The sequence below is a fragment of the Calliphora vicina genome, unplaced genomic scaffold (assembly GCF_958450345.1).
Source record: "Calliphora vicina unplaced genomic scaffold, idCalVici1.1 scaffold_85, whole genome shotgun sequence".
Lineage (NCBI taxonomy): Eukaryota > Metazoa > Arthropoda > Insecta > Diptera > Calliphoridae > Calliphora > Calliphora vicina.
Genome location: NW_027052562.1, coordinates 1 through 61546, shown reverse-complemented (window position 1 = coordinate 61546; position 61546 = coordinate 1). Strand labels below are relative to the sequence as shown.

General features: G+C 33.1%; 3 protein-coding genes across 3 annotated transcripts; all 3 read right to left on the bottom strand.

Moving 5' to 3' along the window:
- Positions 1–27932: 27932 nt before the first annotated feature.
- LOC135962998 (uncharacterized) lies at positions 27933–29405 on the bottom strand. Its single transcript, XM_065514784.1, has one exon. It carries the CDS (start codon positions 29403–29405, stop codon positions 27933–27935), a length of 1473 nt encoding a protein of 490 aa, XP_065370856.1.
- A 2722-nt stretch (positions 29406–32127) lies between these two features.
- LOC135962997 (uncharacterized) lies at positions 32128–33600 on the bottom strand. The gene has a single exon (XM_065514783.1). It carries the CDS (start codon positions 33598–33600, stop codon positions 32128–32130), a length of 1473 nt encoding a protein of 490 aa, XP_065370855.1.
- Positions 33601–36312: 2712 nt separating this feature from the next.
- Positions 36313–38796, bottom strand: LOC135962995 (uncharacterized). The gene has a single exon (XM_065514782.1). The coding sequence runs from the start codon at positions 38794–38796 to the stop codon at positions 36313–36315; it is 2484 nt and encodes an 827-aa protein (XP_065370854.1).
- Between the last annotated feature and the right edge of the window lie 22750 nt (positions 38797–61546).

Genomic DNA, 61546 nt, shown 5'->3' with positions numbered 1-61546 from the left:
TTTTGGGACATATCGGGTACTATTTATGCTAGCTACTTAAGTTATACTTTGTTAGAAAGCTATAATCTCATGCCATCCCTATATAAAAAATTTAGCTTCCTAGCTCTTAAGGGCCTTTTAAAATTGCGATTTATATGAAGTCGTTAAAAACTGGGTAATTTTGGGACATTTTTCGAAAAATGTCCGATATACCCGCATATATATCGGGTACTGTTTATGCTAGCTACTTAAGTTATACTTTCTTAGAAAGCTATAATCTCATGCCATCCAAATATAAAAAAATTTAGCTTCCTAGCTCTTTAGGACCTTTTAAAATTGCGATTTATATGAAGTCGTTAAAAACTGGGGTAATTTTGGGACATTTTTCGAAAAATGTCCGGTATACCCGCATATATATCGGGTACTATTTATGCTAGCTACTTAAGTTATACTTTGTTAGAAAGCTCTAATCTCATGCCATCCAAATATAAAAAAATTTAGCTTCCTAGCTCTTTAGGGCCATTTAAAATTGCGATTTATATGAAGTCGTTAAAAACTGTGTAATTTTGGGACATTTTTCGAAAAATGTCCGATATACCCGCATATATATCGGGTACTGTTTATGCTAGCTACTTAAGTTATACCTTGTTAGAAAGCTACAATCTCATGCAATCCAAATATGAAAAAATTAGCTACCTAGCGCTTTAGGGGCCTTTATAATTGCGTCCGGTATACCCGCATATATATCGGGTACTGTTTATGCTAGCTACTTAAGTTATACTTTGTAAGAAAGCTACGATCTCATGCCATCCAAATATAAAAAAATTTAGCTTCCTAGCTCTTTAGGGCCTTTTAAAATTGCGATTTATATGAAGTCGTTAAAAACTGTGTAATTTTGGGACATTTTTCGAAAAATGTCCGGTATACCCGCATATATATCGGGTACTGTTTATGCTAGCTACTTAAGTTATACTTCGTTAGAAAGCTACAATCTCATGCCATCCAAATATAAAAAAATTTAGCTTCCTAGCTCTTTAGGGCCTTTTAGAATTGCGATTTATATGAAGTCGTTAAAAACTGGGGTAATTTTGGGACATTTTTCGAAAAATGTCCGATATACCCGCATATATATCGGGTACTATTTATGCTAGCTACTTAAGTTATACCTTGTTAGAAAGCTACAATCTCATGCCATCCAAATATAAAAAAATGTCCGATATACCCGCATATATATCGGGTACTATTTATGCTAGCTACTTAAGTTATACCTTGTTAGAAAGCTACAATCTCATGCCATTTAAATATAAAAAAATTTAGCTTTCTAGCTCTTTAGGGCCTTTTAAAATTGCGATTTATATGAGGTCGTTAAAAACTGGGTAATTTTGGGACATTTTTCGAAAAATGTCCGATATAACCGCATATATATCGGGTACTATTTATGCTAGCTACTTAAGTTATACCTTGTTAGAAAGCTACAATCTCATGCCATTTAAATATAAAAAAATTTAGCTTTCTAGCTCTTTAGGGCCTTTTAAAATTGCGATTTATATGAAGTCGTTAAAAACTGGGTAATTTTGGGACATTTTTCGAAAAATGTCCGATATACCCGCATATATATCGGGTACTATTTATGCTAGCTACTTAAGTTATACTTTGTTAGAAAGCTATAATCTCATGCCATCCCTATATAAAAAATTTAGCTTCCTAGCTCTTTAGGGCCTTTTAAAATTGCGATTTATATGAAGTCGTTAAAAACTGTGTAATTTTGGGACATTTTTCGAAAAATGTCCGATATACCCGCATATATATCGGGTACTGTTTATGCTAGCTACTTAAGTTATACCTTGTTAGAAAGCTACGATCTCTTGCCATCCAAATATAAAAAAAATTAGCTTCCTAGCACTTTAGGGGCCTTTAGAATTGCGATTTATATGAAGTCGTTAAAAACTGGGGTAATTTTGGGACATTTTTCGAAAAATGTCCGATATACCCGCATATATATCGGGTACTTTTTATGCTAGCTACTTAACACATTGACTGCCACGTCGGACACATATGTGTGACACTGCACTATGCGGTTTACGCCACGTCGGACACATATGTCCGACACGACTTTTATTCTCTCTAGCCATGTCAGACAATAATGCTAGATTTTAAGAATTTTTTCGATGTTGTCTGGAAGTTTCTCATCAAAACTGTAATCTTCACATTCTTCATCACTTTCAGAACTTGTACTGAGTATTTTTTCTAATTCAGTATCCCATAAAAAATTCCAAAGAAAATCCTGTGGCCCACAGCATCTTATTTGCTGAAAGTGCCTTGGCAGTCAATGTGTTAAGTTATACCTTGTTAGAAAGCTACAATCTCATGCCATCTAAATATACAAAAATTTAGCTTTCTAGCTCTTTAGGGGCCTTTAGAATTGCGATTTATATTAAGTCGTTAAAAACTGGGGTAATTTTGGGACATTTTTCGAAAAATGTCCGATATACCCGCATATATATCGGGTACTATTTATGCTAGCTACTTAAGTTATACCTTGTTAGAAAGCTACAATCTCATGCCATCTAAATATAAAAAAATTTAGCTTCCTAGCTCTTTAGGGCCTTTTAAAATTGCGATTTATATGAGGTCGTTAAAAACTGGGGTAATTTTGGGACATTTTTCGAAAAATGTCCGATATACCCGCATATATATCGGGTACTGTTTATGCTAGCTACTTAAGTTATACTTTCTTAGAAAGCTATAATCTCATGCCATCCAAATATAAAAAATTAGCTTCCTAGCACTTTAGGGGCCTTTAGAATTGCGATTTATATGAAGTCGTTAAAAACTGGGGTAATTTTGGGACATTTTTCGAAAAATGTCCGATATACCCGCATATATATCGGGTACTTTTTATGCTAGCTACTTAAGTTATACCTTGTTAGAAAGCTACAATCTCATGCCATCTAAATATACAAAAATTTAGCCTTCTAGCTCTTTAGGGGCCTTTAGAATTGCGATTTATATGAAGTCGTTAAAAACTGGGGTAATTTTGGGACATTTTTCGAAAAATGTCCGATATACCCGCATATATATCGGGTACTATTTATGCTAGCTACTTAAGTTATACCTTGTTAGAAAGCTACAATCTCATGCCATCTAAATATAAAAAAATTTAGCTTCCTAGCTCTTTAGGGCCTTTTAAAATTGCGATTTATATGAAGTCGTTAAAAACTGGGGTAATTTTGGGACATTTTTCGAAAAATGTCCGATATACCCGCATATATATCGGGTACTATTTATGCTAGCTACTTAAGTTATACCTTGTTAGAAAGCTACAATCTCATGCCATCTAAATATAAAAAAATTTAGCTTCCTAGCTCTTTAGGGCCTTTTAAAATTGCGATTTATATGATGTCGTTAAAAACTGGGGTAATTTTGGGACATTTTTCGAAAAATGTCCGATATACCCGCATATATATCGGGTACTGTTTATGCTAGCTACTTAAGTTATACTTTCTTAGAAAGCTATAATCTCATGCCATCCAAATATAAAAAAAATTAGTTTCCTAGCACTTTAGGGGCCTTTAGAATTGCTATTTATATGAAGTCGTTAAAAACTGGGGTAATTTTGGGACATTTTTCGAAATATGTCCGATATACCCGCATATATATCGGGTACTTTTTATGCTAGCTACTTAAGTTATACCTTGTTAGAAAGCTACAATCTCATGCCATCTAAATATACAAAAATTTAGCTTTCTAGCTCTTTAGGGACCTTTAGAAATGCGATTTATATGAAGTCGTTAAAAACTGGGGTAATTTTGGGACATTTTTCGAAAAATGTCCGATATACCCGCATATATATCGGGTACTATTTATGCTAGCTACTTAAGTTATACCTTGTTAGAAAGCTACAATCTCATGCCATCTAAATATAAAAAAATTTAGTTTCCTAGCTCCTATATGAAGTCGTTAAAAACTGGGAATTTTGGGACATTTTTCGAAAAATGTCCGGTATACCCGCATATATATCGGGTACTGTTTATGCTAGCTGCTTAAGTTATACTTTGTTAGAAAGCTACAATATCATGCCATCCAAATATAAAAAAATTAGCTTCCTAGCACATTTAGCTTTCTAGCTCTTTAGGGGCCTTTAGAATTGCGATTTATATGAAGTCGTTAAAAACTGGGGTAATTTTGGGACATTTTTCGAAAAATGTCCGATATACCCGCATATATATCGGGTACTATTTATGCTAGCTACTTAAGTTATACCTTGTTAGAAAGCTACAATCTCATGCCATCTAAATATAAAAAAATTTAGCTTTCTAGCTCTTTAGGGGCCTTTAGAATTGCGATTTATATGAAGTCGTTAAAAACTGGGGTAATTTTGGGACATTTTTCGAAAAATGTCCGATATACCCGCATATATATCGGGTACTATTTATGCTAGCTACTTAAGTTATACCTTGTTAGAAAGCTACAATCTCATGCCATCTAAATATAAAAAAATTTAGTTTCCTAGCTCCTATATGAAGTCGTTAAAAACTGGGAATTTTGGGACATTTTTCGAAAAATGTCCGGTATACCCGCATATATATCGGGTACTGTTTATGCTAGCTGCTTAAGTTATACTTTGTTAGAAAGCTACAATATCATGCCATCCAAATATAAAAAAATTAGCTTCCTAGCACATTTAGCTTTCTAGCTCTTTAGGGGCCTTTAGAATTGCGATTTATATGAAGTCGTTAAAAACTGGGGTAATTTTGGGACATTTTTCGAAAAATGTCCGATATACCCGCATATATATCGGGTACTATTTATGCTAGCTACTTAAGTTATACCTTGTTAGAAAGCTACAATCTCATGCCATCTAAATATAAAAAAATTTAGCTTTCTAGCTCTTTAGGGGCCTTTAGAATTGCGATTTATATGAAGTCGTTAAAAACTGGGGTAATTTTGGGACATTTTTCGAAAAATGTCCGATATACCCGCATATATATCGGGTGCTATTTATGCTAGCTACTTAAGTTATACCTTGTTAGAAAGCTACAATCTCATGCCATCTAAATATAAAAAAATTTAGCTTCCTAGCTCTTTAGGGCCTTTTAAAATTGCGATTTATATGAAGTCATTAAAAACTGGGGTAATTTTGGGACATTTTTCGAAAATTGTCCGGTATACCCGCATATATATCGGGTACTATTTATGCTAGCTACTTAAGTTATACCTTGTTAGAAAGCTACAATCTCATGCCATCTAAATATAAAAAAATTTAGCTTCCTAGCTCTTTAGGGCCTTTTAAAATTGCGATTTATATGAAGTCGTTAAAAACTGGGGTAATTTTGGGACATTTTTCGAAAAATGTCCGATATACCCGCATATATATCGGGTACTATTTATGCTAGCTACTTAAGTTATACCTTGTTAGAAAGCTACAATATCATGCCATACAAATATAAAAAAATTAGCTTCCTAGCTCTTTAGGGCCTTTTAAAATTGCGATTTATATGAAGTCGTTAAAAACTGGGGTAATTTTGGGACATTTTTCGAAAAATGTCCGATATACCCGCATATATATCGGGTACTATTTATGCTAGCTACTTAAGTTATACCTTGTTAGAAAGCTACAATCTCATGCCATCTAAATATAAAAAAATTTAGCTTCCTAGCTCTTTAGGGCCTTTTAGAATTGCTATTTATATGAAGTCGTTAAAAACTGGGGTAATTTTGGGACATTTTTCGAAAAATGTCCGATATACCCGCATATATATCGGGTACTGTTTATGCTAGCTACTTAAGTTATACTTTCTTAGAAAGCTATAATCTCATGCCATCCAAATATAAAAAAATTAGCTTCCTAGCACTTTAGGGGCCTTTAGAATTGCTATTTATATGAAGTCGTTAAAAACTGGGGTAATTTTGGGACATTTTTCGAAAAATGTCCGATATACCCGCATATATATCGGGTACTTTTTATGCTAGCTACTTAAGTTATACCTTGTTAGAAAGCTACAATCTCATGCCATCTAAATATACAAAAATTTAGCTTTCTAGCTCTTTAGGGACCTTTATAAATGCGATTTATATGAAGTCGTTAAAAACTGGGGTAATTTTGGGACATTTTTCGAAAAATGTCCGATATACCCGCATATATATCGGGTACTATTTATGCTAGCTACTTAAGTTATACCTTGTTAGAAAGCTACAATCTCATGCCATCTAAATATAAAAAAATTTAGTTTCCTAGCTCCTATATGAAGTCGTTAAAAACTGGGTAATTTTGGGACATTTTTCGAAAAATGTCCGGTATACCCGCATATATATCGGGTACTATTTATGCTAGCTACTTAAGTTATACCTTGTTAGAAAGCTACGATATCATGCCATCCAAATATAAAAAAATTAGCTTCCTAGCACTTTAGGGGCCTTTAGAATTGCGATTTATATGAAGTCGTTAAAAACTGGGGTAATTTTGGGACATTTTTCGAAAAATGTCCGATATACCCGCATATATATCGGGTACTATTTATGCTAGCTACTTAAGTTATACCTTGTTAGAAAGCTACAATCTCATGCCATCTAAATATAAAAAAATTTAGCTTTCTAGCTCTTTAGGGGCCTTTAGAATTGCGATTTATATGAAGTCGTTAAAAACTGGGGTAATTTTGGGACATTTTTCGAAAAATTTCCGATATACCCGCATATATATCGGGTACTATTTATGATAGCTACTTAAGTTATACCTTGTTAGAAAGCTACAATCTCATGCCATCTAAATATAAAACAATTTAGCTTCCTAGCTCTTTAGGGCCTTTTAAAATTGCGATTTATATGAAGTCATTAAAAACTGGGGTAATTTTGGGACATTTTTCGAAAATTGTCCGGTATATGAAGTCATTAAAAACTGGGGTAATTTTGGGACATTTTTCGAAAATGTCCGATATACCCGCATATATATCGGGTACTATTTATGCTAGCTACTTAAGTTATACTTTGTTAGAAAGCTACAATATCATGCCATCCAAATATAAAAAAATTAGCTTCCTAGCTCTTTAGGGCCTTTTAAAATTGCGATTTATATGAAGTCATTAAAAACTGGGGTCATTTTGGGACATTTTTCGAAAATTGTCCGGTATACCCGCATATATATCGCGTAGTGTTTATGCTAGCTACTTAAGTTATACTTTGATAGAAAGCTACAATCTCATGCCATCCAAATATAAAAAAATTTAGCTTCTTAGCTCTTTAGGGCCTTTTAAAATTGCGATTTATATGAAGCCGTTAAAAACTGTGTAATTTTGGGACATTTTTCGAAAAATGTCCGATATACCCTCATATATATCGGGTACTGTTTATGCTAGCTACTTAAGTTATACCTTGCTAGAAAGCTACAATCTCATGCAATCCAAATATAAAAAAATTTAGCTTCCTAGCTCTTTAGGGCCTTTTAAAATTGCGATTTATATGAAGTCGTTAAAAATTGGGGTAATTTTGGGACATTTTTCGAAAAATTGTCCGATATACCCGCATATACCCGCACATACCCGCATATATATCGGGTACTGTTTATGCTAGCTGCAAATATAAAAAAATTAGCTTCCTAGCACTTTAGGGGCCTTTAGAATTGCGATTTATATGAAGTCGTTAAAAACTGGGGTAATTTTGGTACATTTTTCGAAAAATGTCCGATATACCCGCATATATATCGGGTACTATTTATGATAGCTACTTAAGTTATACCTTGTTAGAAAGCTACAATCTCATGCAATCCAAATATAAAAAAATTAGCTTCCTAGCTCTTTAGGGCCTTTTAAAATTGCGATTTATATGAAGTCGTTAAAAACTGGGTAATTTTGGGACATTTTTCGAAAAATGTCCGGTATACCCGCATATATATCGGGTACTATTTATGCTAGCTACTTAAGTTATACCTTGTTAGAAAGCTACGATATCATGCCATCCAAATATAAAAAAATTAGCTTCCTAGCACTTTAGGGGCCTTTAGAATTGCGATTTATATGAAGTCGTTAAAAACTGGGGTAATTTTGGGACATTTTTCGAAAAATGTCCGATATACCCGCATATATATCGGGTACTATTTATGCTAGCTACTTAAGTTATACCTTGTTAGAAAGCTACAATCTCATGCCATCTAAATATAAAAAAATTTAGCTTTCTAGCTCTTTAGGGGCCTTTAGAATTGCGATTTATATGAAGTCGTTAAAAACTGGGGTAATTTTGGGACATTTTTCGAAAAATTTCCGATATACCCGCATATATATCGGGTACTATTTATGATAGCTACTTAAGTTATACCTTGTTAGAAAGCTACAATCTCATGCCATCTAAATATAAAACAATTTAGCTTCCTAGCTCTTTAGGGCCTTTTAAAATTGCGATTTATATGAAGTCATTAAAAACTGGGGTAATTTTGGGACATTTTTCGAAAATTGTCCGGTATATGAAGTCATTAAAAACTGGGGTAATTTTGGGACATTTTTCGAAAAATGTCCGATATACCCGCATATATATTGGGTACTGTTTATGCTAGCTACTTAAGTTATACTTTGTTAGAAAGCTACAATATCATGCCATCCAAATATAAAAAAATTAGCTTCCTAGCTCTTTAGGGCCTTTTAAAATTGCGATTTATATGAAGTCATTAAAAACTGGGGTCATTTTGGGACATTTTTCGAAAATTGTCCGGTATACCCGCATATATATCGCGTAGTGTTTATGCTAGCTACTTAAGTTATACTTTGATAGAAAGCTACAATCTCATGCCATCCAAATATAAAAAAATTTAGCTTCTTAGCTCTTTAGGGCCTTTTAAAATTGCGATTTATATGAAGCCGTTAAAAACTGTGTAATTTTGGGACATTTTTCGAAAAATGTCCGATATACCCTCATATATATCGGGTACTGTTTATGCTAGCTACTTAAGTTATACCTTGCTAGAAAGCTACAATCTCATGCAATCCAAATATAAAAAAATTTAGCTTCCTAGCTCTTTAGGGCCTTTTAAAATTGCGATTTATATGAAGTCGTTAAAAATTGGGGTAATTTTGGGACATTTTTCGAAAAATTGTCCGATATACCCGCATATACCCGCATATACCCGCATATATATCGGGCACTGTTTATGCTAGCTGCAAATATAAAAAAATTAGCTTCCTAGCACTTTAGGGGCCTTTAGAATTGCGATTTATATGAAGTCGTTAAAAACTGGGGTAATTTTGGTACATTTTTCGAAAAATGTCCGATATACCCGCATATATATCGGGTACTATTTATGATAGCTACTTAAGTTATACCTTGTTAGAAAGCTACAATCTCATGCAATCCAAATATAAAAAAATTAGCTTCCTAGCTCTTTAGGGCCTTTTAAAATTGCGATTTATATGAAGTCGTTAAAAACTGGGGTAATTTTGGGACATTTTTCGAAAAATGTCCGATATACCCACATATACCCGCATATATATCGGGTACTGTTTATGCTAGCTACTTAAGTTATACCTTGTTAGAAAGCTACAATCTCATGTAATCCAAATATAAAAAAATTTAGCTTCCTAGCTCTTTAGGGCCTTTTAAAATTGCGATTTATATGAAGTCGTTAAAAACTGGGGTAATTTTGGGACATTTTTCGAAAAATTTCCGATATACCCGCATATATATCGGGTACTGTTTATGCTAGCTACTTAAGTTATACCTTGTTAGAAAGCTACAATCTCATGCCATCTAAATATAAAAAAATTTAGCTTCCTAGCTCTTTAGGGCCTTTTAAAATTGCGATTTATATGAAGTCGTTAAAAACTGGGGTAATTTTGGGACATTTTTCGAAAAATGTCCGGTATGCCCGCATATATATCGCGTACTGTTTATGCTAGCTACTTAAGTTATACTTTGATAGAAAGCTACAATCTCATGCCATCCAAATATAAAAAAATTTAGCTTCTAGCTCTTTAGGGCCTTTTAAAATTGCGATTTATATGAAGCCGTTAAAAACTGTATAATTTTGGGACATTTTTCGAAAAATGTCCGATATACCCGCACATATATCGGGTACTGTTTACGCTAGCTACTTAAGTTATACCTTGTTAGAAAGCTACAATCTCATGCAATCCAAATATAAAAAAATTTAGCTTCCTAGCTCTTTAGGGCCTTTTAAAATTGCGATTTATATGAAGTCGTTAAAAACTGGGGTAATTTTGGGACATTTTTCGAAAAATGTCCGATATACCCGCATATATATCGGGTACTGTTTATGATAGCTACTTAAGTTATACCTTGTTAGAAAGCTACAATCTCATGCAATCCAAATATAAAAAAATTTAGTTTCCTAGCTCCTATATGAAGTCGTTAAAAACTGGGTAATTTTGGGACATTTTTCGAAAAATGTCCGATATACCCGCATATATATCGGGTACTGTTTATGCTAGCTACTTAAGTTATACCTTGTTAGAAAGCTACAATCTCATGCAATCCAAATATAAAAAAATTTAGCTTCCTAGCTCTTTAGGGCCTTTTAAAATTGCGATTTATATGAAGTCGTTAAAAACTGGGGTAATTTTGGGACATTTTTCGAAAAATGTCCGGTATACCCGCATATATATCGGGTACTGTTTATGCTAGCTACTTAAGTTATACTTTGTTAGAAAGCTACAATATCATGCCATCCAAATATAAAAAAATTAGCTTTCTAGCTCTTTAGGGGCCTTTAGAATTGCGATTTATATGAAGTCGTTAAAAACTGGGGTAATTTTGGGACATTTTTCGAAAAATTTCCGATATACCCGCATATATATCGGGTACTATTTATGATAGCTACTTAAGTTATACCTTGTTAGAAAGCTACAATCTCATGCCATCTAAATATACAAAAATTTAGCTTTCTAGCTCTTTAGGGACCTTTAGAAATGCGATTTATATGAAGTCGTTAAAAACTGGGGTAATTTTGGGACATTTTTCGAAAAATGTCCGATATACCCGCATATATATCGGGTACTATTTATGCTAGCTACTTAAGTTATACCTTGTTAGAAAGCTACAATCTCATGCCATCTAAATATAAAAAAATTTAGTTTCCTAGCTCCTATATGAAGTCGTTAAAAACTGGGAATTTTGGGACATTTTTCGAAAAATGTCCGGTATACCCGCATATATATCGGGTACTGTTTATGCTAGCTACTTAAGTTATACTTTGTTAGAAAGCTACAATATCATGCCATCCAAATATAAAAAAATTAGCTTCCTAGTACATTTAGCTTTCTAGCTCTTTAGGGGCCTTTAGAATTGCGATTTATATGAAGTCGTTAAAAACTGGGGTAATTTTGGGACATTTTTCGAAAAATTTCCGATATACCCACATATACCCGCATATATATCGGGTACTGTTTATGCTAGCTACTTAAGTTATACCTTGTTAGAAAGCTACAATCTCATGCAATCCAAATATAAAAAAATTTAGCTTCCTAGCTCTTTAGGGCCTTTTAAAATTGCGATTTATATGAAGTCGTTAAAAACTGGGGTAATTTTGGGACATTTTTCGAAAAATTTCCGATATACCCGCATATACCCGCATATATATCGGGTACTGTTTATGCTAGCTACTTAAGTTATACCTTGTTAGAAAGCTACAATCTCATGCCATCTAAATATAAAAAAATTTAGCTTCCTAGCTCTTTAGGGCCTTTTAAAATTGCGATTTATATGAAGTCGTTAAAAACTGGGGTAATTTTGGGACATTTTTCGAAAAATGTCCGGTATGCCCGCATATATATCGCGTACTGTTTATGCTAGCTACTTAAGTTATACTTTGATAGAAAGCTACAATCTCATGCCATCCAAATATAAAAAAATTTAGCTTCTAGCTCTTTAGGGCCTTTTAAAATTGCGATTTATATGAAGCCGTTAAAAACTGTATAATTTTGGGACATTTTTCGAAAAATGTCCGATATACCCGCATATATATCGGGTACTGTTTACGCTAGCTACTTAAGTTATACCTTGTTAGAAAGCTACAATCTCATGCAATCCAAATATAAAAAAATTTAGCTTCCTAGCTCTTTAGGGCCTTTTAAAATTGCGATTTATATGAAGTCGTTAAAAACTGGGGTAATTTTGGGACATTTTTCGAAAAATTTCCGATATACCCGCATATACCCGCATATATATCGGGTACTGTTTATGCTAGCTACTTAAGTTATACCTTGTTAGAAAGCTACAATCTCATGCCATCTAAATATAAAAAAATTTAGCTTCCTAGCTCTTTAGGGCCTTTTAAAATTGCGATTTATATGAAGTCGTTAAAAACTGGCATATATATCGGGTACTGTTTATGCTAGCTACTTAAGTTATACTTTGTTAGAAAGCTACAATATCATGCCATCCAAATATAAAAAAATTAGCTTTCTAGCTCTTTAGGGGCCTTTAGAATTGCGATTTATATGAAGTCGTTAAAAACTGGGGTAATTTTGGGACATTTTTCGAAAAATTTCCGATATACCCGCATATATATCGGGTACTATTTATGATAGCTACTTAAGTTATACCTTGTTAGAAAGCTACAATCTCATGCCATCTAAATATACAAAAATTTAGCTTTCTAGCTCTTTAGGGACCTTTAGAAATGCGATTTATATGAAGTCGTTAAAAACAGGGGTAATTTTGGGACATTTTTCGAAAAATGTCCGATATACCCGCATATATATCGGGTACTATTTATGCTAGCTACTTAAGTTATACCTTGTTAGAAAGCTACAATCTCATGCCATCTAAATATAAAAAAATTTAGTTTCCTAGCTCCTATATGAAGTCGTTAAAAACTGGGAATTTTGGGACATTTTTCGAAAAATGTCCGGTATACCCGCATATATATCGGGTACTGTTTATGCTAGCTACTTAAGTTATACTTTGTTAGAAAGCTACAATATCATGCCATCCAAATATAAAAAAATTAGCTTCCTAGTACATTTAGCTTTCTAGCTCTTTAGGGGCCTTTAGAATTGCGATTTATATGAAGTCGTTAAAAACTGGGGTAATTTTGGGACATTTTTCGAAAAATGTCCGATATACCCGCATATATATCGGGTACTATTTATGCTAGCTACTTAAGTTATACCTTGTTAGAAAGCTACAATCTCATGCCATCTAAATATAAAAAAATTTAGCTTTCTAGCTCTTTAGGGCCTTTTAAAATTGCGATTTATATGAAGTCATTAAAAACTGGGGTAATTTTGGGACATTTTTCGAAAATTGTCCGGTATACCCGCATATATATCGGGTACTATTTATGCTAGCTACTTAAGTTATACCTTGTTAGAAAGCTACAATCTCATGCCATCTAAATATAAAAAAATTTAGCTTCCTAGCTCTTTAGGGCCTTTTAAAATTGCGATTTATATGAAGTCGTTAAAAACTGGGGTAATTTTGGGACATTTTTCGAAAAATGTCCGATATACCCGCATATATATCGGGTACTATTTATGCTAGCTACTTAAGTTATACCTTGTTAGAAAGCTACAATATCATGCCATACAAATATAAAAAAATTAGCTTCCTAGCTCTTTAGGGCCTTTTAAAATTGCGATTTATATGAAGTCGTTAAAAACTGGGGTAATTTTGGGACATTTTTCGAAAAATGTCCGATATACCCGCATATATATCGGGTACTATTTATGCTAGCTACTTAAGTTATACCTTGTTAGAAAGCTACAATCTCATGCCATCTAAATATAAAAAAATTTAGCTTCCTAGCTCTTTAGGGCCTTTTAAAATTGCGATTTATATGAAGTCGTTAAAAACTGGAGTAATTTTGGGACATTTTTCGAAAAATGTCCGATATACCCGCATATATATCGGGTACTGTTTATGCTAGCTACTTAAGTTATACTTTCTTAGAAAGCTATAATCTCATGCCATCTCGTCTCATGCCAAGTCGTTAAAAACTGGGGTAATTTTGGGACATTTTTCGAAAAATGTCCGATATACCCGCATATATATCGGGTACTGTTTATGCTAGCTACTTAAGTTATACTTTCTTAGAAAGCTATAATCTCATGCCATCCAAATATAAAAAAATTAGCTTCCTAGCACTTTAGGGGCCTTTAGAATTGCTATTTATATGAAGTCGTTAAAAACTGGGGTAATTTTGGGACATTTTTCGAAAAATGTCCGATATACCCGCATATATATCGGGTACTATTTATGCTAGCTACTTAAGTTATACCTTGTTAGAAAGCTACAATCTCATGCCATCTAAATATAAAAAAATTTAGTTTCCTAGCTCCTATATGAAGTCGTTAAAAACTGGGTAATTTTGGGACATTTTTCGAAAAATGTCCGGTATACCCGCATATATATCGGGTACTGTTTATGCTAGCTACTTAAGTTATACTTTGTTAGAAAGCTACAATATCATGCCATCCAAATATAAAAAAATTAGCTTCCTAGCACTTTAGGGGCCTTTAGAATTGCGATTTATATGAAGTCGTTAAAAACTGGGGTAATTTTGGGACATTTTTCGAAAAATGTCCGATATACCCGCATATATATCGGGTACTATTTATGCTAGCTACTTAAGTTATACCTTGTTAGAAAGCTACAATCTCATGCCATCTAAATATAAAAAAATTTAGCTTTCTAGCTCTTTAGGGGCCTTTAGAATTGCGATTTATATGAAGTCGTTAAAAACTGGGGTAATTTTGGGACATTTTTCGAAAAATTTCCGATATACCCGCATATATATCGGGTACTATTTATGATAGCTACTTAAGTTATACCTTGTTAGAAAGCTACAATCTCATGCCATCTAAATATAAAACAATTTAGCTTCCTAGCTCTTTAGGGCCTTTTAAAATTGCGATTTATATGAAGTCATTAAAAACTGGGGTAATTTTGGGACATTTTTCGAAAATTGTCCGGTATATGAAGTCATTAAAAACTGGGGTAATTTTGGGACATTCTTCGAAAATTGTCCGGTATACCCGCATATATATCGGGTACTATTTATGCTAGCTACTTAAGTTATACCTTGTTAGAAAGCTACAATCTCATGCCATCTAAATATAAAAAAATTTAGCTTCCTAGCTCTTTAGGGCCTTTTAAAATTGCGATTTATATGAAGTCGTTAAAAACTGGGGTAATTTTGGGACATTTTTCGAAAAATGTCCGACATACCCGCATATATATCGGGTACTATTTATGCTAGCTACTTAAGTTATACCTTGTTAGAAAGCTACAATATCATGCCATCCAAATATAAAAAAATTAGCTTCCTAGCTCTTTAGGGCCTTTTAAAATTGCGATTTATATGAAGTCGTTAAAAACTGGGGTAATTTTGGGACATTTTTCGAAAAATGTCCGACATACCCGCATATATATCGAATACTATTTATGCTAGCTACTTAAGTTATACCTTGTTAGAAAGCTACAATATCATGCCATCCAAATATAAAAAAATTAGCTTCCTAGCTCTTTAGGGCCTTTTAAAATTGCGATTTATATGAAGTCGTTAAAAACTGGGGTAATTTTGGGACATTTTTCGAAAAATGTCCGATATACCCGCATATATATCGGGTACTGTTTATGCTAGCTACTTAAGTTATACTTTGTTAGAAAGCTACAATATCATGCCATCCAAATATAAAAAAATTTAGTTTCCTAGCTCCTATATGAAGTCGTTAAAAACTGGGTAATTTTGGGACATTTTTCGAAAAATGTCCGGTATACCCGCATATATATCGGGTACTGTTTATGCTAGCTACTTAAGTTATACTTTGTTAGAAAGCTACAATATCATGCCATCCAAATATAAAAAAATTAGCTTCCTAGCACTTTAGGGGCCTTTAGAATTGCGATTTATATGAAGTCGTTAAAAACTGGGGTAATTTTGGGACATTTTTCGAAAAATGTCCGATATACCCGCATATATATCGGGTACTATTTATGCTATCTACTTAAGTTATACCTTGTTAGAAAGCTACAATCTCATGCCATCTAAATATAAAAAAATTTAGCTTTCTAGCTCTTTAGGGGCCTTTAGAATTGCGATTTATATGAAGTCGTTAAAAACTGGGGTAATTTTGGGACATTTTTCGAAAAATTTCCGATATACCCGCATATATATCGGGTACTATTTATGATAGCTACTTAAGTTATACCTTGTTAGAAAGCTACAATCTCATGCCATCTAAATATAAAACAATTTAGCTTCCTAGCTCTTTAGGGCCTTTTAAAATTGCGATTTATATGAAGTCATTAAAAACTGGGGTAATTTTGGGACATTTTTCGAAAATTGTCCGGTATATGAAGTCATTAAAAACTGGGGTAATTTTGGGACATTCTTCGAAAATTGTCCGGTATACCCGCATATATATCGGGTACTATTTATGCTAGCTACTTAAGTTATACCTTGTTAGAAAGCTACAATCTCATGCCATCTAAATATAAAAAAATTTAGCTTCCTAGCTCTTTAGGGCCTTTTAAAATTGCGATTTATATGAAGTCGTTAAAAACTGGGGTAATTTTGGGACATTTTTCGAAAAATGTCCGACATACCCGCATATATATCGGGTACTATTTATGCTAGCTACTTAAGTTATACCTTGTTAGAAAGCTACAATATCATGCCATCCAAATATAAAAAAATTAGCTTCCTAGCTCTTTAGGGCCTTTTAAAATTGCGATTTATATGAAGTCGTTAAAAACTGGGGTAATTTTGGGACATTTTTCGAAAAATGTCCGACATACCCGCATATATATCGAATACTATTTATGCTAGCTACTTAAGTTATACCTTGTTAGAAAGCTACAATATCATGCCATCCAAATATAAAAAAATTAGCTTCCTAGCTCTTTAGGGCCTTTTAAAATTGCGATTTATATGAAGTCGTTAAAAACTGGGGTAATTTTGGGACATTTTTCGAAAAATGTCCGATATACCCGCATATATATCGGGTACTGTTTATGCTAGCTACTTAAGTTATACTTTGTTAGAAAGCTACAATATCATGCCATCCAAATATAAAAAAATTTAGCTTCTTAGCTCTTTAGGGCCTTTTAAAATTGCGATTTATATGAAGCCGTTAAAAACTGTGTAATTTTGGGACATTTTTCGAAAAATGTCCGATATACCCTCATATATATCGGGTACTGTTTATGCTAGCTACTTAAGTTATACCTTGCTAGAAAGCTACAATCTCATGCAATCCAAATATAAAAAAATTTAGCTTCCTAGCTCTTTAGGGCCTTTTAAAATTGCGATTTATATGAAGTCGTTAAAAATTGGGGTAATTTTGGGACATTTTTCGAAAAATTGTCCGATATACCCGCATATACCCGCATATATATCGCGTAGTGTTTATGCTAGCTACTTAAGTTATACCTTGCTAGAAAGCTACAATCTCATGCAATCCAAATATAAAAAAATTTAGCTTCCTAGCTCTTTAGGGCCTTTTAAAATTGCGATTTATATGAAGTCGTTAAAAATTGGGGTAATTTTGGGACATTTTTCGAAAAATTGTCCGATATACCCGCATATACCCGCATATATATCGGGTAGTGTTTATGCTAGCTACTTAAGTTATACCTTGTTAGAAAGCTACAATCTCATGCAATCCAAATATAAAAAAATTAGCTTCCTAGCACTTTAGGGGCCTTTAGAATTGCGATTTATATGAAGTCGTTAAAAACTGGGGTAATTTTGGTACATTTTTCGAAAAATGTCCGATATACCCGCATATATATCGGGTACTATTTATGATAGCTACTTAAGTTATACCTTGTTAGAAAGCTACAATCTCATGCAATCCAAATATAAAAAAATTAGCTTCCTAGCTCTTTAGGGCCTTTTAAAATTGCGATTTATATGAAGTCGTTAAAAACTGGGGTAATTTTGGGACATTTTTCGAAAAATGTCCGATATACCCACATATACCCGCATATATATCGGGTACTGTTTATGCTAGCTACTTAAGTTATACCTTGTTAGAAAGCTACAATCTCATGCAATCCAAATATAAAAAAATTTAGCTTCCTAGCTCTTTAGGGCCTTTTAAAATTGCGATTTATATGAAGTCGTTAAAAACTGGGGTAATTTTGGGACATTTTTCGAAAAATTTCCGATATACCCGCATATACCCGCATATATATCGGGTACTGTTTATGCTAGCTACTTAAGTTATACCTTGTTAGAAAGCTACAATCTCATGCCATCTAAATATAAAAAAATTTAGCTTCCTAGCTCTTTAGGGCCTTTTAAAATTGCGATTTATATGAAGTCGTTAAAAACTGGGGTAATTTTGGGACATTTTTCGAAAAATGTCCGGTATGCCCGCATATATATCGCGTACTGTTTATGCTAGCTACTTAAGTTATACTTTGATAGAAAGCTACAATCTCATGCCATCCAAATATAAAAAAATTTAGCTTCTAGCTCTTTAGGGCCTTTTAAAATTGCGATTTATATGAAGCCGTTAAAAACTGTATAATTTTGGGACATTTTTCGAAAAATGTCCGATATACCCGCATATATATCGGGTACTGTTTACGCTAGCTACTTAAGTTATACCTTGTTAGAAAGCTACAATCTCATGCAATCCAAATATAAAAAAATTTAGCTTCCTAGCTCTTTAGGGCCTTTTAAAATTGCGATTTATATGAAGTCGTTAAAAACTGGGGTAATTTTGGGACATTTTTCGAAAAATGTCCGATATACCCGCATATATATCGGGTACTGTTTATGATAGCTACTTAAGTTATACCTTGTTAGAAAGCTACAATCTCATGCAATCCAAATATAAAAAAATTTAGTTTCCTAGCTCCTATATGAAGTCGTTAAAAACTGGGTAATTTTGGGACATTTTTCGAAAAATGTCCGATATACCCCCATATATATCGGGTACTGTTTATGCTAGCTACTTAAGTTATACCTTGTTAGAAAGCTACAATCTCATGCAATCCAAATATAAAAAAATTTAGCTTCCTAGCTCTTTAGGGCCTTTTAAAATTGCGATTTATATGAAGTCGTTAAAAACTGGGGTAATTTTGGGACATTTTTCGAAAAATGTCCGGTATACCCGCATATACCCGCATATACCCGCATATATATCGCGTAGTGTTTAAGCTAGCTACTTAAACTGGGGTAATTTTGGGACATTTTTCGAAAAATTTCCGATATACCCGCATATACCCGCATATATATCGGGTACTGTTTATGCTAGCTACTTAAGTTATACCTTGTTAGAAAGCTACAATCTCATGCCATCTAAATATAAAAAAATTTAGCTTCCTAGCTCTTTAGGGCCTTTTAAAATTGCGATTTATATGAAGTCGTTAAAAACTGGGGTAATTTTGGGACATTTTTCGAAAAATGTCCGGTATGCCCGCATATATATCGCGTACTGTTTATGCTAGCTACTTAAGTTATACTTTGATAGAAAGCTACAATCTCATGCCATCCAAATATAAAAAAATTTAGCTTCTAGCTCTTTAGGGCCTTTTAAAATTGCGATTTATATGAAGCCGTTAAAAACTGTATAATTTTGGGACATTTTTCGAAAAATGTCCGATATACCCGCATATATATCGGGTACTGTTTACGCTAGCTACTTAAGTTATACCTTGTTAGAAAGCTACAATCTCATGCAATCCAAATATAAAAAAATTTAGCTTCCTAGCTCTTTAGGGCCTTTTAAAATTGCGATTTATATGAAGTCGTTAAAAACTGGGGTAATTTTGGGACATTTTTCGAAAAATGTCCGATATACCCGCATATATATCGGGTACTGTTTATGATAGCTACTTAAGTTATACCTTGTTAGAAAGCTACAATCTCATGCAATCCAAATATAAAAAAATTTAGTTTCCTAGCTCCTATATGAAGTCGTTAAAAACTGGGTAATTTTGGGACATTTTTCGAAAAATGTCCGATATACCCCCATATATATCGGGTACTGTTTATGCTAGCTACTTAAGTTATACCTTGTTAGAAAGCTACAATCTCATGCAATCCAAATATAAAAAAATTTAGCTTCCTAGCTCTTTAGGGCCTTTTAAAATTGCGATTTATATGAAGTCGTTAAAAACTGGGGTAATTTTGGGACATTTTTCGAAAAATGTCCGGTATACCCGCATATACCCGCATATACCCGCATATATATCGCGTAGTGTTTAAGCTAGCTACTTAAGTTATACCTTGCTAGAAAGCTACAATCTCATGCAATCCAAATATAAAAAAATTTAGCTTCCTAGCTCTTTAGGGCCTTTTAAAATTGCGATTTATATGAAGTCGTTAAAAATTGGGGTAATTTTGGGACATTTTTCGAAAAATTGTCCGATATACCCGCATATACCCGCATATACCCGCATATATATCGGGTAGTGTTTATGCTAGCTACTTAAGTTATACCTGGTTAGAAAGCTACAATCTCATGCAATCCAAATATAAAAAAATTAGCTTCCTAGCACTTTAGGGGCCTTTAGAATTGCGATTTATATGAAGTCGTTAAAAACTGGGGTAATTTTGGTACATTTTTCGAAAAATGTCCGATATACCCGCATATATATCGGGTACTATTTATGATAGCTACTTAAGTTATACCTTGTTAGAAAGCTACAATCTCATGCAATCCAAATACAAAAAAATTAGCTTCCTAGCTCTTTAGGGCCTTTTAAAATTGCGATTTATATGAAGTCGTTAAAAACTGGGGTAATTTTGGGACATTTTTCGAAAAATGTCCGATATACCCACATATACCCGCATATATATCGGGTACTGTTTATGCTAGCTACTTAAGTTATACCTTGTTAGAAAGCTACAATCTCATGCAATCCAAATATAAAAAAATTTAGCTTCCTAGCTCTTTAGGGCCTTTTAAAATTGCGATTTATATGAAGTCGTTAAAAACTGGGGTAATTTTGGGACATTTTTCGAAAAATTTCCGATATACCCGCATATACCCGCATATATATCGGGTACTGTTTATGCTAGCTACTTAAGTTATACCTTGTTAGAAAGCTACAATCTCATGCCATCTAAATATAAAAAAATTTAGCTTCCTAGCTCTTTAGGGCCTTTTAAAATTGCGATTTATATGAAGTCGTTAAAAACTGGGGTAATTTTGGGACATTTTTCGAAAAATGTCCGGTATGCCCGCATATATATCGCGTACTGTTTATGCTAGCTACTTAAGTTATACTTTGATAGAAAGCTACAATCTCATGCCATCCAAATATAAAAAAATTTAGCTTCTAGCTCTTTAGGGCCTTTTAAAATTGCGATTTATATGAAGCCGTTAAAAACTGTATAATTTTGGGACATTTTTCGAAAAATGTCCGATATACCCGCATATATATCGGGTACTGTTTACGCTAGCTACTTAAGTTATACCTTGTTAGAAAGCTACAATCTCATGCAATCCAAATATAAAAAAATTTAGCTTCCTAGCTCTTTAGGGCCTTTTAAAATTGCGATTTATATGAAGTCGTTAAAAACTGGGGTAATTTTGGGACATTTTTCGAAAAATGTCCGATATACCCGCATATATATCGGGTACTGTTTATGATAGCTACTTAAGTTATACCTTGTTAGAAAGCTACAATCTCATGCAATCCAAATATAAAAAAATTTAGTTTCCTAGCTCCTATATGAAGTCGTTAAAAACTGGGTAATTTTGGGACATTTTTCGAAAAATGTCCGATATACCCCCATATATATCGGGTACTGTTTATGCTAGCTACTTAAGTTATACCTTGTTAGAAAGCTACAATCTCATGCAATCCAAATATAAAAAAATTTAGCTTCCTAGCTCTTTAGGGCCTTTTAAAATTGCGATTTATATGAAGTCGTTAAAAACTGGGGTAATTTTGGGACATTTTTCGAAAAATGTCCGGTATACCCGCATATATATCGGGTACTGTTTATGCTAGCTACTTAAGTTATACTTTGTTAGAAAGCTACAATATCATGCCATCCAAATATAAAAAAATTAGCTTTCTAGCTCTTTAGGGGCCTTTAGAATTGCGATTTATATGAAGTCGTTAAAAACTGGGGTAATTTTGGGACATTTTTCGAAAAATTTCCGATATACCCGCATATATATCGGGTACTATTTATGATAGCTACTTAAGTTATACCTTGTTAGAAAGCTACAATCTCATGCCATCTAAATATAAAAAAATTTAGCTTCCTAGCTCTTTAGGGCCTTTTAAAATTGCGATTTATATGAAGTCATTAAAAACTGGGGTAATTTTGGGACATTTTTCGAAAATTGTCCGGTATATGAAGTCATTAAAAACTGGGGTAATTTTGGGACATTTTTCGAAAATTGTCCGGTATACCCGCATATATATCGGGTACTATTTATGCTAGCTACTTAAGTTATACCTTGTTAGAAAGCTACAATCTCATGCCATCTAAATATAAAAAAATTTAGCTTCCTAGCTCTTTAGGGCCTTTTAAAATTGCGATTTATATGAAGTCGTTAAAAACTGGGGTAATTTTGGGACATTTTTCGAAAAATGTCCGGTATGCCCGCATATATATCGCGTACTGTTTATGCTAGCTACTTAAGTTATACTTTGATAGAAAGCTACAATCTCATGCCATCCAAATATAAAAAAATTTAGCTTCTAGCTCTTTAGGGCCTTTTAAAATTGCGATTTATATGAAGCCGTTAAAAACTGTATAATTTTGGGACATTTTTCGAAAAATGTCCGATATACCCGCATATATATCGGGTACTGTTTACGCTAGCTACTTAAGTTATACCTTGTTAGAAAGCTACAATCTCATGCAATCCAAATATAAAAAAATTTAGCTTCCTAGCTCTTTAGGGCCTTTTAAAATTGCGATTTATATGAAGTCGTTAAAAACTGGGGTAATTTTGGGACATTTTTCGAAAAATGTCCGATATACCCGCATATATATCGGGTACTGCTTATGATAGCTACTTAAGTTATACCTTGTTAGAAAGCTACAATCTCATGCAATCCAAATATAAAAAAATTTAGTTTCCTAGCTCCTATATGAAGTCGTTAAAAACTGGGTAATTTTGGGACATTTTTCGAAAAATGTCCGATATACCCGCATATATATCGGGTACTGTTTATGCTAGCTACTTAAGTTATACCTTGTTAGAAAGCTACAATCTCATGCAATCCAAATATGAAAAAATTAGCTTCCTAGCACTTTAGGGGCCTTTATAATTGCGATTTATATGAAGTCGTTAAAAACTGGGGTAATTTTGGGACATTTTTCGAAAAATGTCCGATATACCCGCATATATATCGGGTACTGTTTATGCTAGCTACTTAGGTTATACCTTGTTAGAAAGCTACAATCTCATGCCATCTAAATATAAAAAAATTTAGCTTTCTAGCTCTTTAAGGGCCTTTAGAATTGCGATTTATATGAAGTCGTTAAAAACTGGGGTAATTTTGGGACATTTTTCGAAAAATGTCCGGTATACCCGCATATATATCGGGTACTGTTTATGCTAGCTACTTAAGTTATACTTTGTTAGAAAGCTACAATATCATGCCATCCAAATATAAAAAAATTAGCTTTCTAGCTCTTTAGGGGCCTTTAGAATTGCGATTTATATGAAGTCGTTAAAAACTGGGGTAATTTTGGGACATTTTTCGAAAAATTTCCGATATACCCGCATATATATCGGGTACTATTTATGATAGCTACTTAAGTTATACCTTGTTAGAAAGCTACAATCTCATGCCATCTAAATATAAAAAAATTTAGCTTCCTAGCTCTTTAGGGCCTTTTAAAATTGCGATTTATATGAAGTCATTAAAAACTGGGGTAATTTTGGGACATTTTTCGAAAATTGTCCGGTATATGAAGTCATTAAAAACTGGGGTAATTTTGGGACATTTTTCGAAAATTGTCCGGTATACCCGCATATATATCGGGTACTATTTATGCTAGCTACTTAAGTTATACCTTGTTAGAAAGCTACAATCTCATGCCATCTAAATATAAAAAAATTTAGCTTCCTAGCTCTTTAGGGCCTTTTAAAATTGCGATTTATATGAAGTCGTTAAAAACTGGGGTAATTTTGGGACATTTTTCGAAAAATGTCCGATATACCCGCATATATATCGGGTACTGTTTATGATAGCTACTTAAGTTATACCTTGTTAGAAAGCTACGATCTCATGCAATCCAAATATAAAAAAATTTAGTTTCCTAGCTCCTATATGAAGTCGTCAAAAACTGGGTAATTTTGGGACATTTTTCGAAAAATGTCCGATATACCCGCATATATATCGGGTACTGTTTATGCTAGCTACTTAAGTTATACCTTGCTAGAAAGCTACAATCTCATGCAATCCAAATATGAAAAAATTAGCTTCCTAGCACTTTAGGGGCCTTTATAATTGCGATTTATATGAAGTCGTTAAAAACTGGGGTAATTTTGGGATATTTTTCGAAAAATGTCCGATATACCCGCATATATATCGGGTACTGTTTATGCTAGCTACTTAAGTTATACCTTGTTAGAAAGCTACAATCTCATGCCATCTAAATATAAAAAAATTTAGCTTTCTAGCTCTTTAAGGGCCTTTAGAATTGCGATTTATATGAAGTCGTTAAAAACTGGGGTAATTTTGGGACATTTTTCGAAAAATGTCCGATATACCCGCATATATATCGGGTACTGTTTATGCTAGCTACTTAAGTTATACCTTGCTAGAAAGCTACAATCTCATGCAATCCAAATATAAAAAAATTTAGCTTCCTAGCTCTTTAGGGCCTTTTAAAATTGCGATTTATATGAAGTCGTTAAAAATTGGGGTAATTTTGGGACATTTTTCGAAAAATTGTCCGATATACCCGCATATATATCGGGTACTGTTTATGCCAGCTACTTAAGTTATACCTTGTTATAAAGCTACAATCTCATGCAATCCAAATATAAAAAAATTAGCTTCCTAGCACTTTAGGGGCCTTTAGAATTGCGATTTATATGAAGTCGTTAAAAACTGGGGTAATTTTGGGACATTTTTCGAAACATTTCCGATATACCCGCATATATATCGGGTACTGTTTACGCTAGCTACTTAAGTTATACTTTGATAGAAAGCTACAATCTCATGCCATCCAAATATAAAAAAATTTAGCTTCTAGCTCTTTAGGGCCTTTTAAAATTGCGATTTATATGAAGCCGTTAAAAACTGTATAATTTTGGGACATTTTTCGAAAAATGTCCGATATACCCGCATATATATCGGGTACTGTTTACGCTAGCTACTTAAGTTATACCTTGTTAGAAAGCTACAATCTCATGCAATCCAAATATAAAAAAATTTAGCTTCCTAGCTCTTTAGGGCCTTTTAAAATTGCGATTTATATGAAGTCGTTAAAAACTGGGGTAATTTTGGGACATTTTTCGAAAAATGTCCGATATACCCGCATATATATCGGGTACTATTTATGCTAGCTACTTAAGTTATACCTTGTTAGAAAGCTACAATCTCATGCCATCTAAATATAAAAAAATTTATTTTCCTAGCTCCTATATAAAGTCGTTAAAAACTGGGTAATTTTGGGACATTTTTCGAAAAATGTCCGATATACCCGCATATATATCGGGTACTGTTTATGCTAGCTACTTAAGTTATACCTTGTTAGAAAGCTAAAATCTCATGCAATCCAAATATGATAAAATTAGCTTCCTAGCACTTTAGGGGCCTTTATAATTGCGATTTATATGAAGTCGTTAAAAACTGGGGTAATTTTGGGACATTTTTCGAAAAATGTCCGATATACCCGCATATATATCGGGTACTGTTTATGCTAGCTACTTAAGTTATACCTTGTTAGAAAGCTACAATCTCATGCCATCTAAATATAAAAAAATTTAGCTTTCTAGCTCTTTAGGGGCCTTTAGAATTGCGATTTATATGAAGTCGTTAAAAACTGGGGTAATTTTGGGACATTTTTCGAAAAATGTCCGGTATACCCGCATATATATCGGGTACTATTTATGCTAGCTACTTAAGTTATACCTTGTTAGAAAGCTACAATCTCATGCCATCTAAATATAAAAAAATTTAGCTTCCTAGCTCTTTAGGGCCTTTTAAAATTGCGATTTATATGAAGCCGTTAAAAACTGGGGTAATTTTGGGACATTTTTCGAAAAATGTCCGATATACCCGCATATATATCGGGTACTATTTATGCTAGCTACTTAAGTTATACCTTGTTAGAAAGCTACAATCTCATGCCATCTAAATATAAAAAAATTTAGTTTCCTAGCACTTTAGGGGCCTTTAGAATTGCGATTTATATGAAGTCGTTAAAAACTGGGGTAATTTTGGGACATTTTTCGAAAAATTTCCGATATACCCGCATATACCCGCATATATATCGGGTACTGTTTACGCTAGCTACTTAAGTTATACTTTGATAGAAAGCTACAATCTCATGCCATCCAAATATAAAAAAATTTAGCTTCTAGCTCTTTAGGGCCTTTTAAAATTGCGATTTATATGAAGCCGTTAAAAACTGTATAATTTTGGGACATTTTTCGAAAAATGTCCGATATACCCGCATATATATCGGGTACTATTTATGCTAGCTACTTAAGTTATACCTTGTTAGAAAGCTACAATCTCATGCCATCTAAATATAAAAAAATTTAGTTTCCTAGCACTTTAGGGGCCTTTAGAATTGCGATTTATATGAAGTCGTTAAAAACTGGGGTAATTTTGGGACATTTTTCGAAAAATTTCCGATATACCCGCATATACCCGCATATATATCGGGTACTGTTTACGCTAGCTACTTAAGTTATACTTTGATAGAAAGCTACAATCTCATGCCATCCAAATATAAAAAAATTTAGCTTCTAGCTCTTTAGGGCCTTTTAAAATTGCGATTTATATGAAGCCGTTAAAAACTGTATAATTTTGGGACATTTTTCGAAAAATGTCCGATATACCCGCATATATATCGGGTACTGTTTACGCTAGCTACTTAAGTTATACCTTGTTAGAAAGCTACAATCTCATGCAATCCAAATATAAAAAAATTTAGCTTCCTAGCTCTTTAGGGCCTTTTAAAATTGCGATTTATATGAAGTCGTTAAAAACTGGGGTAATTTTGGGACATTTTTCGAAAAATGTCCGATATACCCGCATATATATCGGGTACTATTTATGCTAGCTACTTAAGTTATACCTTGTTAGAAAGCTACAATCTCATGCCATCTAAATATAAAAAAATTTATTTTCCTAGCTCCTATATGAAGTCGTTAAAAACTGGGTAATTTTGGGACATTTTTCGAAAAATGTCCGATATACCCGCATATATATCGGGTACTGTTTATGCTAGCTACTTAAGTTATACCTTGTTAGAAAGCTACAATCTCATGCCATCTAAATATAAAAAAATTTAGTTTCCTAGCTCCTATATGAAGTCGTTAAAAACTGGGTAATTTTGGGACATTTTTCGAAAAATGTCCGATATACCCGCATATATATCGGGTACTGTTTATGCTAGCTACTTAAGTTATACTTTGATAGAAAGCTACAATCTCATGCCATCCAAATATAAAAAAATTTTAGTTTTTAAGATTCCAATCTTACGGGCTATTTATGGTCAATCATTTGTTACCAAATGTGTAAATAAAAATCAAAGTATTTTCATTTTTATTATTATTTACCCAACGTTTCGTTTGTTTGTTTCAAACTTCTTCAGGGGTTTTCTTTTATTGTTTGAATTCTAGCGACAAAAACATATAAATATTTTATTATAAATCATTGAAAAACTTAAGATATCACAGTTCAACTTACGAAATTCTATTGTTTACATTGTCAATTAACTTATTATTTAAAAAACTGGACTTCACGACACAGAATTAATAAATAAATAAATAATCATTACAACACAAACATATACTATAAGTCAAACTTAATACTAATATCACAGAACTTCAACTGATTTAATAATTAAATATTGCAGCGGAATATTGCAGTTTTGTGTTATCCTTGTCCTCTTTCGTGTTCATTGTATTGTGTATTTTTTGTTGTATTCTTAAGCTTTCAAGAGTGTATCGTTTGTTCTCTTTTTGTTCTCTGTCCAATATCTTAATATTGTCAAAATCCATCTTATGATTGCACTCCTTTACGTGCAGAGATAATGCCGTCGTTATTTTTCCTTTTTCAATATCTGTTTTGTGTTCATTAACTCTCGTCCCCAACATTCTCTTTGTCGTACCAATGTAAACCAAGTTACATCTCTCCCTTTCATTACCGTCACATTTTATCTCATAGACCACATTATCACTCTTAAGTTTGTCAATTTTTGTTTTGTTGTTTGTAAATAGATGCCTCAGTGTCATATTTGATTTGTAAGCTATTGTTGTTGTTTTCTCTGTGATCATTCTCTTCATTGTTTTTGTCTCCGTTAGTTTGGGAATAAATGGTACACTGTAAAAAACTTTTTCCTCCTCAGTGTTTGGATTTTTCTGCTGTTTTTCATATTTTAGTACTTTGTTGATTAAATTGTTCGTCATATATGTTGGGTAACTATTCTTTGTAAGTATTTTTCTTATTCTATTAATATTGGTTTTCCTGTATTCAACATCACTTATCTGTAATACTTTCCTTATTAAATTCGTCGCTGTACTTATCTTCATTTTCAATGGTTGTGTAGAGTTGAAGTTAACCATTCTACCTGAAGATGTGGGTTTCGTGTACCAATTTGTCCTTATTCTTCCATTATCCTTGATGATATTGATGTCCAGATACGGTATTGACATATTCTTCTCGCGTTCTATTGTAAATTGTATCTTATTGTGATAAACGTTCATTGTTTTTAATATCTTCTCTTCGTCCGATTTCCTTATAATCGCAAACAAGTCATCCACATACTTAGTGATAAACTTAATCTCTATATTATTAGCCCTTAATTCGTCAATTACATCGTCCAGTAGTGTGTCAAGTACAATATTTGCAATTGTTGGCGATAGGGGGTTTCCCATTGGCATACCATATGTTTGATGGTAAAATTTATTGTCAAAAGTGAGATAGTTATTATCAGTTAAACAAAACTGAAGAATTTTCAAAAATGTTTGCCTTGGTATTGCCGTGTGTTCCTTAAGTGTTTTCCATTTGTCAAGTATATTCCTTATAGCCAAGTGAATCGGTATATTAGTGAATAATGATACCACGTCGAAAGAGACCATAATATCGTCATTTTCCAATGAGACGCTTTCCAGTTTTCGTTTTAATTCTACTGAATTTTGTATATTGTATTTGGGCGACACAATATTCCTCAAAATTGTTCCAATATACTTCGAAAGACTGTAACACGGTACCTTCATGGATGCAGATATCGGTCGAAGTGGTATTCCGTCTTTGTGTATCTTTGGCAGTCCATATAACTCAGGTGCTGCTGCCGCTTGTGTCGTCATGTTGAATTTCTCGTATCTGGTAATGTACCCATCTTTTCCCAATTGTGTAATTAAGTTATTGTTCCTTTTCTGAAGACTAGTTGTTGGGTCAATTTCAATTTTCCTGTATGTGCTCTTGTCATCTAATAATTGGTACATTTTCTCCATATAATCTCTCCTATATAATATCACAGTTTTATTCCCCTTGTCTGCCGTAGTTATAATTATGTCCTTCTCGTGTTTCTTAATGAAGTTCCTGGTGACCTCGTATATACTCAGTATAAATTTATCTTTCTCCGTATTCCTAAGATTCCTTTTGAAGTATGCAATTCTGTTCGCTATTTTCGATCGCGTTATGTCCTTTTCTGTATCATCTTTTATACCCTGAACCCATTGTTCCATGTCAGCTATAAGCGGTATAGGTGTGAAATTCTTTCTATCTACTGGTATTGCAAACTTGTTCCCCAGTGATAATAACCATTTATGTTCCATTTCAAACTCTATACTCGTGTGGTTAATAAACCAGTCGTCATTGTATACGAGGTTCAGTTTCTCAAACTTCTCGTGTTTCAATTTCGTCATCTTCATTGAATGTGTAAGTTTTATCCTCGATCTGATATTGTAAAATTTATCCCACTGTTGGTTCTTGAATTTCGTAAGTTCCATTTTGTCAAGTGTATTTTTCATCTCCTTTTCAATCTTTCTGATCTCTGATCTTGTATATGTTGTGTTTGTATGTGTATCTTTTATCTCTATGTTCAATAACTTTGCGTGTAAGTTTGTCTCTATTTTCTCTATGTCTATCCGTGATATTTTTGTTGTAACTAATTGTTTTAATGTTCTTGTACTGTTTCTTACATGTGTTGGTATGATTCCCAGGGGCCTTTATAATTGCGATTTATATGAAGTCGTTAAAAACTGGGGTAATTTTGGGACATTTTTCGAAAAATGTCCGATATACCCGCATATATATCGGGTACTGTTTATGCTAGCTACTTAAGTTATACCTTGTTAGAAAGCTACAATCTCATGCCATCTAAATATAAAAAAATTTAGCTTTCTAGCTCTTTAGGGGCCTTTAGAATTGCGATTTATATGAAGTCGTTAAAAACTGGGGTAATTTTGGGACATTTTTCGAAAAATGTCCGGTATACCCGCATATATATCGGGTACTATTTATGCTAGCTACTTAAGTTATACCTTGTTAGAAAGCTACAATCTCATGCCATCTAAATATAAAAAAATTTAGCTTCCTAGCTCTTTAGGGCCTTTTAAAATTGCGATTTATATGAAGCCGTTAAAAACTGGGGTAATTTTGGGACATTTTTCGAAAAATGTCCGATATACCCGCATATATATCGGGTACTATTTATGCTAGCTACTTAAGTTATACCTTGTTAGAAAGCTACAATCTCATGCCATCTAAATATAAAAAAATTTAGTTTCCTAGCACTTTAGGGGCCTTTAGAATTGCGATTTATATGAAGTCGTTAAAAACTGGGGTAATTTTGGGACATTTTTCGAAAAATTTCCGATATACCCGCATATACCCGCATATATATCGGGTACTGTTTACGCTAGCTACTTAAGTTATACTTTGATAGAAAGCTACAATCTCATGCCATCCAAATATAAAAAAATTTAGCTTCTAGCTCTTTAGGGCCTTTTAAAATTGCGATTTATATGAAGCCGTTAAAAACTGTATAATTTTGGGACATTTTTCGAAAAATGTCCGATATACCCGCATATATATCGGGTACTGTTTACGCTAGCTACTTAAGTTATACCTTGTTAGAAAGCTACAATCTCATGCAATCCAAATATAAAAAAATTTAGCTTCCTAGCTCTTTAGGGCCTTTTAAAATTGCGATTTATATGAAGTCGTTAAAAACTGGGGTAATTTTGGGACATTTTTCGAAAAATGTCCGATATACCCGCATATATATCGGGTACTATTTATGCTAGCTACTTAAGTTATACCTTGTTAGAAAGCTACAATCTCATGCCATCTAAATATAAAAAAATTTATTTTCCTAGCTCCTATATGAAGTCGTTAAAAACTGGGTAATTTTGGGACATTTTTCGAAAAATGTCCGATATACCCGCATATATATCGGGTACTGTTTATGCTAGCTACTTAAGTTATACCTTGTTAGAAAGCTACAATCTCATGCCATCTAAATATAAAAAAATTTAGTTTCCTAGCTCCTATATGAAGTCGTTAAAAACTGGGTAATTTTGGGACATTTTTCGAAAAATGTCCGATATACCCGCATATATATCGGGTACTGTTTATGCTAGCTACTTAAGTTATACTTTGATAGAAAGCTACAATCTCATGCCATCCAAATATAAAAAAATTTTAGTTTTTAAGATTCCAATCTTACGGGCTATTTATGGTCAATCATTTGTTACCAAATGTGTAAATAAAAATCAAAGTATTTTCATTTTTATTATTATTTACCCAACGTTTCGTTTGTTTGTTTCAAACTTCTTCAGGGGTTTTCTTTTATTGTTTGAATTCTAGCGACAAAAACATATAAATATTTTATTATAAATCATTGAAAAACTTAAGATATCACTGTTCAACTTACGAAATTCTATTGTTTACATTGTCAATTAACTTATTATTTAAAAAACTGGACTTCACGACACAGAATTAATAAATAAATAAATAATCATTACAACACAAACATATACTATAAGTCAAACTTAATACTAATATCACAGAACTTCAACTGATTTAATAATTAAATATTGCAGCGGAATATTGCAGTTTTGTGTTATCCTTGTCCTCTTTCGTGTTCATTGTATTGTGTATTTTTTGTTGTATTCTTAAGCTTTCAAGAGTGTATCGTTTGTTCTCTTTTTGTTCTCTGTCCAATATCTTAATATTGTCAAAATCCATCTTATGATTGCACTCCTTTACGTGCAGAGATAATGCCGTCGTTATTTTTCCTTTTTCAATATCTGTTTTGTGTTCATTAACTCTCGTCCCCAACATTCTCTTTGTCGTACCAATGTAAACCAAGTTACATCTCTCCCTTTCATTACCGTCACATTTTATCTCATAGACCACATTATCACTCTTAAGTTTGTCAATTTTTGTTTTGTTGTTTGTAAATAGATGCCTCAGTGTCATATTTGATTTGTAAGCTATTGTTGTTGTTTTCTCTGTGATCATTCTCTTCATTGTTTTTGTCTCCGTTAGTTTGGGAATAAATGGTACACTGTAAAAAACTTTTTCCTCCTCAGTGTTTGGATTTTTCTGCTGTTTTTCATATTTTAGTACTTTGTTGATTAAATTGTTCGTCATATATGTTGGGTAACTATTCTTTGTAAGTATTTTTCTTATTCTATTAATATTGGTTTTCCTGTATTCAACATCACTTATCTGTAATACTTTCCTTATTAAATTCGTCGCTGTACTTATCTTCATTTTCAATGGTTGTGTAGAGTTGAAGTTAACCATTCTACCTGAAGATGTGGGTTTCGTGTACCAATTTGTCCTTATTCTTCCATTATCCTTGATGATATTGATGTCCAGATACGGTATTGACATATTCTTCTCGCGTTCTATTGTAAATTGTATCTTATTGTGATAAACGTTCATTGTTTTTAATATCTTCTCTTCGTCCGATTTCCTTATAATCGCAAACAAGTCATCCACATACTTAGTGATAAACTTAATCTCTATATTATTAGCCCTTAATTCGTCAATTACATCGTCCAGTAGTGTGTCAAGTACAATATTTGCAATTGTTGGCGATAGGGGGTTTCCCATTGGCATACCATATGTTTGATGGTAAAATTTATTGTCAAAAGTGAGATAGTTATTATCAGTTAAACAAAACTGAAGAATTTTCAAAAATGTTTGCCTTGGTATTGCCGTGTGTTCCTTAAGTGTTTTCCATTTGTCAAGTATATTCCTTATAGCCAAGTGAATCGGTATATTAGTGAATAATGATACCACGTCGAAAGAGACCATAATATCGTCATTTTCCAATGAGACGCTTTCCAGTTTTCGTTTTAATTCTACTGAATTTTGTATATTGTATTTGGGCGACACAATATTCCTCAAAATTGTTCCAATATACTTCGAAAGACTGTAACACGGTACCTTCATGGATGCAGATATCGGTCGAAGTGGTATTCCGTCTTTGTGTATCTTTGGCAGTCCATATAACTCAGGTGCTGCTGCCGCTTGTGTCGTCATGTTGAATTTCTCGTATCTGGTAATGTACCCATCTTTTCCCAATTGTGTAATTAAGTTATTGTTCCTTTTCTGAAGACTAGTTGTTGGGTCAATTTCAATTTTCCTGTATGTGCTCTTGTCATCTAATAATTGGTACATTTTCTCCATATAATCTCTCCTATATAATATCACAGTTTTATTCCCCTTGTCTGCCGTAGTTATAATTATGTCCTTCTCGTGTTTCTTAATGAAGTTCCTGGTGACCTCGTATATACTCAGTATAAATTTATCTTTCTCCGTATTCCTAAGATTCCTTTTGAAGTATGCAATTCTGTTCGCTATTTTCGATCGCGTTATGTCCTTTTCTGTATCATCTTTTATACCCTGAACCCATTGTTCCATGTCAGCTATAAGCGGTATAGGTGTGAAATTCTTTCTATCTACTGGTATTGCAAACTTGTTCCCCAGTGATAATAACCATTTATGTTCCATTTCAAACTCTATACTCGTGTGGTTAATAAACCAGTCGTCATTGTATACGAGGTTCAGTTTCTCAAACTTCTCGTGTTTCAATTTCGTCATCTTCATTGAATGTGTAAGTTTTATCCTCGATCTGATATTGTAAAATTTATCCCACTGTTGGTTCTTGAATTTCGTAAGTTCCATTTTGTCAAGTGTATTTTTCATCTCCTTTTCAATCTTTCTGATCTCTGATCTTGTATATGTTGTGTTTGTATGTGTATCTTTTATCTCTATGTTCAATAACTTTGCGTGTAAGTTTGTCTCTATTTTCTCTATGTCTATCCGTGATATTTTTGTTGTAACTAATTGTTTTAATGTTCTTGTACTGTTTCTTACATGTGTTGGTATGATTCCCAGGGGCCTTTATAATTGCGATTTATATGAAGTCGTTAAAAACTGGGGTAATTTTGGGACATTTTTCGAAAAATGTCCGATATACCCGCATATATATCGGGTACTGTTTATGCTAGCTACTTAAGTTATACCTTGTTAGAAAGCTACAATCTCATGCCATCTAAATATAAAAAAATTTAGCTTTCTAGCTCTTTAGGGGCCTTTAGAATTGCGATTTATATGAAGTCGTTAAAAACTGGGGTAATTTTGGGACATTTTTCGAAAAATGTCCGGTATACCCGCATATATATCGGGTACTATTTATGCTAGCTACTTAAGTTATACCTTGTTAGAAAGCTACAATCTCATGCCATCTAAATATAAAAAAATTTAGCTTCCTAGCTCTTTAGGGCCTTTTAAAATTGCGATTTATATGAAGCCGTTAAAAACTGGGGTAATTTTGGGACATTTTTCGAAAAATGTCCGATATACCCGCATATATATCGGGTACTATTTATGCTAGCTACTTAAGTTATACCTTGTTAGAAAGCTACAATCTCATGCCATCTAAATATAAAAAAATTTAGTTTCCTAGCACTTTAGGGGCCTTTAGAATTGCGATTTATATGAAGTCGTTAAAAACTGGGGTAATTTTGGGACATTTTTCGAAAAATTTCCGATATACCCGCATATATATCGGGTACTGTTTACGCTAGCTACTTAAGTTATACTTTGATAGAAAGCTACAATCTCATGCCATCCAAATATAAAAAAATTTAGCTTCTAGCTCTTTAGGGCCTTTTAAAATTGCGATTTATATGAAGCCGTTAAAAACTGTATAATTTTGGGACATTTTTCGAAAAATGTCCGATATACCCGCATATATAACGGGTACTGTTTACGCTAGCTACTTAAGTTATACCTTGTTAGAAAGCTACAATCTCATGCAATCCAAATATAAAAAAATTTAGCTCCCTAGCTCTTTAGGGCCTTTTAAAATTGCGATTTATATGAAGTCGTTAAAAACTGGGGTAATTTTGGGACATTTTTCGAAAAATGTCCGATATACCCGCATATATATCGGGTACTATTTATGCTAGCTACTTAAGTTATACCTTGTTAGAAAGCTACAATCTCATGCCATCTAAATATAAAAAAATTTATTTTCCTAGCTCCTATATGAAGTCGTTAAAAACTGGGTAATTTTGGGACATTTTTCGAAAAATGTCCGATATACCCGCATATATATCGGGTACTGTTTATGCTAGCTACTTAAGTTATACCTTGTTAGAAAGCTACAATCTCATGCCATCTAAATATAAAAAAATTTAGTTTCCTAGCTCCTATATGAAGTCGTTAAAAACTGGGTAATTTTGGGACATTTTTCGAAAAATGTCCGATATACCCGCATATATATCGGGTACTGTTTATGCTAGCTACTTAAGTTATACTTTGATAGAAAGCTACAATCTCATGCCATCCAAATATAAAAAAATTTTAGTTTTTAAGATTCCAATCTTACGGGCTATTTATGGTCAATCATTTGTTACCAAATGTGTAAATAAAAATCAAAGTATTTTCATTTTTATTATTATTTACCCAACGTTTCGTTTGTTTGTTTCAAACTTCTTCAGGGGTTTTCTTTTATTGTTTGAATTCTAGCGACAAAAACATATAAATATTTTATTATAAATCATTGAAAAACTTAAGATATCACAGTTCAACTTACGAAATTCTATTGTTTACATTGTCAATTAACTTATTATTTAAAAAACTGGACTTCACGACACAGAATTAATAAATAAATAAATAATCATTACAACACAAACATATACTATAAGTCAAACTTAATACTAATATCACAGAACTTCAACTGATTTAATAATTAAATATTGCAGCGGAATATTGCAGTTTTGTGTTATCCTTGTCCTCTTTCGTGTTCATTGTATTGTGTATTTTTTGTTGTATTCTTAAGCTTTCAAGAGTGTATCGTTTGTTCTCTTTTTGTTCTCTGTCCAATATCTTAATATTGTCAAAATCCATCTTATGATTGCACTCCTTTACGTGCAGAGATAATGCCGTCGTTATTTTTCCTTTTTCAATATCTGTTTTGTGTTCATTAACTCTCGTCCCCAACATTCTCTTTGTCGTACCAATGTAAACCAAGTTACATCTCTCCCTTTCATTACCGTCACATTTTATCTCATAGACCACATTATCACTCTTAAGTTTGTCAATTTTTGTTTTGTTGTTTGTAAATAGATGCCTCAGTGTCATATTTGATTTGTAAGCTATTGTTGTTGTTTTCTCTGTGATCATTCTCTTCATTGTTTTTGTCTCCGTTAGTTTGGGAATAAATGGTACACTGTAAAAAACTTTTTCCTCCTCAGTGTTTGGATTTTTCTGCTGTTTTTCATATTTTAGTACTTTGTTGATTAAATTGTTCGTCATATATGTTGGGTAACTATTCTTTGTAAGTATTTTTCTTATTCTATTAATATTGGTTTTCCTGTATTCAACATCACTTATCTGTAATACTTTCCTTATTAAATTCGTCGCTGTACTTATCTTCATTTTCAATGGTTGTGTAGAGTTGAAGTTAACCATTCTACCTGAAGATGTGGGTTTCGTGTACCAATTTGTCCTTATTCTTCCATTATCCTTGATGATATTGATGTCCAGATACGGTATTGACATATTCTTCTCGCGTTCTATTGTAAATTGTATCTTATTGTGATAAACGTTCATTGTTTTTAATATCTTCTCTTCGTCCGATTTCCTTATAATCGCAAACAAGTCATCCACATACTTAGTGATAAACTTAATCTCTATATTATTAGCCCTTAATTCGTCAATTACATCGTCCAGTAGTGTGTCAAGTACAATATTTGCAATTGTTGGCGATAGGGGGTTTCCCATTGGCATACCATATGTTTGATGGTAAAATTTATTGTCAAAAGTGAGATAGTTATTATCAGTTAAACAAAACTGAAGAATTTTCAAAAATGTTTGCCTTGGTATTGCCGTGTGTTCTTTAAGTGTTTTCCATTTGTCAAGTATATTCCTTATAGCCAAGTGAATCGGTATATTAGTGAATAATGATACCACGTCGAAAGAGACCATAATATCGTCATTTTCCAATGAGACGCTTTCCAGTTTTCGTTTTAATTCTACTGAATTTTGTATATTGTATTTGGGCGACACAATATTCCTCAAAATTGTTCCAATATACTTCGAAAGACTGTAACACGGTACCTTCATGGATGCAGATATCGGTCGAAGTGGTATTCCGTCTTTGTGTATCTTTGGCAGTCCATATAACTCAGGTGCTGCTGCCGCTTGTGTCGTCATGTTGAATTTCTCGTATCTGGTAATGTACCCATCTTTTCCCAATTGTGTAATTAAGTTATTGTTCCTTTTCTGAAGACTAGTTGTTGGGTCAATTTCAATTTTCCTGTATGTGCTCTTGTCATCTAATAATTGGTACATTTTCTCCATATAATCTCTCCTATATAATATCACAGTTTTATTCCCCTTGTCTGCCGTAGTTATAATTATGTCCTTCTCGTGTTTCTTAATGAAGTTCCTGGTGACCTCGTATATACTCAGTATAAATTTATCTTTCTCCGTATTCCTAAGATTCCTTTTGAAGTATGCAATTCTGTTCGCTATTTTCGATCGCGTTATGTCCTTTTCTGTATCATCTTTTATACCCTGAACCCATTGTTCCATGTCAGCTATAAGCGGTATAGGTGTGAAATTCTTTCTATCTACTGGTATTGCAAACTTGTTCCCCAGTGATAATAACCATTTATGTTCCATTTCAAACTCTATACTCGTGTGGTTAATAAACCAGTCGTCATTGTATACGAGGTTCAGTTTCTCAAACTTCTCGTGTTTCAATTTCGTCATCTTCATTGAATGTGTAAGTTTTATCCTCGATCTGATATTGTAAAATTTATCCCACTGTTGGTTCTTGAATTTCGTAAGTTCCATTTTGTCAAGTGTATTTTTCATCTCCTTTTCAATCTTTCTGATCTCTGATCTTGTATATGTTGTGTTTGTATGTGTATCTTTTATCTCTATGTTCAATAACTTTGCGTGTAAGTTTGTCTCTATTTTCTCTATGTCTATCCGTGATGTTTTTGTTGTAACTAATTGTTTTAATGTTCTTGTACTGTTTCTTACATGTGTTGGTATGATTCCCATGTGTCTGCATTCTTGTAAAAATGTTGTTCTCTCCATCAATTTAGCCAATCTCTCCATCTCTCTGCTATATTTCTTCAGTAAGCTGCTAGTATGAATGTTGTATTTGTTCCTAATTTTCTCGAAGAAACTTTCCATACTTATTTTTGTCGTCATGATGTTATTTTTCGTTTCACCTCCTCTCTTCGGCGGGCCCTCCGATAGTTAATTTTCTAGTTTTCTATTTATGACCAATGATGTTGACAATTTTAGTTTTTAAGATTCCAATCTTACGGGCTATTTATGGTCAATCATTTGTTACCAAATGTGTAAATAAAAATCAAAGTATTTTCATTTTTATTATTATTTACCCAACGTTTCGTTTGTTTGTTTCAAACTTCTTCAGGGGTTTTCTTTTATTGTTTGAATTCTAGCGACAAAAACATATAAATATTTTATTATAAATCATTGAAAAACTTAAGATATCACAGTTCAACTTACGAAATTCTATTGTTTACATTGTCAATTAACTTATTATTTAAAAAACTGGACTTCACGACACAGAATTAATAAATAAATAAATAATCATTACAACACAAACATATACTATAAGTCAAACTTAATACTAATATCACAGAACTTCAACTGATTTAATAATTAAATATTGCAGCGGAATATTGCAGTTTTGTGTTATCCTTGTCCTCTTTCGTGTTCATTGTATTGTGTATTTTTTGTTGTATTCTTAAGCTTTCAAGAGTGTATCGTTTGTTCTCTTTTTGTTCTCTGTCCAATATCTTAATATTGTCAAAATCCATCTTATGATTGCACTCCTTTACGTGCAGAGATAATGCCGTCGTTATTTTTCCTTTTTCAATATCTGTTTTGTGTTCATTAACTCTCGTCCCCAACATTCTCTTTGTCGTAACAATGTAAACCAAGTTACATCTCTCCCTTTCATTACCGTCACATTTTATCTCATAGACCACATTATCACTCTTAAGTTTGTCAATTTTTGTTTTGTTGTTTGTAAATAGATGCCTCAGTGTCATATTTGATTTGTAAGCTATTGTTGTTGTTTTCTCTGTGATCATTCTCTTCATTGTTTTTGTCTCCGTTAGTTTGGGAATAAATGGTACACTGTAAAAAACTTTTTCCTCCTCAGTGTTTGGATTTTTCTGCTGTTTTTCATATTTTAGTACTTTGTTGATTAAATTGTTCGTCATATATGTTGGGTAACTATTCTTTGTAAGTATTTTTCTTATTCTATTAATATTGGTTTTCCTGTATTCAACATCACTTATCTGTAATACTTTCCTTATTAAATTCGTCGCTGTACTTATCTTCATTTTCAATGGTTGTGTAGAGTTGAAGTTAACCATTCTACCTGAAGATGTGGGTTTCGTGTACCAATTTGTCCTTATTCTTCCATTATCCTTGATGATATTGATGTCCAGATACGGTATTGACATATTCTTCTCGCGTTCTATTGTAAATTGTATCTTATTGTGATAAACGTTCATTGTCCTTAATATCCTCTCTTCGTCCGATTTCCTTATAATCGCAAAAAAAAAAATTTAGCTTCCTAGCTCTTTAGGGCCTTTTAAAATTGCGATTTATATGAAGTCGTTAAAAATTGGGGTAATTTTGGGACATTTTTCGAAAAATTGTCCGATATACCCGCATATACCCGCATATATATCGGGTACTGTTTATGCCAGCTACTTAAGTTATACCTTGTTAGAAAGCTACAATCTCATGCAATCCAAATATAAAAAAATTAGCTTTCTAGCACTTTAGGGGCCTTTAGAATTCCGATTTATATGAAGTCGTTAAAAACTGGGTAATTTTGGGACATTTTTCGAAAAATGTCCGATATACCCGCATATATATCGGGTACTGTTTATGCTAGCTACTTAAGTTATACTTTGATAGAAAGCTACAATCTCATGCCATCCAAATATAAAAAAATTTAGCTTCCTAGCTCTTTAGGGCCTTTTAAAATTGCGATTTATATGAAGTCGTTAAAAATTGGGGTAATTTTGGGACATTTTTCGAAAAATTGTCCGATATACCCGCATATACCCGCATATATATCGGGTACTGTTTATGCCAGCTACTTAAGTTATACCTTGTTAGAAAGCTACAATCTCATGCAATCCAAATATAAAAAAATTAGCTTCCTAGAGCTTTAGGGGCCTTTAGAATTGCGATTTATATGAAGTCGTTAAAAACTGGGGTAATTTTGGGACATTTTTCGAAAAATTTCCGATATACCCGCATATACCCGCATATATATCGGGTACTGTTTATGCTAGCTACTTAAGTTATACCTTGTTAGAAAGCTACAATCTCATGCCATCTAAATATAAAAAAATTTAGCTTCCTAGCTCTTTAGGGCCTTTTAAAATTGCGATTTATATGAAGTCGTTAAAAACTGGGGTAATTTTGGGACATTTTTCGAAAAATGTCCGGTATACCCGCATATATATCGCGTACTGTTTATGCTAGCTACTTAAGTTATACTTCGATAGAAAGCTACAATCTCATGCCATCCAAATATAAAAAAATTAGCTTCCTAGCTCTTTAGGGCCTTTTAAAATTGCGATTTATATGAAGCTGTTAAAAACTGTATAATTTTGGGACATTTTTCGAAAAATGTCCGATATACCCGCATATATATCGGGTACTGTTTACGCTAGCTACTTAAGTTATACCTTGTTAGAAAGCTACAATCTCATGCAATCCAAATATAAAAAAATTAGCTTCCTAGCACTTTAGGGGCCTTTAGAATTCCGATTTATATGAAGTCGTTAAAAACTGGGGTAATTTTGGGACATTTTTCGAAAAATGTCCGGTATACCCGCATATATATCGCGTACTGTTTATGCTAGCTACTTAAGTTATACTTCGATAGAAAGCTACAATCTCATGCCATCCAAATATAAAAAAATTTAGCTTCCTAGCTCTTTAGGGCCTTTTAAAATTGCGATTTATATGAAGTCGTTAAAAACTGGGGTAATTTTGGGACATTTTTCGAAAAATGTCCGATATACCCGCATATATATCGGGTACTGTTTATGTTAGCTACTTAAGTTATACCTTGTTAGAAAGCTACAATCTCATGCAATCCAAATATAAAAAAATTTAGCTTCCTAGCTCTTTAGGGCCTTTTAAAATTGCGATTTATATGAAGTCGTTAAAAACTGGGGTAATTTTGGGACATTTTTCGAAAAATGTCCGATATACCTTATTAGAAAGCTACAATCTCATGCAATCCAAATATAAAAAAATTAGCTTCCTAGCACTTTAGGGGCCTTTAGAATTGCGATTTATATGAAGTCGTTAAAAACTGGGTAATTTTGGGACATTTTTCGAAAAATGTCCGATATACCCGCATATATATCGGGTACTGTTTATGCTAGCTACTTAAGTTATACTTTGATAGAAAGCTACAATCTCATGCCATCCAAATATAAAAAAATTTAGCTTCCTAGCGCTTTAGGGGCCTTTAGAATTGCGATTTATATGAAGTCGTTAAAAACTGGGGTAATTTTGGGACATTTTTCGAAAAATTTCCGATATACCCGCATATACCCGCATATATATCGGGTACTGTTTATGCTAGCTACTTAAGTTATACCTTGTTAGAAAGCTACAATCTCATGCCATCTAAATATAAAAAAATTTAGCTTCCTAGCTCTTTAGGGCCTTTTAAAATTGCGATTTATATGAAGTCGTTAAAAACTGGGGTAATTTTGGGACATTTTTCGAAAAATGTCCGGTATACCCGCATATATATCGCGTACTGTTTATGCTAGCTACTTAAGTTATACTTCGATAGAAAGCTACAATCTCATGCCATCCAAATATAAAAAAATTAGCTTCCTAGCTCTTTAGGGCCTTTTAAAATTGCGATTTATATGAAGCTGTTAAAAACTGTATAATTTTGGGACATTTTTCGAAAAATGTCCGATATACCCGCATATATATCGGGTACTGTTTACGCTAGCTACTTAAGTTATACCTTGTTAGAAAGCTACAATCTCATGCAATCCAAATATAAAAAAATTTAGCTTCCTAGCTCTTTAGGGCCTTTTAAAATTGCGATTTATATGAAGTCGTTAAAAACTGGGGTAATTTTGGGACATTTTTCGAAAAATGTCCGATATACCCGCATATATATCGGGTACTGTTTATGTTAGCTACTTAAGTTATACCTTGTTAGAAAGCTACAATCTCATGCAATCCAAATATAAAAAAATTTAGCTTCCTAGCTCTTTAGGGCCTTTTAAAATTGCGATTTATATGAAGTCGTTAAAAACTGGGGTAATTTTGGGACATTTTTCGAAAAATGTCCGATATACCCGCATATATATCGGGTACTATTTATGCTAGCTACTTAAGTTATACCTTGTTAGAAAGCTACAATCTCATGCCATCTAAATATAAAAAAATTTAGTTTCCTAGCTCCTATATGAAGTCGTTAAAAACTGGGTAATTTTGGGACATTTTTCGAAAAATGTCCGATATACCCGCATATATATCGGGTACTGTTTATGCTAGCTACTTAAGTTATACCTTGTTAGAAAGCTACAATCTCATGCAATCCAAATATGAAAAAATTAGCTTCCTAGCACTTTAGGGGCCTTTATAATTGCGATTTATATGAAGTCGTTAAAAACTGGGGTAATTTTGGGACATTTTTCGAAAAATGTCCGATATACCCGCATATGTATCGGGTACTGTTTATGCTAGCTACTTAAGTTATACCTTGTTAGAAAGCTACAATCTCATGCAATCCAAATATGAAAAAATTTAGCTTCCTAGCGCTTTAGGGGCCTTCATAATTGCGATTTATATGAAGTCGTTAAAAACTGGGGTAATTTTTGGACATTTTTCGAAAAATGTCCGATATACCCGCATATACCCGCATATATATCGGGTACTGTTTATGCTAGCTACTTAAGTTATACCTTGTTAGAAAGCTACAATCTCATGCAATCCAAATATAAAAAAATTAGCTTCCTAGCACTTTAGGGGCCTTCATAATTGCGATTTATATGAAGTCGTTAAAAACTGGGGTAATTTTGGGACATTTTTCGAAAAATGTCCGATATACCCGCATATATATCGGGTACTGTTTATGCTAGCTACTTAAGTTATACTTTGATAGAAAGCTACAATCTCATGCCATCCAAATATAAAAAAATTTAGCTTCCTAGCTCTTTAGGGCCTTTTAAAATTGCGATTTATATGAAGTCGTTAAAAACTGGGGTAATTTTGGGACATTTTTCGAAAAATTTCCTATATACCCGCATATACCCGCATATATATCGGGTACTGTTTACGCTACCTACTTAAGTTATACTTTGATAGAAAGCTACAATCTCATGCCATCCAAATATAAAAAAATTTAGCTTCTAGCTCTTTAGGGCCTTTTAAAATTGCGATTTATATGAAGCCGTTAAAAACTGTATAATTTTGGGACATTTTTCGAAAAATGTCCGATATACCCGCATATATATCGGGTACTGTTTACGCTAGCTACTTAAGTTATACCTTGTTAGAAAGCTACAATCTCATGCAATCCAAATATAAAAAAATTTAGCTTCCTAGCTCTTTAGGGCCTTTTAAAATTGCGATTTATATGAAGTCGTTAAAAACTGGGGTAATTTTGGGACATTTTTCGAAAAATGTCCGATATACCCGCATATATATCGGGTACTATTTATGCTAGCTACTTAAGTTATACCTTGTTAGAAAGCTACAATCTCATGCCATCTAAATATAAAAAAATTTATTTTCCTAGCTCCTATATGAAGTCGTTAAAAACTGGGTAATTTTGGGACATTTTTCGAAAAATGTCCGATATACCCGCATATATATCGGGTACTGTTTATGCTAGCTACTTAAGTTATACCTTGTTAGAAAGCTACAATCTCATGCCATCTAAATATAAAAAAATTTAGTTTCCTAGCTCCTATATGAAGTCGTTAAAAACTGGGTAATTTTGGGACATTTTTCGAAAAATGTCCGATATACCCGCATATATATCGGGTACTGTTTATGCTAGCTACTTAAGTTATACTTTGATAGAAAGCTACAATCTCATGCCATCCAAATATAAAAAAATTTAGCTTCCTAGCTCTTTAGGGCCTTTTAAAATTGCGATTTATATGAAGTCGTTAAAAATTGGGGTAATTTTGGGACATTTTTCGAAAAATTGTCCGATATACCCGCATATACCCGCATATATATCGGGTACTGTTTATGCCAGCTACTTAAGTTATACCTTGTTAGAAAGCTACAATCTCATGCAATCCAAATATAAAAAAATTAGCTTCCTAGCACTTTAGGGGCCTTTAGAATTGCGATTTATATGAAGTCGTTAAAAACAGGGTAATTTTGGGACATTTTTCGAAAAATGTCCGATATACCCGCATATATATCGGGTACTGTTTATGCTAGCTACTTAAGTTATACTTTGATAGAAAGCTACAATCTCATGCCATCCAAATATAAAAAAATTTAGCTTCCTAGCTCTTTAGGGCCTTTTAAAATTGCGATTTATATGAAGTCGTTAAAAACTGGGGTAATTTTGGGACATTTTTCGAAAAATGTCCGATATACCCGCATATATATCGGGTACTGTTTATGCCAGCTACTTAAGTTATACCTTGTTAGAAAGCTACAATCTCATGCAATCCAAATATAAAAAAATTTAGCTTCCTAGCTCTTTAGGGCCTTTTAAAATTGCGATTTATATGAAGTCGTTAAAAACTGGGGTAATTTTGGGACATTTTTCGAAAAATGTCCGATATACCCGCATATATATCGGGTACTATTTATGCTAGCTACTTAAGTTATACCTTGTTAGAAAGCTACAATCTCATGCCATCTAAATATAAAAAAATTTAGTTTCCTAGCTCCTATATGAAGTCGTTAAAAACTGGGTAATTTTGGGACATTTTTCGAAAAATGTCCGATATACCCGCATATATATCGGGTACTGTTTATGCTAGCTACTTAGGTTATACCTTGTTAGAAAGCTACAATCTCATGCAATCCAAATATGAAAAAATTAGCTTCCTAGCACTTTAGGGGCCTTTATAATTGCGATTTATATGAAGTCGTTAAAAACTGGGGTAATTTTGGGACATTTTTCGAAAAATGTCCGATATACCCGCATATGTATCGGGTACTGTTTATGCTAGCTACTTAAGTTATACCTTGTTAGAAAGCTACAATCTCATGCAATCCAAATATGAAAAAATTTAGCTTCCTAGCGCTTTAGGGGCCTTCATAATTGCGATTTATATGAAGTCGTTAAAAACTGGGGTAATTTTTGGACATTTTTCGAAAAATGTCCGATATACCCGCATATACCCGCATATATATCGGGTACTGTTTATGCTAGCTACTTAAGTTATACCTTGTTAGAAAGCTATAATCTCATGCAATCCAAATATAAAAAAATTAGCTTCCTAGCACTTTAGGGGCCTTCATAATTGCGATTTATATGAAGTCGTTAAAAACTGGGGTAATTTTGGGACATTTTTCGAAAAATGTCCGATATACCCGCATATATATCGGGTACTGTTTATGCTAGCTACTTAAGTTATACTTTGATAGAAAGCTACAATCTCATGCCATCCAAATATAAAAAAATTTAGCTTCCTAGCTCTTTAGGGCCTTTTAAAATTGCGATTTATATGAAGTCGTTAAAAACTGGGGTAATTTTGGGACATTTTTCGAAAAATTTCCTATATACCCGCATATACCCGCATATATATCGGGTACTGTTTACGCTACCTACTTAAGTTATACTTTGATAGAAAGCTACAATCTCATGCCATCCAAATATAAAAAAATTTAGCTTCTAGCTCTTTAGGGCCTTTTAAAATTGCGATTTATATGAAGCCGTTAAAAACTGTATAATTTTGGGACATTTTTCGAAAAATGTCCGATATACCCGCATATATATCGGGTACTGTTTACGCTAGCTACTTAAGTTATACCTTGTTAGAAAGCTACAATCTCATGCAATCCAAATATAAAAAAATTTAGCTTCCTAGCTCTTTAGGGCCTTTTAAAATTGCGATTTATATGAAGTCGTTAAAAACTGGGGTAATTTTGGGACATTTTTCGAAAAATGTCCGATATACCCGCATATATATCGGGTACTATTTATGCTAGCTACTTAAGTTATACCTTGTTAGAAAGCTACAATCTCATGCCATCTAAATATAAAAAAATTTATTTTCCTAGCTCCTATATGAAGTCGTTAAAAACTGGGTAATTTTGGGACATTTTTCGAAAAATGTCCGATATACCCGCATATATATCGGGTACTGTTTATGCTAGCTACTTAAGTTATACCTTGTTAGAAAGCTACAATCTCATGCCATCTAAATATAAAAAAATTTAGTTTCCTAGCTCCTATATGAAGTCGTTAAAAACTGGGTAATTTTGGGACATTTTTCGAAAAATGTCCGATATACCCGCATATATATCGGGTACTGTTTATGCTAGCTACTTAAGTTATACTTTGATAGAAAGCTACAATCTCATGCCATCCAAATATAAAAAAATTTAGCTTCCTAGCTCTTTAGGGCCTTTTAAAATTTCGATTTATATGAAGTCGTTAAAAATTGGGGTAATTTTGGGACATTTTTCGAAAAATTGTCCGATATACCCGCATATACCCGCATATATATCGGGTACTGTTTATGCCAGCTACTTAAGTTATACCTTGTTAGAAAGCTACAATCTCATGCAATCCAAATATAAAAAAATTAGCTTCCTAGCACTTTAGGGGCCTTTAGAATTGCGATTTATATGAAGTCGTTAAAAACTGGGTAATTTTGGGACATTTTTCGAAAAATGTCCGATATACCCGCATATATATCGGGTACTGTTTATGCTAGCTACTTAAGTTATACTTTGATAGAAAGCTACAATCTCATGCCATCCAAATATAAAAAAATTTAGCTTCCTAGCTCTTTAGGGCCTTTTAAAATTGCGATTTATATGAAGTCGTTAAAAATTGGGGTAATTTTGGGACATTTTTCGAAAAATTGTCCGATATACCCGCATATACCCGCATATATATCGGGTACTGTTTATGCTAGCTACTTAAGTTATACCTTGTTAGAAAGCTACAATCTCATGCCATCTAAATATACCCGCATATATATCGGGTACTGTTTATGCTAGCTACTTAAGTTATACTTTGATAGAAAGCTACAATCTCATGCCATCCAAATATAAAAAAATTTAGCTTCCTAGCTCTTTAGGGCCTTTTAAAATTGCGATTTATATGAAGTCGTTAAAAACTGGGGTAATTTTGGGACATTTTTCGAAAAATTTCCTATATACCCGCATATACCCGCATATATATCGGGTACTGTTTACGCTACCTACTTAAGTTATACTTTGATAGAAAGCTACAATCTCATGCCATCCAAATATAAAAAAATTTAGCTTCTAGCTCTTTAGGGCCTTTTAAAATTGCGATTTATATGAAGCCGTTAAAAACTGTATAATTTTGGGACATTTTTCGAAAAATGTCCGATATACCCGCATATATATCGGGTACTGTTTATGCTAGCTACTTAAGTTATACCTTGTTAGAAAGCTACAATCTCATGCAATCCAAATATAAAAAAATTTAGCTTCCTAGCTCTTTAGGGCCTTTTAAAATTGCGATTTATATGAAGTCGTTAAAAACTGGGGTAATTTTGGGACATTTTTCGAAAAATGTCCGATATACCCGCATATATATCGGGTACTGTTTATGCTAGCTACTTAAGTTATACTTTGATAGAAAGCTACAATCTCATGCCATCCAAATATAAAAAAATTTAGCTTCCTAGCTCTTTAGGGCCTTTTAAAATTGCGATTTATATGAAGTCGTTAAAAATTGGGGTAATTTTGGGACATTTTTCGAAAAATTGTCCGATATACCCGCATATACCCGCATATATATCGGGTACTGTTTATGCTAGCTACTTAAGTTATACCTTGTTAGAAAGCTACAATCTCATGCCATCTAAATATACCCGCATATATATCGGGTACTGTTTATGCTAGCTACTTAAGTTATACTTTGATAGAAAGCTACAATCTCATGCCATCCAAATATAAAAAAATTTAGCTTCCTAGCTCTTTAGGGCCTTTTAAAATTGCGATTTATATGAAGTCGTTAAAAACTGGGGTAATTTTGGGACATTTTTCGAAAAATTTCCTATATACCCGCATATATATCGGGTACTGTTTACGCTACCTACTTAAGTTATACTTTGATAGAAAGCTACAATCTCATGCCATCCAAATATAAAAAAATTTAGCTTCTAGCTCTTTAGGGCCTTTTAAAATTGCGATTTATATGAAGCCGTTAAAAACTGTATAATTTTGGGACATTTTTCGAAAAATGTCCGATATACCCGCATATATATCGGGTACTGTTTATGCTAGCTACTTAAGTTATACCTTGTTAGAAAGCTACAATCTCATGCAATCCAAATATAAAAAAATTTAGCTTCCTAGCTCTTTAGGGCCTTTTAAAATTGCGATTTATATGAAGTCGTTAAAAACTGGGGTAATTTTGGGACATTTTTCGAAAAATGTCCGATATACCCGCATATATATCGGGTACTATTTATGCTAGCTACTTAAGTTATACCTTGTTAGAAAGCTACAATCTCATGCAATCCAAATATAAAAAAATTTAGCTTCCTAGCTCTTTAGGGCCTTTTAAAATTGCGATTTATATGAAGTCGTTAAAAACTGGGGTAATTTTGGGACATTTTTCGAAAAATGTCCGATATACCCGCATATATATCGGGTACTATTTATGCTAGCTACTTAAGTTATACCTTGTTAGAAAGCTACAATCTCATGCAATCCAAATATAAAAAAATTAGCTTCCTAGCGCTTTAGGGGCCTTTAGAATTGCGATTTATATGAAGTCGTTAAAAACTGGGGTAATTTTGGGACATTTTTCGAAAAATTTCCGATATACCCGCATATACCCGCATATATATCGGGTACTGTTTATGCTAGCTACTTAAGTTATACCTTGTTAGAAAGCTACAATCTCATGCCATCTAAATATACCCGCATATATATCGGGTACTGTTTATGCTAGCTACTTAAGTTATACTTTGATAGAAAGCTACAATCTCATGCCATCCAAATATAAAAAAATTTAGCTTCCTAGCTCTTTAGGGCCTTTTAAAATTGCGATTTATATGAAGTCGTTAAAAACTGGGGTAATTTTGGGACATTTTTCGAAAAATTTCCTATATACCCGCATATACCCACATATATATCGGGTACTGTTTACGCTACCTACTTAAGTTATACTTTGATAGAAAGCTACAATCTCATGCCATCCAAATATAAAAAAATTTAGCTTCTAGCTCTTTAGGGCCTTTTAAAATTGCGATTTATATGAAGCCGTTAAAAACTGTATAATTTTGGGACATTTTTCGAAAAATGTCCGATATACCCGCATATATATCGGGTACTGTTTATGCTAGCTACTTAAGTTATACCTTGTTAGAAAGCTACAATCTCATGCAATCCAAATATAAAAAAATTTAGCTTCCTAGCTCTTTAGGGCCTTTTAAAATTGCGATTTATATGAAGTCGTTAAAAACTGGGGTAATTTTGGGACATTTTTCGAAAAATGTCCGATATACCCGCATATATATCGGGTACTATTTATGCTAGCTACTTAAGTTATACCTTGTTAGAAAGCTACAATCTCATGCCATCTAAATATAAAAAAATTTATTTTCCTAGCTCCTATATGAAGTCGTTAAAAACTGGGTAATTTTGGGACATTTTTCGAAAAATGTCCGATATACCCGCATATATATCGGGTACTGTTTATGCTAGCTACTTAAGTTATACCTTGTTAGAAAGCTACAATCTCATGCCATCTAAATATAAAAAAATTTAGTTTCCTAGCTCCTATATGAAGTCGTTAAAAACTGGGTAATTTTGGGACATTTTTCGAAAAATGTCCGATATACCCGCATATATATCGGGTACTGTTTATGCTAGCTACTTAAGTTATACTTTGATAGAAAGCTACAATCTCATGCCATCCAAATATAAAAAAATTTAGCTTCCTAGCTCTTTAGGGCCTTTTAAAATTGCGATTTATATGAAGTCGTTAAAAATTGGGGTAATTTTGGGACATTTTTCGAAAAATTGTCCGATATACCCGCATATACCCGCATATATATCGGGTACTGTTTATGCCAGCTACTTAAGTTATACCTTGTTAGAAAGCTACAATCTCATGCAATCCAAATATAAAAAAATTAGCTTCCTAGCACTTTAGGGGCCTTTAGAATTGCGATTTATATGAAGTCGTTAAAAACTGGGTAATTTTGGGACATTTTTCGAAAAATGTCCGATATACCCGCATATATATCGGGTACTGTTTATGCTAGCTACTTAAGTTATACTTTGATAGAAAGCTACAATCTCATGCCATCCAAATATAAAAAAATTTAGCTTCCTAGCTCTTTAGGGCCTTTTAAAATTGCGATTTATATGAAGTCGTTAAAAATTGGGGTAATTTTGGGACATTTTTCGAAAAATTGTCCGATATACCCGCATATACCCGCATATATATCGGGTACTGTTTATGCCAGCTACTTAAGTTATACCTTGTTAGAAAGCTACAATCTCATGCAATCCAAATATAAAAAAATTAGCTTCCTAGCGCTTTAGGGGCCTTTAGAATTGCGATTTATATGAAGTCGTTAAAAACTGGGGTAATTTTGGGACATTTTTCGAAAAATTTCCGATATACCCGCATATACCCGCATATATATCGGGTACTGTTTATGCTAGCTACTTAAGTTATACCTTGTTAGAAAGCTACAATCTCATGCCATCTAAATATAAAAAAATTTAGCTTCCTAGCTCTTTAGGGCCTTTTAAAATTGCGATTTATATGAAGTCGTTAAAAACTGGGGTAATTTTGGGACATTTTTCGAAAAATGTCCGGTATACCCGCATATATATCGCGTACTGTTTATGCTAGCTACTTAAGTTATACTTCGATAGAAAGCTACAATCTCATGCCATCCAAATATAAAAAAATTAGCTTCCTAGCTCTTTAGGGCCTTTTAAAATTGCGATTTATATGAAGCTGTTAAAAACTGTATAATTTTGGGACATTTTTCGAAAAATGTCCGATATACCCGCATATATATCGGGTACTGTTTACGCTAGCTACTTAAGTTATACCTTGTTAGAAAGCTACAATCTCATGCAATCCAAATATAAAAAAATTTAGCTTCCTAGCTCTTTAGGGCCTTTTAAAATTGCGATTTATATGAAGTCGTTAAAAACTGGGGTAATTTTGGGACATTTTTCGAAAAATGTCCGATATACCCGCATATATATCGGGTACTGTTTATGTTAGCTACTTAAGTTATACCTTGTTAGAAAGCTACAATCTCATGCAATCCAAATATAAAAAAATTTAGCTTCCTAGCTCTTTAGGGCCTTTTAAAATTGCGATTTATATGAAGTCGTTAAAAACTGGGGTAATTTTGGGACATTTTTCGAAAAATGTCCGATATACCCGCATATACCCGCATATATATCGGGTACTGTTTATGCTAGCTACTTAAGTTATACCTTATTAGAAAGCTACAATCTCATGCAATCCAAATATAAAAAAATTTAGCTTCCTAGCTCTTTAGGGCCTTTTAAAATTGCGATTTATATGAAGTCGTTAAAAACTGGGGTAATTTTGGGACATTTTTCGAAAAATGTCCGGTATACCCGCATATATATCGCGTACTGTTTATGCTAGCTACTTAAGTTATACTTCGATAGAAAGCTACAATCTCATGCCATCCAAATATAAAAAAATTAGCTTCCTAGCTCTTTAGGGCCTTTTAAAATTGCGATTTATATGAAGCTGTTAAAAACTGTATAATTTTGGGACATTTTTCGAAAAATGTCCGATATACCCGCATATATATCGGGTACTGTTTACGCTAGCTACTTAAGTTATACCTTGTTAGAAAGCTACAATCTCATGCAATCCAAATATAAAAAAATTTAGCTTCCTAGCTCTTTAGGGCCTTTTAAAATTGCGATTTATATGAAGTCGTTAAAAACTGGGGTAATTTTGGGACATTTTTCGAAAAATGTCCGATATACCCGCATATATATCGGGTACTGTTTATGTTAGCTACTTAAGTTATACCTTGTTAGAAAGCTACAATCTCATGCAATCCAAATATAAAAAAATTTAGCTTCCTAGCTCTTTAGGGCCTTTTAAAATTGCGATTTATATGAAGTCGTTAAAAACTGGGGTAATTTTGGGACATTTTTCGAAAAATGTCCGATATACCCGCATATACCCGCATATATATCGGGTACTGTTTATGCTAGCTACTTAAGTTATACCTTATTAGAAAGCTACAATCTCATGCAATCCAAATATAAAAAAATTTAGCTTCCTAGCTCTTTAGGGCCTTTTAAAATTGCGATTTATATGAAGTCGTTAAAAACTGGGGTAATTTTGGGACATTTTTCGAAAAATGTCCGATATACCCGCATATATATCGGGTACTATTTATGCTAGCTACTTAAGTTATACCTTGTTAGAAAGCTACAATCTCATGCCATCTAAATATAAAAAAATTTAGTTTCCTAGCTCCTATATGAAGTCGTTAAAAACTGGGTAATTTTGGGACATTTTTCGAAAAATGTCCGATATACCCGCATATATATCGGGTACTGTCTTATGCTAGCTACTTAAGTTATACCTTGTTAGAAAGCTACAATCTCATGCAATCCAAATATGAAAAAATTAGCTTCCTAGCACTTTAGGGGCCTTCATAATTGCGATTTATATGAAGTCGTTAAAAACTGGGGTAATTTTTGGACATTTTTCGAAAAATGTCCGATATACCCGCATATATATCGGGTACTGTTTATGCTAGCTACTTAAGTTATACTTTGTTAGAAAGCTACAATCTCATGCCATCTAAATATAAAAAAATTTAGCTTCCTAGCTCTTTATGGCCTTTTAAAATTGCGATTTATATGAAGTCGTTAAAAACTGTGTAATTTTGGGACATTTTTCGAAAAATGTCCGGTATACCCGCATATATATCGGGTACTGTTTACCGATATACCCGCATATACCCGCATATATATCGGGTACTGTTTATGCTAGCTACTTAAGTTATACCTTGTTAGAAAGCTACAATCTCATGCAATCCAAATATAAAAAAATTAGCTTCCTAGCACTTTAGGGGCCTTCATAATTGCGATTTATATGAAGTCGTTAAAAACTGGGGTAATTTTTGGACATTTTTCGAAAAATGTCCGATATACCCGCATATATATCGGGTACTGTTTATGCTAGCTACTTAAGTTATACTTTGTTAGAAAGCTACAATCTCATGCCATCTAAATATAAAAAAATTTAGCTTCCTAGCTCTTTATGGCCTTTTAAAATTGCGATTTATATGAAGTCGTTAAAAACTGTGTAATTTTGGGACATTTTTCGAAAAATGTCCGGTATACCCGCATATATATCGGGTACTGTTTACGCTAGCTACTTAAGTTATACTTCGTTAGAAAGCTACAATCTCATGCCATCCAAATATAAAAAAATTTAGCTTCCTAGCTCTTTAGGGCCTTTTAGAATTGCGATTTATATGAAGTCGTTAAAAACTGGGGTAATTTTGGGACATTTTTCGAAAAATGTCCGATATACCCGCATATACCCGCATATATATCGGGTACTGTTTATGCTAGCTACTTAAGTTATACTTTGTTAGAAAGCTACAATCTCATGCCATCTAAATATAAAAAAATTTAGCTTCCTAGCTCTTTATGGCCTTTTAAAATTGCGATTTATATGAAGTCGTTAAAAACTGTGTAATTTTGGGACATTTTTCGAAAAATGTCCGGTATACCCGCATATATATCGGGTACTGTTTACGCTAGCTACTTAACTTATACTTCGTTAGAAAGCTACAATCTCATGCCATCCAAATATAAAAAAATTTAGCTTCCTAGCTCTTTAGGGCCTTTTAGAATTGCGATTTATATGAAGTCGTTAAAAACTGGGGTAATTTTGGGACATTTTTCGAAAAATGTCCGATATACCCGCATATACCCGCATATATATCGGGTACTGTTTATGCTAGCTACTTAAGTTATACCTTGTTAGAAAGCTACAATCCCATGCAATCCAAATATAAAAAAATTAGCTTCCTAGCACTTTAGGGGCCTTTATAATTGCGATTTATATGAAGTCGTTAAAAACTGGGGTAATTTTGGGACATTTTTCGAAAAATGTCCGATATACCCGCATATATATCGGGTACTATTTATGCTAGCTACTTAAGTTATACCTTGTTAGAAAGCTACAATCTCATGCAATCCAAATATGAAAAAATTAGCTTCCTAGCACTTTAGGGGCCTTCATAATTGCGATTTATATGAAGTCGTTAAAAACTGGGGTAATTTTTGGACATTTTTCGAAAAATGTCCGATATACCCGCATATATATCGGGTACTGTTTATGCTAGCTACTTAAGTTATACTTTGTTAGAAAGCTACAATCTCATGCCATCTAAATATAAAAAAATTTAGCTTCCTAGCTCTTTATGGCCTTTTAAAATTGCGATTTATATGAAGTCGTTAAAAACTGTGTAATTTTGGGACATTTTTCGAAAAATGTCCGGTATACCCGCATATATATCGGGTACTGTTTACGCTAGCTACTTAAGTTATACTTCGTTAGAAAGCTACAATCTCATGCCATCCAAATATAAAAAAATTTAGCTTCCTAGCTCTTTAGGGCCTTTTAGAATTGCGATTTATATGAAGTCGTTAAAAACTGGGGTAATTTTGGGACATTTTTCGAAAAATGTCCGATATACCCGCATATACCCGCATATATATCGGGTACTGTTTATGCTAGCTACTTAAGTTATACTTTGTTAGAAAGCTACAATCTCATGCCATCTAAATATAAAAAAATTTAGCTTCCTAGCTCTTTATGGCCTTTTAAAATTGCGATTTATATGAAGTCGTTAAAAACTGTGTAATTTTGGGACATTTTTCGAAAAATGTCCGGTATACCCGCATATATATCGGGTACTGTTTACGCTAGCTACTTAACTTATACTTCGTTAGAAAGCTACAATCTCATGCCATCCAAATATAAAAAAATTTAGCTTCCTAGCTCTTTAGGGCCTTTTAGAATTGCGATTTATATGAAGTCGTTAAAAACTGGGGTAATTTTGGGACATTTTTCGAAAAATGTCCGATATACCCGCATATACCCGCATATATATCGGGTACTGTTTATGCTAGCTACTTAAGTTATACCTTGTTAGAAAGCTACAATCCCATGCAATCCAAATATAAAAAAATTAGCTTCCTAGCACTTTAGGGGCCTTTATAATTGCGATTTATATGAAGTCGTTAAAAACTGGGGTAATTTTGGGACATTTTTCGAAAAATGTCCGATATACCCGCATATATATCGGGTACTATTTATGCTAGCTACTTAAGTTATACCTTGTTAGAAAGCTACAATCTCATGCAATCCAAATATGAAAAAATTAGCTTCCTAGCGCTTTAGGGGCCTTTATAATTGCGATTTATATGAAGTCGTTAAAAACTGGGGTAATTTTTGGACATTTTTCGAAAAATGTCCGATATACCCGCATATACCCGCATATATATCGGGTACTGTACTTAAGTTATACCTTGTTAGAAAGCTACAATCTCATGCAATCCAAATATAAAAAAATTAGCTTCCTAGCACTTTAGGGGCCTTTAGAATTGCGATTTATATGAAGTCGTTAAAAACTGGGGTAATTTTGGGACATTTTTAGAAAAATGTCCGATATACCCGCATATATATCGGGTACTGTTTATGCTAGCTACTTAAGTTATACTTTGTTAGAAAGCTACAATCTCATGCCATCTAAATATAAAAAAATTTAGCTTCCTAGCTCTTTAGGGCCTTTTAAAATTGCGATTTATATGAAGTCGTTAAAAACTGTGTAATTTTGGGACATTTTTCGAAAAATGTCCGGTATACCCGCATATATATCGGGTACTGTTTACGCTACCTACTTAAGTTATACTTCGTTAGAAAGCTACAATCTCATGCCATCCAAATATAAAAAAATTTAGCTTCCTAGCTCTTTAGGGCCTTTTAGAATTGCGATTTATATGAAGTCGTTAAAAACTGGGGTAATTTTGGGACATTTTTCGAAAAATGTCCGATATACCCGCATATACCCGCATATATATCGGGTACTGATTATGCTAGCTACTTAAGTTATACCTTGTTAGAAAGCTACAATCTCATGCAATCCAAATATAAAAAAATTTAGCTTCCTAGCTCTTTAGGGCCTTTTAAAATTGCGATTTATATGAAGTCGTTAAAAACTGGGGTAATTTTGGGACATTTTTCGAAAAATGTCCGATATACCCGCATATATATCGGGTACTATTTATGCTAGCTACTTAAGTTATACCTTGTTAGAAAGCTACAATCTCATGCCATCTAAATATAAAAAAATTTAGTTTCCTAGCTCCTATATGAAGTCGTTAAAAACTGGGTAATTTTGGGACATTTTTCGAAAAATGTCCGATATACCCGCATATATATCGGGTACTGTTTATGCTAGCTACTTAAGTTATACCTTGTTAGAAAGCTACAATCTCATGCAATCCAAATATGAAAAAATTAGCTTCCTAGCACTTTAGGGGCCTTTATAATTGCGATTTATATGAAGTCGTTAAAAACTGGGGTAATTTTGGGACATTTTTCGAAAAATGTCCGATATACCAGCATATATATCGGGTACTATTTATGCTAGCTACTTAAGTTATACCTTGTTAGAAAGCTACAATCTCATGCAATCCAAATATGAAAAAATTAGCTTCCTAGCGCTTTAGGGGCCTTTATAATTGCGATTTATATGAAGTCGTTAAAAACTGGGGTAATTTTTGGACATTTTTCGAAAAATGTCCGATATACCTGCATATACCCGCATATATATCGGGTACTGTTTATGCTAGCTACTTAAGTTATACCTTGTTAGAAAGCTACAATCTCATGCAATCCAAATATGAAAAAATTAGCTTCCTAGCTACTTAAGTTATACCTTGTTAGAAAGCTACAATCCCATGCAATCCAAATATAAAAAAATTAGCTTCCTAGCACTTTAGGGGCCTTTATAATTGCGATTTATATGAAGTCGTTAAAAACTGGGGTAATTTTGGGACATTTTTCGAAAAATGTCCGATATACCCGCATATATATCGGGTACTATTTATGCTAGCTACTTAAGTTATACCTTGTTAGAAAGCTACAATCTCATGCCATCTAAATATAAAAAAATTTAGTTTCCTAGCTCCTATATGAAGTCGTTAAAAACTGGGTAATTTTGGGACATTTTTCGAAAAATGTCCGATATACCCGCATATATATCGGGTACTGTTTATGCTAGCTACTTAAGTTATACCTTGTTAGAAAGCTACAATCTCATGCAATCCAAATATGAAAAAATTAGCTTCCTAGCACTTTAGGGGCCTTTATAATTGCGATTTATATGAAGTCGTTAAAAACTGGGGTAATTTTGGGACATTTTTCGAAAAATGTCCGATATACCAGCATATATATCGGGTACTATTTATGCTAGCTACTTAAGTTATACCTTGTTAGAAAGCTACAATCTCATGCAATCCAAATATGAAAAAATTAGCTTCCTAGCGCTTTAGGGGCCTTTATAATTGCGATTTATATGAAGTCGTTAAAAACTGGGGTAATTTTTGGACATTTTTCGAAAAATGTCCGATATACCTGCATATACCCGCATATATATCGGGTACTGTTTATGCTAGCTACTTAAGTTATACCTTGTTAGAAAGCTACAATCTCATGCAATCCAAATATGAAAAAATTAGCTTCCTAGCTACTTAAGTTATACCTTGTTAGAAAGCTACAATCCCATGCAATCCAAATATAAAAAAATTAGCTTCCTAGCACTTTAGGGGCCTTTATAATTGCGATTTATATGAAGTCGTTAAAAACTGGGGTAATTTTGGGACATTTTTCGAAAAATGTCCGATATACCCGCATATATATCGGGTACTATTTATGCTAGCTACTTAAGTTATACCTTGTTAGAAAGCTACAATCTCATGCCATCTAAATATAAAAAAATTTAGCTTCCTAGCTCTTTAGGGCCTTTTAAAATTGCGATTTATATGAAGTCGTTAAAAACTGTGTAATTTTGGGACATTTTTCGAAAAATGTCCGGTATACCCGCATATATATCGGGTACTGTTTACGCTACCTACTTAAGTTATACTTCGTTAGAAAGCTACAATCTCATGCCATCCAAATATAAAAAAATTTAGCTTCCTAGCTCTTTAGGGCCTTTTAGAATTGCGATTTATATGAAGTCGTTAAAAACTGGGGTAATTTTGGGACATTTTTCGAAAAATGTCCGATATACCCGCATATACCCGCATATACCCGCATATATATCGGGTACTGATTATGCTAGCTACTTAAGTTATACCTTGTTAGAAAGCTACAATCTCATGCAATCCAAATATAAAAAAATTTAGCTTCCTAGCTCTTTAGGGCCTTTTAAAATTGCGATTTATATGAAGTCGTTAAAAACTGGGGTAATTTTGGGACATTTTTCGAAAAATGTCCGATATACCCGCATATATATCGGGTACTATTTATGCTAGCTACTTAAGTTATACCTTGTTAGAAAGCTACAATCTCATGCCATCTAAATATAAAAAAATTAGCTTCCTAGCGCTTTAGGGGCCTTTATAATTGCGATTTATATGAAGTCGTTAAAAACTGGGGTAATTTTTGGACATTTTTCGAAAAATGTCCGATATACCTGCATATACCCGCATATATATCGGGTACTGTTTATGCTAGCTACTTAAGTTATACCTTGTTAGAAAGCTACAATCTCATGCAATCCAAATATAAAAAAATTAGCTTCCTAGCACTTTAGGGGCCTTTAGAATTGCGATTTATATGAAGTCGTTAAAAACTGGGGTAATTTTGGGACATTTTTAGAAAAATGTCCGATATACCCGCATATATATCGGGTACTGTTTATGCTAGCTACTTAAGTTATACTTTGTTAGAAAGCTACAATCTCATGCCATCTAAATATAAAAAAATTTAGCTTCCTAGCTCTTTAGGGCCTTTTAAAATTGCGATTTATATGAAGTCGTTAAAAACTGTGTAATTTTGGGACATTTTTCGAAAAATGTCCGGTATACCCGCATATATATCGGGTACTGTTTACGCTAGCTACTTAAGTTATACTTCGTTAGAAAGCTACGATCTCATGCCATCCAAATATAAAAAAATTTAGCTTCCTAGCTCTTTAGGGCCTTTTAAAATTGCGATTTATATGAAGTCGTTAAAAACTGTGTAATTTTGGGACATTTTTCGAAAAATGTCCGGTATACCCGCATATATATCGGGTACTGTTTACGCTAGATACTTAAGTTATACTTCGTTAGAAAGCTACGATCTCATGCCATCCAAATATAAAAAAATTTAGCTTCCTAGCTCTTTAGGGCCTTTTAGAATTGCGATTTATATGAAGTCGTTAAAAACTGGGGTAATTTTGGGACATTTTTCGAAAAATGTCCGATATACCCGCATATATATCGGGTACTGTTTATGCTAGCTACTTAAGTTATACTTCTTAGAGAGCTATAATCTCATGCCATCCAAATATAAAAAAATTAGCTTCCTAGCACTTTAGGGGCCTTTAGAATTGCGATTTATATGAAGTCGTTAAAAGCTGGGGTAATTTTGGGACATTTTTCGAAAAATGTCCGATATACCCGCATATATATCGGGTACTATTTATGCTAGCTACTTAAGTTATACCTTGTTAGAAAGCTACAATCTCATGCCATCTAAATATACAAAAATTTAGCTTTCTTGCTCTTTAGGGGCCTTTAGAATTGCGATTTATACGAAGTCGTTAAAAACTGGGGTAATTTTGGGACATTTTTCGAAAAATGTCCGATATACCCGCATATATATTGGGTACTGTTTATGCTAGCTACTTAAGTTATACCTTGTTAGAAAGCTACAATCTCATGCCATCTAAATATAAAAAAATTTAGTTTCCTAGCACTTTAGGGGCCTTTATAATTGCGATTTATATGAAGTCGTTAAAAACTGGGGTAATTTTTGGACATTTTTCGAAAAATGTCCGATATACCTGCATATACCCGCATATATATCGGGTACTGTTTATGCTAGCTACTTAAGTTATACCTTGTTAGAAAGCTACAATCTCATGCAATCCAAATATGAAAAAATTAGCTTCCTAGCTACTTAAGTTATACCTTGTTAGAAAGCTACAATCCCATGCAATCCAAATATAAAAAAATTAGCTTCCTAGCACTTTAGGGGCCTTTATAATTGCGATTTATATGAAGTCGTTAAAAACTGGGTAATTTTGGGACATTTTTCGAAAAATTTCCGATATACCCGCATATATATCGGGTACTATTTATGCTAGCTACTTAAGTTATACCTTGTTAGAAAGCTACAATCTCATGCAATCCAAATATAAAAAAATTAGCTTCCTAGCACTTTAGGGGCCTTTAGAATTGCGATTTATATGAAGTCGTTAAAAACTGGGGTAATTTTGGGACATTTTTAGAAAAATGTCCGATATACCCGCATATATATCGGGTACTATTTATGCTAGCTACTTAAGTTATACCTTGTTAGAAAGCTACAATCTCATGCCATCTAAATATAAAAAAATTAGCTTCCTAGCGCTTTAGGGGCCTTTAGAATTGCGATTTATATGAAGTCGTTAAAAGCTGGGGT

Bases quoted from the DNA above. Each gene is read 5' to 3' on its own strand.
- LOC135962998 (XM_065514784.1), bottom strand. From the start codon at position 29,405: ATGACGACACAAGCGGCAGCAGCACCTGAGTTATATGGACTGCCAAAG.
- LOC135962997 (XM_065514783.1), bottom strand. From the start codon at position 33,600: ATGACGACACAAGCGGCAGCAGCACCTGAGTTATATGGACTGCCAAAG.
- LOC135962995 (XM_065514782.1), bottom strand. From the start codon at position 38,796: ATGACGACAAAAATAAGTATGGAAAGTTTCTTCGAGAAAATTAGGAAC.